Source organism: Ostrinia nubilalis, chromosome 8 (assembly GCF_963855985.1).
Source record: "Ostrinia nubilalis chromosome 8, ilOstNubi1.1, whole genome shotgun sequence".
NCBI lineage: Eukaryota > Metazoa > Arthropoda > Insecta > Lepidoptera > Crambidae > Ostrinia > Ostrinia nubilalis.
In genome coordinates this window covers 1,090,702-1,151,649 of record NC_087095.1, presented here as the reverse complement: position 1 = coordinate 1,151,649, position 60,948 = coordinate 1,090,702, and the positions used below count along the sequence as shown (strand labels likewise).

Here is a 60,948-nt window from a genome sequence, read left to right as displayed (position 1 = left end):
GCACTTTTACGCACTCACTGACGTCACGAGCCTTTTCTTTATAACTTTGGCACGCTTTATCTCTTTACATTTTCATTAGTTTCAAAAAGTGAAAAATACGTGTCGAGTAGTTTTTGATAAGCTAACTGACGGACTAATTAAAACTCTTGCTTTTTTACCCAGGAAACATCCCTATTGGTGAACTTCATGCCAATGGAAAATTATCGACGGTAATTTTTTTACGGATGTGAAAGCATCCAATGCATGATTTTTATAGGACAAAGAACCATCATATTTACCGCGACAAGTTTGTACCTAAGTCAAATGGTAGTTTATTATGAAGATCTGAGCTAAAATATGTTCCAATTCGAAGAGTAGTTATTTATAGACGAGACATTGTTATTGCAAATCGAGATTACTCACAGAATATAAGTCACTCCTGTAGGTATAATGGCCGAAAGAAGTCGACTGAAAAACTCGGCGCTTGGCCGTACTACGGCGCGTGGAGCGGCGCGGAACTATTCTGGAGGAAGCTTTTGAACTTTTGACTCAATTTTAGAATTGTGTTATTAGTGTTATTGATTCAAATTACTAGATACTATCCCTTTCAGATAAGTATCAAATACTTATTTTATATGTGCGAAACGTAGACGGTTTAGTACTACTAAACCGTTACCGTGACCTAAACGGGGGCAGAGGTCGGATTTAGTCATAGTCATAAATGTTTATTGCATCGTGTTGGTATATTTGGATCTTAAATAATAATACAGAGTCCCGAAACATGGCCCTGTAAGGGCATTGCAATATGTACTTATGCTTAATTACTTGACAAAAGTTCAGGACTTCGTTAGCAACTTAAAAACTTTTGTGGATAAGACAAGAAACACACACAAAGTGAAAATTACAATAGGAAAGTTGAAAACTCTCACTTTGTTGTAAAATTCTCTTTTCTCTATTTTTTCCGTACGCTACGGACCTCAAAGTTACACATGACTAAGTTTACAGGAGTTTTCTGCAAAACGTCATCACTATTTCTTGTGGATGACATTATTATTATTTTGCTCCTTTTATAAACCTATCTCATTACTTTTAAAACCTGCATTTAAAGACTGCGGTCTCAATTAGCATAATAAAATGCTCTATCTACAAAAACAGAATTAGTTTTACAATGCCGGACAAAATTAAAACCAAAAATCTCATATCGTCTCTCCCTCGCACCAACATCGCGAGTGCTCCAGAATCCGGCGCGCGCCCCGCCGGTATAAAGCGCGGCGCCCGCCGGCGGCGGCACAGTCCGGCCCGGTGCGTTGCCTCGCGAACCGCCACGCCTATCCTCTTCAACTACCCTACGTCTACGACACAAACTTCACCATGGTAAGTCAGACTTACTAACTTCAAAGTTTTGGCAAAGCTTTTGGTGAAAAAAATAGAATTAGGTCCCTCGTCCACTAAAAGTTTGTGAAGTAGTAATTATGCTATGATGACATTTTCTTTCTTAGTTTAGGACAATTTAAAGAATATTTTATTTAGAAAACATGCATTTAGTTATATTTTTTGCTTGAATACAATAATGTTAATGAAGTAATCGTACAGTACAATATACTGCCCAATTAATTACTCGTAACTTGAAAGAAAATGCTGCTAATAAAAAAATGCTATAGTGCCTACCTATGCTCTACTTCAGTTGTCATATGTAATAAAAATAAAAAATGAAAAAAACTAATTAATATGTAGATGCCATAGTTATACCAATTAAAATAGTATTAATAAAAAAGTTAAAGCAAATAAACACTTATGTGTCAAATAAATGTCTAAAAAAATAATGTAAATGAATCAAATAAAGAAATGTTGATTTAATTTGATTTGAATAATGAAAACGGCAAAAGCTCAAATCTATTTGTCTCAAGCTGAAACTTCATGAATTATGGGCTGCGTTTCGCAGTCAGTCTGCTGTAATGCGGCTGAGTCACGCGTGCGGATAATAAGTTGTCGGTCGAACTAAATTGCTCTTTCTGGGGTTTCCACGAAAATGGCCTTTCCAGGCTTTCAATAAAAGTTTTCAGTTTATTGGCTACGAAAAACTTTCAATGTTAAGTGATTAAAGTTGATATAACTTAAGTAATAACACACATTCTAGATAAGTCATACGGTATATCATTTTCCGACTGTTCTTTTCATGGCTATCATAATTATCTTAAAGTTTGGGCCCCAAAGAAAAATAGCATCGATAGACACTATATTATATGTTTATTATGGTGCAAAATAATAATTATATTATTTGAGGTTTTATCAAAATAAAAGTCACCGTCAAACTATTTTTTACAAATCTACAGGGTGTTAGGTAAATGGGTATATGAGCCGACACTAGCCCATGTTAACATGGGCATATAAATGGTATGGTGAAGTCAGAAAGGACATTGTCAGAAACCGCCTAAAAAACCGCCCAAAAACATTAACCCATCATAATTATTTTCTATTTTTTTTAATACATTAAGCACCCTTTCATTCTAATGGACACTTAAGCATTGAAAAATTAAATAAATAAGTCTTTTAACGTTTATTCTATAATACTATTACAACTTCCGGACGTTTTGGTGCGTGGCATGGTCTAAAACCTATCAAGTTCCATAATTTTTGCCGATAAAATCTGTACGAGGCATTACCGTACTTTATTGCTGGGAGTCCATGTATAGTGATGTTCCTGCGGCCATCATAGACAATAAAATATCGATTTTGAAAATAAAATAAATCGATTAAACTGCTTTGAAGACTAGATTTGCGTTAAAAGCTAAAAAGATATTGACAGTTTGACACTATTACAAGAAGATATCTAAAGTGTCCAACTGGTCGAAGGTCGTAAATAAAATAAAAATAATTAGGACCATAAACTGATATTCATGGTATCATAACTGTAAAAGTGTCAGAATCCGATGTTGAATCCAATGCCAGTTGAAGTGTGAGAAACATATATATTTTTTTTTTATGTGACAGGAGGCAAATGAGCAGACGGATCACCTGATATCAACCTAGTATAGTTGCCAGTCTCTCATAATCTATGCCAATGAGGGTTTTCGCGATTGAAAAATCCGCCAGATGGCAATACGTAGACGTGAGGTCCAAATGCTGCATGATTGGTTATTTTTGACATGACATTGACAGATATCCACCAATCATGCAGCATTTGGACCTCGCGTCTACGTATTGCCATCTCGCGGATTTTTCAATCGCGAAAACCCTCATTCATAGCACATGTATAATAATAGACCAAATGAACTTTTATAGATTGTGAAAGAGAAGATAAAGATTTTATTATTTTATTAAAATCTTGCCACGAGGTAGTTTTTCAGTAGAAACCAGGATTGGATAATCGCTACAGGCAAGTATCAGAACATTTTATAAATATTTTTAATCGATTATATCCATGTGAATCGTTTTAATAAATTGTCATTTTACTTTTTCAATTAAAACTTTTTCAATCCCTAGTCTTGTCAAACTGTCATAATGTCAACAAATTATAAATGTCACGTCAGTTGACTCAATTTCAGTCTTCTGTGCGTTTATTGTATTTTTATTTCAATGAAATAGTGCTAAAGGGTTAGTACTAAAACTGAAAGCCTTTTTTCAGAAAGAAAACCAATGTGGTGCCCTTATTATTCATGCTGTTTGAAAGTTACAAGTCAGTGATACAGAGTTGCCGACATTATAACTCCGTAGTGATACCATACCAAAGAAGAAGTTTTCCTAAACACTTGTGTTGTTTTTATATGTGATCGAATAAAAAGGATTAATTCTACTGCTCAAATGGAATAACTTATCCCAAGAGACCGAATATAAAAAAAAACTCTCCATAGAAATTATCACCATCACGAGGATGTGAATTTTTTTGAGAATTTGATATTGGTCCTGTAAGAAAAGTAGTTGTATTTCAGTAGTAGAATCAACCCTTCTTGTTTCATCAGCAAGAGTAACTATAAAAACGCCCTGTAGGTAGGTATTATTAAGCTGAAGAGTTTGTTTAGTGTCAAAGACTGTCACACAGTGTAACTTAAATTGGCATATTATGATAATGAACATAAAAACTTAAATAAATATTTATGTTAATATTTTTTCTATTTATTTATTTTCCCAAAGCTTCACAGTGACAGCTGAAACAGCAATACTGTTAACAAAACAGTAAAACTAAACTTGGAACAAACTGTTACAAATATGAGGGGTTTAATATTTTACAAATTAAAATAAAACCGCATGTTGCTTTACTTTCTCGTATAGGTAATAAATGTAATTAATGGCTAGATTATTAATGTTACTTTGTTACCCTCAATAGTGAGGAAATCTTATAAAATGGTAACCCTGATTTTTATTGTCATTCAAGTGCTCTTTCTTCGCATAGGCTTCTGTGATTTGGCCAAGGGCCACACACATTGCGATAACATTATGCGACATTGATTTGACAGCAGCGGAGTGAAGTCTTGCGACTATGCAAAATGATACCCTGTAATCGTAGCGCATACAGACATAGACTGGGCGGGGCACATAGCTCGTAGAGCTGATGGCCGCTGGGGCAGGAAAGTTCTTGAGTGGCGACCACGAGCCGAAAGACGTAGCGTGGGCAGGCCTCCCACTAGGTGGACCGACGATCTGGTGAAGGTCGCGGGAGGTGCCTGTATGCGAGCGGTGCAGGATCGGTCTTCGTGGAAATCCTTGGGGGAGGCCTTTGTCCAGCAGTGGACGTCTTTTCGGCTGAAACGAACGAACGAACGATACGTATTACCACTATTTACCAGACATTACTATTTATTGCATACTCGCCGGATTACACATAGGAGCACGCGCGTAACAGCTTCGGCCTTGCATTATTATAAGATCTTGTTCCGCCCTTTTACGAACTTCCTCCGTGAGGATATCCCCGCCGAATTCTATGATGAACCTATCAAAAGTCATATTCTGCAATGTCAACCCACCACAAGGTGGACCGACGACCTGATAAAGGTAGCGGGAAGGCGCTGGATGCAGGCCGCTACCAACCGTGCGATGTGGAAGTCATTGGGGGAGGCCTATGTTCAGTAGTGGACGTCCTGTGGCTGAAATGATGATGATGATGAAGAAATGAATGAAAATGACAAATCTTCGCACGTGTATAATACCGTGCCAAAGTAATCATATAATTTTGGCACCTTAATAACTATTGCCGTTTTTGTTGTAAAGATCATGCAGCGCTACTTGCGGATATTATTGGAAAGAAAACTATGTGGGCTCTAGATCTGAAGCCGCTTTAACGAACACGAAGTGCTCATACAATGCGGCGTATTTTCTTCCAGTCTTTAGTCAGGACTTTAGTCGAATTAAAACCCCGGTTGAACGTGATATAGCCGCACTAGAATACGATGCTTTTTTGCATAATCGCAAGACTTCGTTCCGGTGTCGACCGAATGTTATCATGATGTATGTGGCCCAGGGGTTACCGTAGCCGCTAAGGTTTGAAACTTCTTGCTTAAAATATTGTAGTCTTTGGCATAGACTACGATGGTAGTCATGGAGATAGGAGTTTGTTATCTCGTGTCAGATGTAAATGGTGAAAAGAAAACTCATGATTCGTGGTATTTTTATGTAATATGTAGGTATTTTATAAAAGTGGAACCCCGAGTGATCTCCAAAACCCATTCTATTATTATTTACGATTCGGCTTCGATATCTATAATACAATAGGAGTTTATTTCATGTGTCAGATGACAAGGGTGGAAACAACCTACGATTCATGTTGTTTATTTACGTGCAATATGTGGGCATATTGTAAAAGTGGAATGCCGAGTTGTATTTCTAAAACTTGTTCTATTATTTTATACTATTTGGCTGCGACTCGGCGTGACGACAATACAAAACATTTTTCGCGAATCGGTGTTCATACATTCACACAATACATTAGACGCCATGTTGTCATAAACGACATATTATAAAATCGCTGTGATTTAATATTCTTACGGCCGAATACTGAAACGCCATTTAAATATTTGACGGCTTCTCAAATAGTTAAGCAGCTCCTAAACTTACATTTCGCATACTCAAAACATTATCTGAGCAGTTCTCAATTTTTAAGCACCTCTCAAATTAAGTTGCACTCAAACGCCACTTAAATGAATTTTCGCATACTGAAACGCCATTCAAATCTAAGCATTACTCAAACAACTGTCAAATCGTCTTAAGCAGCTGTTAAATTTGAGAGTGCTTGCGCGGTATCTTAAATCCTATTCTTATACCTAAATCGACCTAAATAGTGGTAAATAATGTGTGTCATCGTTATCATTTCTTTCGAGCCTCGAGGAAATACCTAGATCTAATCGCAGGAACGCAACAAGGCTGAACGCTATTGAAAAATATTATTATAATGACATGCAATTCCGAGCGAGGTTCCGCGTCTCTAAAGAAACGGTGTTGTTTCTGAATTCATATTCATGGAAGCTCTTTGAACCCCCTCACCAAATGCCATACAACCAGTGGACCAAATACTTATTATAACCCTACTGTTCTACGCAACGGGAAGTTATGAACGTGTACTAGGTGATATCTTCCACATCTAACAGCCAACTGTGCATCGTATAGTGCACGAAGTAACAACCAAAATAGCTGCTATGAAATCGCTTTACATAAACATGCCTATTTCTGAGGAATAAGGGGACATCGCATAGCAGCATTTCCAAGAGTTGTTGATTTGTCAATTTGATGCTCTGTCAGTCAACAATGATAAATGTCAATTGTGGTTACGTTTCGGTCCACGATCGCCACTTAATAGATTTCAACAATAAAAAGTATCACATTTAAAATTACTTTTTTAATTAAATAAAAATGCAAGCATTAATTTTTTTATATGATAAAACGAGATTTATATATAATAGAAACTAAAAATAAACTGTTCTATGTTAAGTTGATTGAGTATATTTCCATAAAAGACAATACATAACCAAACGATGCTGCGTGTAATGGATAAAAGACGTAAAGTTATCATTTGTGTAAATGAAAACATACTTTTTTTGGTAAATGTTGCCATTATGTAAACATTTGAGAGCTGCTTAGCTGATCACGGCTTCAAATCCGTTGAGTAGCGTTTGAGAATACCATTTAAAATTGAAGGATACTTAAATTTAGGAGCCCGTCAGCTGAGTGATAGATTTGAGTAGTGTTTCAGTATTCGGCCGTGAATCATTAATTTTATGGCAAGTGTCCATCAGGAATCATTGTTCTTACACACAGAATCGTATTATTTCGCTTTCGGGTAGTAATATGTCAAAATTGTTGGTTCTTTAGGCGAACAATGTATGGAGAACGAACATTGTCCTTTGATATCATCATTTTATTTTTTTAAATTTTCATACAAAATAAATTTTATAAAATCCGATTTGTATGAAAATTAAAATAATTAAAATAAAGATATCAATTTTCTGACTTCACCATACCATTTATATGACCATATTAACATGGGCTAGTGTCGGCTCATATACCCATTTACCTAACACCCTGTATATTTCAGAAAACGTCGATAATTTAATTTAATTCATTATTTATTTGTCTTGTAGAGTTTATTTTCCTTCTTCTGAAAAACAATGAAGTGCATGAAGCTTCTGCACGTTTTCCTACGTTAGCAGGTACGAAAGCTTTTAAACTTTGTAAATTTCAAAGCTCTTTTTCTTGAATACCTACTCGATTTTATCGACAATCGGTTGGGTTCCCATGTCAATTACCTATTTGTCCCACTGCAATCATTTTATCTAGCATCAGTAGTTAATCGATTGTATCGATACACACAAACGTTTTATAAATTGGATAATTGTATCAGAAATAATTACAGAATCGATTTTACTAGACAACTTTAATTTTCAGTGTCCTTCAATTCGAAGTTCAGTCGTCTAGACTAGACTTTAAAAAAACAATGGAACATGTTTATAAACATTCCAAAATGATACGCTGTAATAATATGTAGGGTAGGAGTGATACATGTTCATAGTGCACCTCCTTTACGTCCAGTAACTCAGATCATAGAACTCTTTCTATGATCGGAGTCCAGTAATGTGCAGAAACTTAAAACATAGTATGTTACTACAACTAAGTAAACATTCTATAGATTGTTTAATTCTGAGATTACTATTCTGTAGGTAAGAGTATGCAGAACCTATGTTAAAAAACTTTTTGAACTCTAGTACTAACTGCGACTAACTTTTGAGTCGAAATTCAAACTCAGAGCTTTATTAGAGTCGTAAATGATGACGCATTATAAGTGTCTTCTTATTGCTAGACTGTTTGAATAACATTATAATGAGGTAGGCTGGTCAGGCGTGACCACCGGTTGGCTCGGCAACCAGACGAAGCGTCCCCTCGGTCACCAGCCTTGCCCATCCACGATTATCATCTCTAGACAGCAGTTATAGTTCGCTTATCATGAATTTTAACTAAGTACGTTTAACTATCATAATCATTTACGTATTCATTCATAAGGGGATATCACATACAAAATAACTAATATCTTCAAAGTAAATCAATTCAAATTAAAAATACTCAATAATTTATGGTACTTGTTACAATATAAATGAGTGATATGGACCCTGCTGAGTATGAGAAATTATTTTATGTCTGTCTACTGCTGTTTTTAACAGCTTTAAATAGATTTTTTTCTACAGATGTAGAGTTTACTATGAGTAATAGACCGTGATAAGCGACGCGCGTTCACTTTTACGAAAAAACACTAAACCAATAAAGTACAGTGTTTATAGCCATTCTGCGAAGTATTTGCATGCATCGCTATGGGAAAGTGCTGTAATTATGTATCGCGCTAATAAGCTTATGCGTCGCGCGCGCATTCATTTAAATACAATGCTACGATCCAATCGTTGGTCAGAGCACGACTTATTGTTGTCTACTGAAGTATACAATTGTTTGTTGTATATACAAATACTTGTAAAAAGTAGATTGGTTAAAATCACTGAAAAATACACAAAAAGCTTTTCTATGTGCTGGTAGAGCTTTTCTACGTGCTGGTAGAGCTTTTTTACGTGCTGGTAGAGCTTAAAAGTATAAGGTGTATTGTTTATGTTAAGTACCTATCCGTTTACGTCGGAATTCTAGTCTAGTCAGTCATACAATGGATTTTTGCAAAATAATCTTAGAAATGTGCAAAATAAATAATTTATGATCCACTCACCGAGAAATCATGGTCGCCGATCTCCTGCAGCTACCTGTGAAAAATATAAAAGTAACATTTTAAATTCTACCTTAACTTAGTTTGTCGTTTAATACTATGCGAACGTAAATAAAATATCATATTATTACCGCCCGCAACCTTGCAGACAAACTTTTGGAAGAAGAAATAAGTAAACTTACCTATTTATTAGACAGAAAAAAATTACAGCCTGTGTTAGTTTGTTTTAGCTATAAAAATGCCACAAAAATAGGCCACAATGCAATGTAGCATTGTCGCATGCACTTGTCAAACAAATCCATTAATGTTCTTGACCTATTTTCTTCGTGAAAATAATTTTCTTGGCTGAAAACCCGAAACAAGCTCGCGTGCTGCCTACGACCGCATCCACCATGCTTGGTTGAAGGTCGCCTTTAAAAATGACAAAGATTTTTCCTTATTAGAGACCATATTTACTTACTTGTAATACACTGTATTAACTGCAATAAGCTACGAACTGTAGCTAGTACATTATGGGAAAATTTCGGAAAGAAAAGATAATATTGTGTGCTTTTCTTACACGATTTACCTACCTATTTAAGAAGATATTTTTTATGAAAATATGCAAATATATAACTAATACCACAGATAACTAATACATAATTATGTACCTATTAATAGGAAACATGCATCATACGTATTGGAAATTTTCAGAAAGAAAAGCTATGAGGGATGTGATTCTTTACACGATTAATATGAAAGTTTTTTTCACCAAAATTTGCAACTCTCTATTTAGAAAATAAGGCAATATGATTTTATCAGTAAACTGTAGATATAGCATGATCTGCAGCAATTAATTCGAAGTACCAAAACGCTGTGTCATTGTTATCTACCTGATACCAATTTGCAACTAATGAGGGATAAAAACTGTAAACCAGTTCTATTAGCTCGTTGAACTGATAACCAGATTTTATCATGTTGGCTACTGCACAGCTTTTCTCTACAGGATGACAGGGACAGGGATACCGACCGGTCGGTCGCGAGTCACGACCTATTCCTTGAAAGGGGTTATATTAGAGGTCATTAGTAACAAATTAATTTTAATTAACCAGGGGAACCAGGGGACAAAACTGGATGGTTATCGAGTTGTGACGGTTCTAAAAGCTGAATTTGGGACTACTTAAAAAAATGTACTTGGCCAAAACTCACATAATCTCAATTTTTTTTTATTTTCACTGGACTAATTTGTTGCTAATGATCTCTAATTCTCTAATATGTTGCCTCCTTTCAAATAATAAGTCGAGCATCCCTGTCACCCTGTATAAACAATACAGTATTGATAAGTTTGTCTGACCACATTGAGCGGCCACCGTGACAGGTCGTGTCAAACTTCCCATTATCAGGTGATAGCCCATGTCATCTTATCTGGACATCGCGTTATTGCTAGAGGGGAGACATTTTGAGGACACAGGGATAAGGGAATTAATTAACTACATACATATAATAAAAGGATTTCGCTTATTTAGTCACGAAATATTTTTGGATAAGATAACCGATTGAAATTTTTCGTTTATCCTGTAAATACAGTTTCCGATAGATCTGCGACGGTCTATGTTAAAAAGCTTAATTGCTGCCAAATTATAATGCATTTTTAAAGATTTTTTTTTGTCAAGTAAATAAATATTAAGTAGTCAGTAGAGTTATCAGTCAGTTAATCAAAGATCTAAAGTGAAGAATCTCATATCTTATAATATCACACTAAAAAATTCTAGGCAATGACTTGCATTGAAATACCTGAACCTGAATCAGAGAAAGAACAGTAATATTATAATGCAAGTTATTTTTACACAGATTGTTTTGTTATAACAAATTTTTTCTTGGCAATTTTAATGTAAAAGTAATTTTAATGAACGGCTAGGTTAATGGTGGGTCACTCTATGTCAGTTAATTGATGACGAAAACCAAAAAAACTGTTCGTAGACCGAGACTGGCTTAACGGTGCTGTCTAGATGCAGTCAAGGTTTAAATGTAGCAAACAATAGGTACATTATCCTCAATTATTGTCAGTCTATTCTAAATTAGCGGAAAAATAGATTTTTAATTCATAACAAAACAAGGCAGGTATTTGACCACAATCGCACCTGGTGTTAAGTGGGATGCAGTCTAGGAGGATGGTACATATCTGCCTTGTAAGTGCCTATTCACTATCGCCTTATAGTCTTCGGGAAAGACAGCAGCAGGCAGCGAATTTCAGTTCATAGCTGTTCGCATTCTAAAAGAGTCATCGAAACGCTTAGTGCGATTTTTTTACAAAAAGCGTAAACAAATAAAAGATGTTTGAAAAAATATAGACTCTTGGCTTTTAACCACTTTTGGCAGCTAGAGAACAGTTTTATGTAGGACATAAATAAGTCTCCAAAATCGTCGTCTTATTAGGTATAAAAAAGATTTTTATTATATTGCGGTTACTCTTTCATTGACCTTATATTTTAGCTGTTTCAACGGTACTCTTAATTATGTCTAATGCCTGTGAAATGGATTCGAAAAGTGCTCGGTAGCCGCTCTCGGGCTATCGATCAAATGATTCTTTTGTTCGAATTTAAATTGCGGCACGGATAGCGGGGCTTTATAATCATCGGAATCTGACAAAAATAAAAAGATTTTCGCTTGATTGATTGATAGTAATGCAGTTGTTAATACGATCAACTGATTTTTGGGCCCAGGGAGAGGTTTACTCGTCTTACAGACCAAACATCAAATGGGGTATTTGATTAGGAGACGTTTCTTAGCTCTCAACTATGCATTCATAGTTACAGATGAAAAGCCTTAACATCTTTTTCGCAAGAAAGTAGTAAAGTTCTTGAAAATAGACATAATTATGTTTTTACTCTCTTTTCATCTTACGATTCTCGGAGAAACCTTTCAACTTACTAATAAACAGAAGCTTGAATTACAGTTAACCTGCATTTGAAGTGTAATTTGTAATGAAATCCGCCTCCACCGTCATACAAAACGTGACGTTAGGCTGATTGCCTCGGAAGTGCGCTGGTTAACAGGCGTTGTTGGGGATAATATGCACTTTCTCACTAGAGGCAGTGGTTACCTGTTATATCCGCAGGAAACCTCTTGTAAATTGAAAACAGGCTGGTTACTTAGCTCGTTTCACTTTTAGTATGAAATATGCACAAAATTATAAGCCTAAGGGTGTTACAGACCAAACAAGAATAGCTCGTTTTGCTTTTAAAAAATACAACTCACTATTTTTTTAAGCCTTAGGGTATTACAGGCCACATTACCTACTGTAATATTTCAGTTAATAAATAATAAATGTCCTTGGACATTTTACACTGCGCTTCTAGTCCCAAACTAAGCAAAGCTTGTACTATGGGTACTAGACAACGGATATAAACATACTTAAATACTTTTTTTTTGTAAATACATACATATTATACATAGAAACACACCCAGTCCAATACAAACAATTATGTTCATGCACACAAATGTTTGTACTGTGCGGGAATCGAACCCGCAGCCTCCGGAATAGTAGTCCGCTCCGAACCACTACACCAAACGGCCGACGAAATGCTTTTTGTTTTTTTTCGTAATCATAAGGAAATGCTTTTTGTTGTTTTTGTTCATAAATGCTTTTTAACAAACTGAGATTTAAAAGCAAATAGCAATGGCTGTGTTTCTGTTTGTGGGTATATCCTCTCTAATAATAATGACTACATTTAAATTATGATTTCCAAAAGGTGTGTAAAAATACCATGGTTGGTTGATCCACATCCAAAAATAATGTAACTAACTTTAATTTAATAATTTGCTTTCAAATAGATAAAAATACGCTTTGACTCATGGTCTCATGGATGATAATTTTAAACAAAAAGGCACTTTGTTTTAATGGCAGTTCAAAATGAGCCTCATGCATATGGGCATTAGTAGTAGGCGCATGTGTATTGATGAGCCTATTTATAGAGCAATTACAGCGAAGATCGCGTTGCATCCGAGCAGATCGCCGATTGTTCGCTTACAATGTGCGCGTGGGCAGCTCGTGGCGGAAAATTGACGGGAGGTGATGTGAATGCTGATTGACGATAACATTGAGCTTAATTGTCGGTAAATAGGTATTAAGTCGAAGTTAAGTTCATTGAAATTGAAACTGCTGTCCCAGATTTAAAGAGGCGTACGTTTAAGAATTTTAATTATCGAAAAGTATTTCATGCGTAATCTATTGTTAAAAGTTACATATTGGACTTTTTAAATGATTTGTTGGTTAGGGTTTGCTAATAATTATTACGTCAGCCTTGTCGTGTTATAAGTCACACCTATGGGTGTGTGCCATTTGAGCAATATAATGGCAAAACCGGGATCGATGGCTTTTCCTTTTCAGGACATACATGTCCCTTTTTTCACTGAAAATTTTAGCCTGCCATGTCCTATAAAAACTATAGGAAGATTCAATTCTCAATTTTGTGGGACTCAGATTAAAATTCAGCAATTTGGTTAACAGTTTAAAGGTATCAAACAGATTCAAGGATGCTCTACATAAAATCACAAAAAGGCGTGCAAAGTGACGATGATGTCTCGGATAACATGTCCGATCACTCACTCTGGGACATCGACATAATACATTGTCATGTCATTACACTAATAGTCAGGTTTACCATAGAAACAATGGCGGCGCACCCAACGCGTGACCAGCCGTCTCTAACGCAAGCGGACGGGTTCAACTACCCTTGGGGTTTTTTAATTAAAATATTAATATGTCTAATTGCCAGCTAATTATGTTTCTAGGTCTGGTCGTTTTAATCAAGTAATGAACTTTGCCTTACTTTTGCGCTACTTTGAGCACGAATACCTTTATGGTGCGTAGCATACACACACATTTATGATACAACTTCTTTAGATTAACTTACGTTAAAATAGTAAGACACGGGTCTTAACGCGACGTTTATTAATGAGTTACATTATGTACTCACGGCTTGACGTTTCGGCTGCGATGCTGCAGTCGTAGTCACAAGCAGACTTAACTTACGTTAGATGAAACTTATCAACTCCTATCTTAATTTGGTACAACAGTTTTTGTTTTATTCCCTTTGATTTTTATCTCTTTGATGACTCTTTGATCTTCTTCTTATAGCTAGTGAGTTAGCAAAGTTATTGTAAAAGCTCTTTGTGTCATTAAGTAAGTTGTAGAGTTAATGTTGCTTAAACAATTAAAATTTACACTGAGTCTTTGAACTTTGAATCCAACATGCTTCAAAGTTTAGGATCTCTATGCGTTTTAACTGTTTATTAACCTGCTTTCTCTCATATTTACAAGTAATAATGGAGGATCACGATTTCACTTAAAATTTCCTGCCGTCTCAGATGAAATTGATGTTTTGTTTTGATGATTCTTCCATGCCTCATTATGAAGAACCATATCCCACCATACCATGAAATTGATTTGCTTAGTCATATCGAAAGCTAATAAAATAATAATACTTTGCATAAATAACACCTGACCTTTGTTAAGTTTATGTTTGGACAGCAAAAAGGACTCAATCTTTTTACATTATGTATCTATCTATAGTTACTTTGCAATCAAAGACTACATGTAGATAGGTATCTATTCACGTCAGCAGATGGGTAAGTATCAATTTGAGATCAGTGTCGGTCTCTTCATGTTTGCAAGATTGATAGCCTATTGGTCCGGATTATACTATACTTTTAGTATAGGTCAACATCAGACATAACATCTGTCTCTGTTGACTTAGGGAGTAGTACCTAAAGATTCAAAAGTGATTCAGTAGATTCAGTAAGCACAAATAGGTAGTTACGTAGCATAATCAATTTTGTCTTTAAAAGTATAAAATATAACGCTGACCAGGAAGACACTAAGGGGATGAGTACTAACAAGTGCTAGATCCGGTGAACCCTTTTAGGGTGAAACAGGGGTTCAACAAAGGACTTCCTTCCACTGGGTAGTAGGTAGGTAGTAATTATAGGCATATCGATAACACATAACACTCACGCTATATGAAGGGTGGACAGCCGGTACAATCAATGGTTATTAAAATTATTGTAAATATGTTCTTTTATGAATTATGATTGACTAGCGGCCGCCCGCGACTTCGTACGCGTGGATCCCGTTTTACCCCCTTCATCTATCTTACGCGGTGATATTTGGAATCAAATAACGGAGTTAAAAGTATTTTATAGTTATGTGATGAGTCAAATTTTGTTCAGTTCATGACTAAGCAGCGACTCATGAATTCAGAAAATTTAACAAAAAGTAAAACTCTACGTTCCATATCAAATGTAATAGAAATGACTCATAGCTTATTAAACCCCGAAAATAAGTACGTACCTACTTATATGAATAATACAACCACAAAAAGGCACGCTCCGGCCGACTCTAACGCGATTTAAGCATTTTCGAACTTTGTACTTGTTTTATTAAATCTTTGGAAGCTCCAGTTTTGTCTGACATTGATTTATAAGCAGCAATGAATGGAATACTCTGTATCTTAAATTCTTGCTTTTTTTGTAGAGTCTCTTGTAATGGATTATGTTTTCTTAGTCTTAATATTTATTTAACTTTAATACTCTATTTTTCTCTGTCTAGTTAGTTAGGATATACTCGTTTCGTAAAACACATTCCATTAAGCATTTCAAAAAGAAGATCCCGAAATGAGAAGTCATTCGTTCGTTCGTTTCAGCCGAAAGACGTCCACTGCTGGACAAAGGCCTCCCCCAAGGATTTCCACAAAGACCGGTCCTGTGCCGCTCGCATCCAGGCACCTCCCGCGACCTTCACCAGATCGTCGGTCCGAAGAAGTCATTATGAACTTTTCTTTTTACATCGGCCACTATTAAACTTGTACCCAATTAAAATAATTACCTAACTGGCTCACTGTAACAGATTTATGTAAGGCTACCTTGCTCCAAGTCCAAGGCGCATTGCGCTGTGATGTGACTCACGTTTTCGCAAATTCAATGAACTTGCACTTCACGGTCTGCAAGCACGCGATAGAACCTGCCAAAAGCTTGCTAAAGACGAAACATCGTCCAGGAATCAATAGTGGTCTAAATCAAGCAAGACATATCTGTACAGCCATAACGTACCAGAACAACCTAATTTGCGCTGAACATGAATTAGTATTGTCAACATAAAAGAAAGTAAGTAAATACACCTATTAATTCTGTTTCCCTGAACAACTACATATAAACAAAGCATCAAAAACTTTTTCGCTAATAAAAGACAAAACTCTAAGGCTGGGTTGCACCATCTTACTTTAACTTTGACAAACGTCAAAAATCTGTCAAACTCCATACAAAAAACGCCGGTTATCGTTATAGTTACGATCAAAGTTAGGTGATGCAACTCAGCCTAAGACGATTCTTCTGGAAACCAGAAACTACGAGAAAAAGCTCGGAAAACTTAATTTGCTGAAGAAAATCAAAAGTCAAACATGAGACGTCTCTACATTATTCCATAACGTCTATCTACATTTTACGATCTGACGCAACTATGTAGTAGTAGGTATATTATCTATCAAAGAATAATCAAATCCATCTCAAATATCATCCCATTCGAGTTTGATATTCCATCGTATTCCTAAGTGGGCAACATAATCCAGCCAAACAGACAGCTTTTAGCTGTGAGTCACCGGGAGTGGCGCTGACGCCATCCCTCCCCCCTCCCTCTGCCCTCCAGGACCCTCCCAGGGCACCAGGACATGGGACAGGTATTGTTAGAACATGTTACGTTAATTAAACACTACTTTTTCTGAGCTTTTTAGTGTGGAATTTTGTTTTAAACAACTTTTAATTCATTTATTTTCTAAGTTCGACATTCATTGATAAATTAATGAGGTGTGGTCTTAATATAAGTACAAAGATAGGTCCTAAACCTACATAGACACACATGAGACTTGATAATAAAAGCGATCCATGCGGCAACACCTAATTAATTTTATTGATTATCTACTTAACCAATAAAATTAATTAGGTAATGTATTAACTACACTAGGTACACTGAAACTTTTCTAGCCATTCTTGTCGAACTAATTCATCAAGGCTAAAGATACGTTGGGTTTTTTCATTAACAAAAAGAATATACTTATTCTTTAAATAGACCTTCTCCAAGAATGTAATTAGCACTTTTGTCTCAACAACAATCAGGATTACAAAAGATAAATTAACTTCCATAGACTAAGTCCACAGACAACGCAGAATTCATCAATCATGCCCGAAACACAGTAGCACCAATTTTCTATCACCTATTATAACGACCAAAAACTCTGGCCTCGTCTAACAAAGCCTGCATGCAGCGTCTTTGGCTTTTAACTTTTTTATATAAGTTTTTTACGTGTTGCCAGCCGAGCCATCAGATCGGTGGGGGTTCGACGACCCCGTCTATGCAATCATGTTGGACATTGGCACTCACAAATCTCTTCCTGAATGTTTCATTACCCGCCCGTAATGATACAGCGGGGAGTCAGTTATTTTCGTTTTTTTTTCACAGTTACTTTGGCGTTTGAAGTGCAATTTTGGGTTCGTTACTGCTGTGCTTATGCAAGGAGGAGAAAATTGAAAATGTTTTGAAAGTATTTCGTCCATAATTCGTCAAAAATTCAAAATATAATAAAAGTGTTTATAAAGTTAACGCGCAACTTAGAATAGTATAGCCTGACCAGGAACATAAAAACCCTGGCATAGAGGCGCGTCAATTGCATTTGATAGTGCAACACTGAGTACAGTCGTACCTGTGTTAAATTAATAGGCTAACTTTATGTATCAGGATTCAGGATTACGGGCTAATTTGATATTTTCATAAATTAACGAAAAAATATTATAATAGGTAACCTGGTTTAAATAAATTAAATGAAACCATCAATCGAGCTAGTAGGATTTATTTTATTATTCATCAATAATCAAATTCAGAACTTGAATATTCAACTGCAATGTTTGCTCATGAACGCTTCAAACTCGGTACTTCTTTCCCAATTCCATAAAATTCAACACTTAGAAAGTGACAAAAATTTTTAAAATAGGTAGTTGAAACAAACCACAGCTAATTTTCATAGTGGACTGTACTATGCGATAAACATGTCAGTCAATTTGACAACCTTTGTCGGAAACATTATTCAATGAAAATATTGTCCGAACCCTTAGTATTTCTCTTCGACAAATACTTTAACACATTGTAAACCACTTTTCTTTCACGACTATAAAAAGATTTTAGCAATTTAATTCACAAAATCAATTGCGCATATTTAAAATAAAGTTTGTTTACACTTTGACAGCAATAGACTGACATGCAAGGTGACATGACAATGAAGTTTTCAGTTACTGTTGCCATTAAAAGAAATTAGTACCATTAGTTTTCCGCAACATGGCGAGGGTTTTTATGTTAGGCTGGTCAGGCTATAATTCATACATTCGTCACAGTCTGTCTTAAAGTTTTTCTTGTTCACGACAGATTTAGACTATATTTAAAGTAACCCTAGATTATGCAGGGAGTCCAGGCGGTAATACTAGCTGTTCCGTGTAGGATATCCGCGGAAACCACGCATGTGCCGCCGGCGCACACGGTTCATTTAATATGCTAGATTATGCGAAACGCTAACGGGAATTACTGACTAACTGAGGTTGCTATAATATCACTAGGATCGATAAATTACGAGCAATAATGGTTGCTAACTTGCTACCAACCGGCCAATCTGGAATGGGTGTCCTGTGGCTGAAATGATGAATAATTCTTGATTATACTCGTACTGAAACGTGTCTTTGAAGAACCTGAAGGATTTCTGATAAATCTGAATAAATTATTTCTACGAAACACCACACAAAACTTTAATATGTGGTTGTTACCGGCATTAAATTTTTTGTTGTGGGTTTGTTCATTCATAACATATTCGCTACAGCCATGAAGCTTTTTCACGAAGCTTCATTGATCACTTGAAAAATCGATACAAATTATACCTACTTACTTCGAAGTCGCGCCGATGAATATTTTAAACAAAGACTACCTAACCATAATACTAGTAACTTCATTCAACTAATTAGATCTAATTTTATGACTCAATCATTTTAAAACTGATAACTTTTTAACAAAGGCACAACATATAAAACATATTGTTCATATGTTGTTTTTTTTTCAAAGTATGTCTAAAACTAAGACGCTAAGGACGGTCTCACTAATTTCTAAAATTGTAATGTGATTATAATTATTACGATATTACGGAGTTAGATGACTGGCAGAATTATAATACTTCTTTGTAGTCGTCAGATGTCCCTCAATCTTTGAAGTGAACAAATTATGATGATCTTGTGAAAATCCAGGTGGTTTAGGAAAAAACTTGCACAAAGGCTCTTTAATCTTCAAAGGTTGACAGAATCTTGTGTGTATAAAATAATTATTTCAAATACAATGTTAACATGTAGTAGGACGTATCTAATGGGCCAAGATTCGAAATAATACAAAGGTTTTTCGTGATAAAGTAAGAAGTATTTGAAAAAAATATTAATATTTTATTTTATTTATAAAGGAAATATTAATCGTAAGTGGAAAGAAATCCATAAAGCGCACTTCCTAGGTAATTTAATTTTCTTACGGAGTCCGGGCTAACTCATCAAAGCTACTTACGTTATATAAATAGTACAAACTCGGCCTAGTTTTGATGGTATCTTAATACCATCTAAAGGTATATTCTACAAGTAAAAGATGTCACGCTCCATCGGCTTTAATGGCATCCGAATTCCTTCTGTAGCATCCATTGTCTTCCGCCTCCCATGCGTAACAATTGCTACCATTTATCTTGCCATCATCTACCTTTGGGTAATCGTAATTGGACAAGATTACTCCAGTAAACTTTACCAAACTGGGGCCAGTGGTTGTCAAATGGACCCCAAACCAAAAGCTTATGTAGAGTCGTTGTAAGATTTTGCTAAAGAATAAACTTTTCTAATAAAAGGTTACGTGTAAGTTTTCTAACATTGAACACGATTTATTTCAATCTCAAAACATTATAGTCGGCTGTTTGGTGTAGTGGTTCGAAACGGACTACTATTCCGGATTTTAGTACACATACGAGTATAAGTAGGCTAGGATAAATGGGCTACATTTCCTAAAAGTTTGGGAGTCAACGTGGGTGTATTGATACAAATAAGGATGGCTAATCAAACGCCTCCAATTGGTTATTTCGAATTTATGGCTCCAATTTGCTTGTGTTCTTCAATGTTTTTAGAGTTTTATAGGCAATCATGGCGCCTCGTGGGCGAAACGAGGTTTTTAATGGAAATTATACGATTAGCGGCGAGCGTATTAGTTTATTGTAGCGATTTGTTGTGGTATACATATGATTCACTGGAATTATTGCGGTTTGTTTATTACTTAATTAGATAACCACCTACATTATTGTTATGCTTCAAGCAATCTTAGTACGCCCATGGATGGATAGTCTTATGTACTTTTCCATGTAGTTTCTATTTAAATTATGTGCTGTTTGGTTAATGTCAGCCCTGAAATGTAAAATTGGTCATCTTTATCCGAGAAAGACATTAAACAACAGTTTTAAGTTAAACAATTTCACGACCAGCAAATCAGTATTATTTGAAATCGTGAATATGAAATACCATAATAGCATTTCAAATTACAACCACACGGTTATTGCCTATCAGCTATCAAGCTAGCTTCAAAAATCATGAAAAATCCATGCTGTTATCAACCGTGATTGATGAGGTAAAGCCAGCATTGGAACCACCCCGTGCCTGCCACCACAACGCTCCGATTAGAAAACTATTACTGCTGGAACTCTATGACTTTACAAAAGGTTGCTAACATGTAAAGGTACGCCGAACGCCATGACAAGCCGAATGCAAGGTAGTCCAAAGATTAATGATCTGTAAACTGTTAATTAAAGGTGACTAAAATAGTTTTTGTAAAATTTTAGCGAAGTCACAGCGAATCCATTGTACTGTTTACGCGCTATGTTGTGAAGTTTTGATAGAACTTTTAAATACATTTAAAAATACAACGGAAAGGTAAGACCAATTAAATGTTTAGTTAGCAAAAAATTGGTTTGATTGTCATTTTTTTTATTTAAATGTGTTTTAATTATGTAATTAATAATTGAAATCTAAATTTATTGTAATTTATTATAATTGTAATTTATTATTATTTTAATTCATAATTTATTAATGTAAAATGAATTTATTTTTATTATTTAATTTTTATGGTGCTTTTTTGTTTCTTTCTTTTTGTTTGTTTGTTTTCTCTTTTTTCTATTGCGCCCCCCTGCTGCGTTCTCCCTGCTGCCGGACTTGTGGACTCCTTTCTCCTCTTGAATCTCCGTCAGCAGGGGTACGCCGTGACAACAGAGGGCCCCCGCTGAAAATCAGTTTCAAGACAAGCCCTGGCGGTCTTGATGTACGCTGAGCGGGTGCCTTTTTGTCAGAGGGGCACAAGCAGTTAATTGTCCACTTGTTTATTTCTCTCTGTTATAATCTATGTCTTACCTGCTTGTATACCTTTCTTGCAAATAAAAAGTTTTCTATTCTATTCTATTCATTTGTTTCGTTTTCCTAGAGCCGGTGTGTCAAATAAGTTTTAATAGACAAGTCGGTATTTTTATATACAACAACATCATCAATTTATGTTGGTAAGAAATAAGTTATCTGGTGATTAATAAATAAGCCCGGAGACCGAATACCAAAACCAATTAGCGTCTGTAGGACCAACTTCAGTTATGTAGTATACCTAATACGAATCTTTGTTTGCGCAGACACTCAATATTAGTTCTGGTGCCAGCCTTACCCCATCTAGCTTACATCCTAAAGACATAAACCGCATTGATCCAGTTCATGTATGTTTTATTAACGGAGGGGACTTTTCACTGCAAGGAAAATTGTTTTCGTGACAGAGACCGTTTTTTATTGGATTTGTAAGTTGGATTCTAATCGCTTGGCTTTTTTCACGACTGCTGAAGGATTTTGTTATATTCAGAAAATCTGAATATAACGTGAACTGTGTGTGGGTGAATGCGCTGGATATATTCAGATTTGTGTGACAATTTCCTATGGTTTTTCGGGTTCTCTAAAACATGGCACTAGATAAATAATTATTGCAGTATTTGGGAAAAAGGGCTAAATCATCACTGAACGATATGACCCGCCTGATATTCAAACCTAACTATCTTCTACTACAATTTAAACCTAGGATTATCAATTGGAGTTGGACTCTATAACCGCTAGAAAAAGGAGACGTCACGCATGGTGTGGCCACAGCCTTAGCGGAGCACAAGACTTAGTGCTATAAATAAATTACACACAAGGTACAATAAATGTGATACATTCGCTCCGCACGATTAACCGCACGTTCGAAATGAAAGCCTATTCCACTAACACACGGTTAAAAAAATCGGTTAAAGTCCTTCAGGAGCAGGAGCTGAACGTAAAGCGATGCGACTCGTAAACTAAGCTCGTAAAGTAGCTTTCGCGTTGGTGTGCATGTGCACGATAATTAGGTAAAGAAGTTAAACAAGATTTTATAAGTTACTAACCAAACTATGGACTGCTTTTGTCTGATAATAAATGATTTTTATTTTATTTATTTATTTTATTTATTTATAAGAGTAGATAGGAGATGAGCGCAAACAACATATTTTAAGAGACATGAACTTAACAAAATGTTCAGTGACATGATAAGATGATATTCATGTAGAGACTCCAATGCTCATGAAGAGTTTTTATCGGCTCACGACAATGGAATCAAGCTCTCAATATTGAGAACGCCCTTTGTACCAAATAAATGGGCCTGAAATCTTGTTCCTCATCTCAGAGTTAGGGCGTAACTTGAGAAGTAATGAGCTGTCCTACATTATATTACCTTATTAAGTCTTATGTATCAAAGAGGTTATTGTGCGCCCACGTGGTTTATGATCAGTTAGATTGGACCATTAATAAGCAATAACTTTTCTCATCAAACATTTCATCATTATTTCTTTATTGCCAAATCGTGAGACTAAACTTAGTTCTTATAACTCGTAAGCTTCAATACCTTTCTAAACCTAAACTACTTACTACCTTTCCCTATATCTGATTTACTACGTAACCGTAACTTGGCGGCCATTTATTGTTCTTATCGACAACTCCATTTATCATTGGTATGAACTTACAAACAAACATAGACTTAATGAGTGTAGGGCAATGGCCCTCGGATCACGTCTCCTGCCCCAATTTTCCTTATTGTGCCAAAAAATAGTCACGCACGTCTTCTTGCGTGAGGAGCAAGTTTAGTGGACAAGCGATTTTGTTCTTACAAAAATACTTCGCTTGTCTTAATTTAATTTTAATTATATTCAGACGCATGCAACTATAATAGAGGTACGAGGTTTATGTCAAAGCAAAGGTCAAAGGTTTTAGTTAGGTCTGCGTGCTAAGTAGGACTGTAGTGTTTGTTAATTACGAGTAGGTAGGTATTTTAAGTGTTCTTGAAGAAAAGCTAAACCTTAATGAGCTTAATATTACACAGTTTGATTCAAAATAATCCCATTCATAGAAGAACTCGGTATCGAGTCAAACTTATGCCAACGCCATAACAAATTATCAAGTCAAAACGACAAAGAAAATGTCTGAAAGGGAAGGACGTTGAACCAAATACATACGTTTATAATAATGATGGATTTCCACAAAAGAAAGCAACCCTTAGTACCGGATATTAGGGCTTTCATGGTATTAAAGGCGATTGTCAGTTCGAATAGACAACTATTTGAGCCATACAATGTAGAGCCAAGCCATGTAGTAGGTACATTGTTTCAAACCAACTGAGTCTAGGTTACTAGACAAATAAGTATTTTATTAACGTGGTCCAATATTCTAATTATAATCATAACGACCATAACATATCAAACATACTGACTGTTATGCATCATAACGACTTTAGCGAATTATCAAAGGAGTCATCTGACTTAGCTACACTTTGCGATTGTGGGCAAACTACATTGCAAATATTTTCTTCACTTCATTCTTTACCTTATTATTCCGTTCATCACGTCACTTAGTGCACACCAATGGTGACCGATTTCTTCTCAGCACCGACCCATTTATTGTCCCGAAGTAGTATTAAGGTTAAAATAACACTTGGCCATGTAAAAGCGTTTTCAAAGCCCTCACCATCATCATTTCAGCTACAGGACGTCCACTGCTGAACATAAGCCTCCCCTTTTAAAGCCCTATTTGCAAATAAATGACTTAGGACTGATATTTCACTAAAATCCATGTCTATCTTAGGCAAGCTGAACGACCACCTTAACAGCAAAACTGTCTTTCCAGAGGGAATGCATCTCAGTTCACATCGGCCAAGCTGGCGTTCAGATCGGCAATGCCTGCTGGGAGCTCTACTGTTTGGAGCACGGTATCCAGCCTGATGGACAGATGCCCTCGGACAAGACCCTGGGCGGAGGAGACGACTCCTTCAATACTTTCTTCAGCGAAACCGGAGCTGGGAAACACGTGCCGAGAGCCGTGTTTGTTGATTTAGAACCTACTGTTGTGGGTATGTACCTAATCTAATTTTATTAATAGCTAAAAGATTATGTTTACTATACGGAAAACTAAAATGATGGTAGTTATTTATAAGCTCTTTGCCTTCAAGCTAAATGAAGTTATAGAGCTCCCGATTGAACGAATCAGACGACTAGAGAAGTTTTAAAATGTCTGACACCAAGCTATTAATCAGGAAGGAATAGTAAGGGTTTAGTTAGATAGATAGATAGACTAACACTTTGTTGTACTTACACAAAAGGAAAGAATTAGGTACATACAAAAGATGCAGAACGATTTGATGTAAAATTTAAGGTTCAATGTCAACGATTAATAATTTCATGAGGAATATTCACGATATTAATTTTGATACCTACAAGACAAGTGCTATAATAAACCCACGGTTAGATTAACTCTTCGAATCACGGTTAAAACGAACACTGGTTCGTTTTAGCCGCCGGTTGTTGAACTCGGAACAACCTGTCATTACGGCCAACACTCCGAAACACATTACATTCTACCGAATAGTTAACTTACATGGTTATTGCTATACCCCATCCAAAATTTTGATTAATAGCCAATAATCCTAAAATCTTGACAGATTAAATATTGGTTGGAAATGTTTAAATTCTAAATTCAGCATTCACTCTAACGCTTCACTGGTATTAAAGTAAAATAAAACATTAATAATTTTAATTTTAAAAAGTTGGTTAATAAAAATCTAGAAATCATTGGGGGAGGAACAGTGGAAAGTCCTGTGGCTGAAATGAAAATGATGTGGTTCTTTACAAAAGTGCTAACGTCAAACAAATGTTTACATACAAAGTAGATAGAGTATTCCCGTAAACTCTACAGAAACAACTTTAAATGTAACACGTCTACATAGCTAAGTAGGTACCTACATACGAGTACTACAATTATAATTTAGTGTGGTCATAACTTTACATGTTGTCGAGTTTACCGAACATTGGTTCAAGCTATTAGATGGACTGCCGATCTTGATTGTGTGTCGATGTGCCGAGTGGCTAATGGAGAATGTAGCTTATGTTTCACTAGTTGTAGGCAGCATTATTAGATCGTATCATAACAAAATTACCCACAAGTTCTGTAACACGAATTGTTTTTGGTACAAAAACAATCGAAATTAACGAAAAATGCCTACTAATTAAACATCCATAAGGTCACCTGGGGCGAAAGGAACTATAAAGCTAAAGTGACTAAAACTAATTGGTTTTATTCATAATCTGATGGATTTGAACAAAGTGTCATAAGTCGCAGCATAGAGCAATCATTGCTTTTGCAGATGGTAATATTTGCTACTCATTTTCTTTTGGGAATTTCATCAGATCTTTATGTATTTAAAGCGTCGTTATGAAGTCAAATGATGCAGTAATTTTAAACCTGGCTACTGTTATAGAAGGTATAATCAATTAATCATCTCTATTTTTATTGCTAAATCTTGAAGTAACACAGTTCTTGGAAAGGCTAAAACAAATCGAGGCACATCAAGAGACCGCGCGGTCGCGATTCGTTGAAATTGATTTTGCCCAGATGTGTGCACTTGTGCGATTAGTTTGCAGTTTTAAGAAATGCATGTTTTGTAATCGTCAGAAACGGCAACATTTTACTTAATTCAGTTCAGAAGAGATTTGACGTTTAAAATTATTTATAGAAGAAACTTGTTTATTAATTCTACTATAGGTAAAATACGAATGTGTCCAATACCTACTAATTTAATAATGGAAAGTTACGAAGAATATTAGTCAGTTTTCTTGACTGCAATTCCTGTAAAAACAATTTAAGATACTCAAAGATAACCAAGTAGGTATTTTCTTTTGCATCAGTTTGTAGGTAGATACAAACAATAATTTCATCCTATGACGAATTCAAACAAGCAGCGTTGACAACTGCTTAGGGAATTCATTACTCATCGCAGATGGCCAGAAAAAATGCTGTGACTAAGTAATGAAGCTCGTTCCAGCTGTGATTGGCCGACTTTAGCAACACTAGCCTACTACACTACTCAGTGTTGCAAGTACTTAACCACATCTGAATCTGCATATGGCAACACTCGCGTCACGCCCGGCCACCCATCCCACTAGCGCCGATGTGAACATAGCTGCGTAGCCTTGATAGTCAATACGTGATACTAGATCCTACCCCGGATTCACTTTTTTATGAGATACGAATACGATACCGACCAGCTAATAACATTTTCCTATAGTTTTTCTTGTAGTAGGTAATATAGGGGAAACCTAGTATTTTTTTTTTATGCATAACAAGGCAGGTATTTGACCACAATCGCACCTGATGTTAAGTGGGATGCAGTCTAGGATGGTACATATCTGCCCTAATAGATTTCTGAAGAGTTAAATTCTCAGAATTCTTGGAACCAGTAAATCATAGTAAATTTGAAACGCTTACATGCCTTGATGTTCATCATCATCATCATCATTTCAGCCATAGGACGTCCACTGCTGAACATAGGCCTCCCCTAATGCTTTCCACGTTGATCGATTGGTAGCAACCTGCATCCAGCGCTTCCCTGCTACCTTTACGATGTCGTCAGTCCACCTTGTAGGTGGACGTCCCACGCTGCGTTTTCCGGTACGCGCAGTTCTGCGTACTATATGCCCTGCCCATTGCCACTTCAGCTTGCTAATCCGTCGGGCTATGTCAGCAACTTTAGTTCGTTTACGGATTTCCTCATTTCTGATTCGATCTCGCAAAGAAACACCAAGCATAGTCCTCTCCATAGCACGCTGTGCGACTTTGAGCTTCTGTATAAGGCCTATAGTGAGAGGCCACGTTTCCGAGCCATAAGTTATCACTGGTAACACACATTGGTTGTAGACTTTCGTCTTCAGGCACTGCGGTATTTTGGACGAAAAGATGTTACGTAGTTTCCCGAACGCTGCCCAGCCGAGTTGGATTCGACGATTGACCTCCTTCTCGAAATTGGACCGGAGTCGCCTTGATGTTAGTTAAGAATATTTTTCATTTTAGAAGTTTTTGCTAAGTGCAATTTTCATCCCAGTTCTAGGATAGGATTCCGAACCCGTTGTTATTATAATTTTCCTTTTTATAACTACTAGGTTTTAATCCGACATGTAAGCGATATTTCTATAATAATTAATTCCATGCAAATGACTGATTTCCTATTCACCATGGAAACGGTTTAGCAAAGCATGACGTACGAGTATGAAAAATATGTTTTTACTGTAATGAAAAAGTTGAAAAGTGGATATCTACACACATCCGTTTGGCGGGAATAAAAAGTGGTAATTTTAATTATAATCTGACATATCCGCAATAACGTATCATATTAAATCTAAATAATAATGACACACTGGCAATGCATGAATAAAATAAAATATAATATCTTTTTACGTTGTGAATCGTGATTCTTTAGCGAACTTAAGCAATATGATTATGGTTGGAACATGCTGTAAGAAAGTTCATTTTAATCTTCGCAATTTTACAACCTTTTAAATATGCTGACAATAAAATAAATTCACGCTTGTCCTTTTAAGATTTCTTACACCAAAAGAAACCGTAATGTTTCTGAAATAACACTACTTAACTGATAAAAAGAATTGAGTGCTAAAAGCTTTCTTCCTTCAAATTGATACCATCACTCATTCTGCTCGTGATTCCGCGATTGCAAAAAGCTTTGGATATTGGATTTTATGTAAACCGTATTAAGGTTTCATTTAAGTAAATAAACTATTGTTGGACTTAAAACTCCATTTAAGAAGCGTTTACAAAGCTTCCTGTGGTAGGGTTATTCGTTAAGGTTACCGGGATGTCATAGAACTTTAGTGTGAAAAGCTTTTTGTTTTTGGGGCAATGGGTGATGTGTTTATTGCCTTTTAGATCAATACTCGTTTCATTCCTACCGGACAATAAGCTCCTGTTGTAGATGAGCTACAACATCAGCAGTCTGTCAGAAAATAAAAAGGATTTTGAATTCTACTTCTTTAATATAGGGTTGATGTTGTGGGATCAATCAATCAACATCAACACGATCAACGATTTAGTTCGAAATCGTCTAAAACTGTTTTTGCGACGACACTACCGGCCGTATTCACAAAGCAGCAAATCGAACGCACAGCGTTGAATAGAGCTCTGTGATTGGTTCGTGTATCTGTGCGTCCACGCGCACTGTGAGATCTCATAGTAATGTTTGTGAATACGAGTGTATTTACAAGGAGGACCGAAAAACAAAGAGTGGAAACCTTCTTTTCTTGTCTCAAACTCAGCCAAAACGATATTTATGTAGCCCTGTCACTCACAGCATTCGTTATTATCTCAAAGCGTTGGAATCCCGCTTTAATTGCCTCAAGTGCGCAGGCGCATCTGCCGGACACTCGCACTATCTCGATGCTTCATTGCTTTCTTCGCTTTACGCAATACGGCTAATTGCATGTTTAAGATAGAAGTAATGAGAATATTGAACTGACTTCAAAACACATGCACAAATCATGAAACATTAGGATTTCCGAAAGAGAAATGTGTTTTGTTAAAATAAAACAAAAGAATAAAGACTAAAGATACTTACGTGGATTTATCTGCGATCCAGCTCCACTGCGGTCCAACTCCATAGTTCTCAGTTTAACATCACATCACTTTCACTGTTAAACTAAAACTCACACAATTTCCAACAATTAGGTCTTGTTTTCGCGACTTCACCACATTAAATGGCGCAGCAAGAGAAAAAGTGACTAAAATGCGGGTAGAACCAAAAAACAATGTCATCTCGTTTTCGAACATTACCGCCGCGCGCGCTTCACTGTAATTTTTATTGAAGGAGGTTTAACCAAACGGTAGGTAGGTAGGTCTACCTGATAAGATACATGTATAACTTGTGTGACCTAATTAAAAAAGTGATCTCAATAATTTAAAATGTTTACTCCTTTGTTTGACAATATCATTTATTGAAGTATTGAAGTATTTATAGGTAGGTAGGCCTATAATATAATCAATTTTGAAGTTTCGATTTTTTAAATTAAACTGTGTTTCTTAAAACACCTAAGTATTTAATAATACCTTCTTTCCCCCACAGACGAGGTCCGAACCGGCACGTACCGGCAGCTGTTTCACCCAGAACAGCTTATCACTGGCAAGGAGGACGCGGCCAACAACTATGCGCGCGGCCACTACACCATCGGCAAGGAGATCGTGGACGTCGTGCTGGACCGCATCAGGAAGCTGGCCGACCAGTGCACCGGCCTGCAGGTACTGAGATGTGTTCTGTGAGACCCCGTGCCGCCAGTGTTCCGCCCGGAACAGCTTGTCATTGGCAAGGAGGACGCGGCCACTACACCATCGGCAAGGAGATCGTGGACGTCGTGCTGGACCGCATCAGGAAGCTGGCCGACCAGTGCACCGGCCTGCAGGTACTGAGATGTGTTCTGTGAGACCCCGTGCCGCCAGTGTTCCGCCCGGAACAGCTTGTCATTGGCAAGGAGGACGCGGCCACTACACCATCGGCAAGGAGATCGTGGACGTCGTGCTGGACCGCATCAGGAAGCTGGCCGACCAGTGCACCGGCCTGCAGGTACCTACTGAGACGTGTGTTCTATGAGATCCTGTACTGCCTACCGCAGTAGCGGGTTTGAATCTCGCTGGAGACAAATGTTGGTGTGGTATACGCATGAGCCTATAATAATATTTTAGTCCTTAGCATTAGGGCATAGGAAATACCTAGATAGTTCAAGTACACCACCAAACCTTTGATTTTTGCTGATTGTAATATTAGGAAAATATTATTCTGCCATACCAAAATCAAAACCTGAGACTTTGGTCTAATCTTGCTTAACATCCTATCTAATCTTAGCAACATGACAATCGAAAGACATAGAAGCCTGGTCTTCCACATATCGATCTGGAAGACTCTATCTGTTACCTACTCATTATTCTTCTTCATCCAGGGCTTCCTGGTGTTCCACTCGTTCGGAGGCGGCACCGGCTCCGGCTTCACGTCGCTGCTGATGGAGCGCCTGTCCGTGGACTACGGCAAGAAGTCAAAGCTCGAGTTCTCCATCTACCCCGCACCACAGGTAATAAATCGACGACTATTCTTCAAATCTAAGTTCAAATCATGGCAGTGTTGATTAAGTGTCTGACTTAGCCCGTAAAAAATGGTTTTTCATAAGTACCACATTCATTTCTACAGATAAATATAGATCGATTCACCCACGAAGACGCGCCCCACCATTCTTCCGCTAATGTTAGAGTGTTATCGGTTCACGCTAAAGTGTCAATGAGTGCACACGCACACTACAATAATGACGCTCGGATTGCTCGGATCAAATTCCCCGCACTCCACGCTTCCCTCGACCAAAAATTGGTGGGGCGCGTTTTCGTGGATGAAACGATCTTAATATTTAATTTTATAATGACACTAAAATAACCCACGTCATACTTACCTTTTCATAAAGAGAGACCATGAGGCTCTCGTCAAGAGTTTTTTCAAATGACCTAGACTTTACTTTTGAAGTTTGCGAGATGTAGCTTAGGTAATCTTATTAGACTGTATGTTTACTTCTCTATTTGTCCCCAGGTGTCAACAGCGGTGGTGGAGCCGTACAACTCGATCCTGACCACGCACACGACCCTGGAGCACTCGGACTGCGCCTTCATGGTGGACAACGAAGCCATCTATGACATCTGCCGCCGCAACCTCGACATCGAGCGCCCGACTTACACCAACCTCAACCGGCTTATTGGACAGGTATGATACGATAAGGAATTCCTACTTATGAAGGAGCACTGTCAGTGTATCTTGTCAGTGGACAGTGTATCCTGCCAAATTTAGAATGGTGGACCGACGACCTAATAAAGGTAGCAGAAAGGCGTTGGATGCAGGCCGCTGCCAACAACCTGTCAATGTGGAAGTCATTGAGGGAGGCCTATATTGAGCAGTGGACGTCCTATGGCTGAAATGATGATGATTACTATGACGCTGGTAGATTTACAATCTAAGCTGGCGAAAGGCTTTATGATAAGGTAGCCGTAGCTGGAACCTTACCTACCTACTCCCATTGCTCGTTACTGAGCATAATCCAAATGTATTATCTTCCCACTGTATGGTGCGCCTTACATTTCACAAGCACACCTGCATTTTAGTTGCTAAGACTTCTTTTCAGTTGCCATCATCACTCTATGATGTGTTGGTCAATACCGTCACACTTTATGCTTTACCAAGTCGGCAATAAACAAAAGCTTCGGCCATAAAAATGAATTATGATTACATAACTCACCTATTACTTTTAATAGGCGTATCAATTGCGTAATTAGAATTATTTTTTTGAAGCAATGCTATGATTTATTGATACCTACAATGGCGGAGCGTGAATCAGTGCGCTAGTGTACGGAGGGACTGAGGTACCTTTTATCTGTAAAAAATATTACCTTAGGTGATAAATTTCTGATAATGACGGTCCTGACGGTCTCACACTTCATTTTGCAGTTCGATGGAGCGCAACGCTGCGTAACATCACCCATAATATGAAAATAGGGATAATAGAATGGAATAAAAATTCCTCGTCGTATCGTATCGATGGCAATTCGGTAGAAGGCGGCAAATACTCAGCCACACAAAACAATTGATGTCGCACAGTACCTATCTAAAAAGAAAGTGGTGAATTTAAACTGCTGGAGACATTGAAATGGTTTTTGTACTGCAAAGAATACTGCGAGAGGAGACACCCCATTTAAAACCCTTTTAAGAGCTTCTTAAAGTATAGCACATTAAAATTACTTATCTAATAGCTTCACATAATATTTAAAACTTACCTAAAAAGATTGATTTACCTAAATACAATTAATAACATTTTTCTTCTCGCCTTTCAGATCGTATCCTCCATCACAGCCTCGCTGCGCTTCGACGGCGCTCTCAATGTGGACCTAACAGAGTTCCAGACCAACTTGGTGCCGTACCCGCGCATCCACTTCCCGCTGGCTACATACGCGCCAGTCATCTCGGCCGAGAAGGCCTACCACGAGCAGCTGACGGTCGCTGAGATCACCAACGCCTGCTTCGAGCCCGCTAACCAGGTCAGCATGAGACATTAAGGCCTATTCAGACCTAAGCGGTATTCGCTACCGTCTGCGGCAGAGAATACCCAGTGGGCATGCGGTAATAATACTGTTCAGACCTAAGCGGTATGTAATAGTATATGAAACCCGCGTGGTATGTACCTCTACCCACAGCGGCAGCGAATATCGCTCAGGTCGCTCTAGCCGCGATACTTGATACTAAATACCTGAGCGAAACCCGCGCGGTATGTACCTCTACCCACAGCGGCAGCGAATATCGCTCAGGTTTGAATAGGCCTTTACACGTATAATAAAATTCCCGCTGGCTACATACGCGCCAGTCATCTCGGCGGAGAAGGCCTACCACGAGCAGCTGACGGTCGCTGAGATCACCAACGCCTGCTTCGAGCCTGCTAACCAGGTCAGCATGAGACATTACACGTATAATAAACTTCCCCTGGCCACCTACGCGCCAGTCATCTCGGCAGAGAAGGCCTACCACGAGCAGCTGACCGTTGCTGAAATTACCAACGCCTGCTTCGAGCCTGCTAACCAGGTCAGCATGAGACATTACACGTATAATAAAGTTCTCGCTGGCTACATATGCGCCCGTCATCTCGGCGGAGAAGGCCTACCACGAGCAGCTGACCGTTGCTGAAATTACCAACGCCTGCTTCGAGCCCGCTAACCAGGTCAGCATTAGATATACATAAAATCGTGTCAACAACCAGCACTGTTTAAGCCTTGAAAGTTGAAATGAAGGACAGTATTATTTCATGAGCAAATAAGTCCAGATTCGGTAGGGAATTGCGAAGGGAGATAGGTAAGGAAGATATAAATTCATTCCCATTTCTCCCAAATAACCACTCACTACAACATTTTTCTGTTTCAGATGGTGAAATGCGACCCGCGCCACGGAAAATACATGGCTTGCTGCATGTTGTACAGGTAGGATCATACTCATCATGGCATTAATTACTAAAGCTCTACTAATCTTTATCAAAATAAGGTACGAATGAAATCAAATCTGTGAGATTTTAACCAAATCACTTAGCCAAACAAAGTAACTCTTCTCGCTGTATAAGTAGGTATAATAAATTGTCCCTAAATTGTTCCCGTCTCGTTGTCACGAGTCATCTATTGCAGGGGTGGCCAACTTGATTAGACATAAGATCTACTGTTCACTAACGAAACCCTGGTTGATCTATCACTTACATACTTCTTGAAATCTTAAATGAAACAGCACAGTTTAGTGCACAATAATCATGTAGTATTTTTTGCCTTGCCACGACCGCGATCGACCGGTTGGCCACCCCTGATCTATTGTTATATCAACTGTCTCTTTCATAAATAACTCTGCAGAGGCGACGTAGTGCCCAAGGACGTGAACGCAGCCATCGCGACCATCAAGACGAAGCGCACCATCCAATTCGTGGACTGGTGCCCGACCGGCTTCAAGGTGGGCATCAACTACCAGCCGCCCACCGTGGTGCCGGGCGGCGACCTGGCCAAGGTGCAGCGCGCCGTCTGCATGCTGTCCAATACCACCGCCATCGCCGAAGCCTGGGCTAGGTTGGTACACGACTATGGTTCTTATCTTCACTTATTATAGGGAGGGTTTTTGAGTAGGTAATTAAACGCACGAAACTAAAGTGCCTTTAAGCTATAATGAAGTTCTTTGTGCTTTAACGTCGTCGTCTAGTCGATATTAGACTTTGGACTCCTCCTCATAATATTTTTCCGTTAAATTCCTTGTGGATATGTGATGCAATAAATAAATGAATATGAATATGGATGCTTTAAGTCAGTCAGCTATCTTCCCTTGTAATGGTGTCGTTAAGTTGATATACTTTGGACTCTTCACACCTTCCATTAAATTCCTTGTGTATGCTGAAAGCACTCGGCTATCTTCCATAACTACAGCCTGGGTTTCATTGGCTTGATGAACAAGTCTTACAACATTCGTCAGATCTCTGATTTTCAGTATTTTTTATCTACTTTTATCCTACATATCGTGATTGCAAATCGTCAAAAATTCCTAAACTTTGTACCTGTGTCAACGTGAAATTGTGAACTCCGTCAGTTTATAATATAACGCGTGACATATGCAAACAAGTTTATTAAACCTGCTCTTTCAATCCCCAGACTGGACCACAAATTCGACCTGATGTACGCAAAGCGTGCCTTCGTCCACTGGTACGTGGGCGAGGGTATGGAGGAGGGAGAATTCTCGGAGGCCCGTGAGGACCTGGCAGCTCTGGAGAAGGACTACGAGGAGGTCGGCGTCGACTCCACGGAGGGAGAACTAGATGAGGAGAACGAGTACTAAACGCGTGATATATGCGTTGAGGCGTGCTATACGAGTACAACTGCTAATGACATCAAGGATTGAAATGGACATGGAATACGGAAAACTTTGGCAGATCTGGTCTGAGTCAATATGGACAAATAATTTTTGAGAGCTCCATGGAAAAATTGATCTCAAAGAACGTTCTGGTACACTTTGATCTACTGGTGGAGCTAAATCACGGAAAACTGGTAGATCTCAACGGACTTCACGAGGACTTTCATCTGTGGAGCCGAACTGTAGACTGCAACAAAGTTTTACAGGATCCACCCAGATCAATCTTAGATTCTATGGATTAAGGGAATTTATGTGGGTCGGCAGATTTGATTCGACAGTTAAGTTGATTTTAAAAGCCTTCCAATGGCCTGTACCTACAGATATTTTACCACCCTGTGCCGATTAGTCAGCTATGTATAGCACCCCTGAAACGTTGCGTTCTCACAAACTGACACGCGTCGTGTCGTAAGGCCATGCCGTAATTTGCTAGTTATAAGTGGTGCGTATACCTTAATAATAACTGTAAAATTGGTCAACTCGAATCATTGAATTATTTTATCACTTTTAGAAGATCGATTTGATCAATTCCAAGCTACCTTTATTGTAAACCCGTGCAGTAAATAATGGGATTGCAAATCAGAGCTGTTCTTCTTGCTCACTCGTTACACTGAAAGAAAGAGAGGTACAGATAAGTTTTCAGTCCAATTACTTACGTAAGCGGGTAGTAAAATTAATTTTAAGAACAATGTGAGTTTGAACGTGTATGAGGTTGCTAACAGTACAAACTTTTGGAAAATAACTTTCACAACTGAAATGCAAAGTTTGCGTCTGTAACAGTGAATTGGTTTGTTGCATTTATTAATTATAAAATTCGTGATAATAATCTAACATTCGTAATTTAAGGCGTCCTTTTGTAATATGAACTAAGCTAACTTATTGAGATTTTATTTTATTGTGCTTCGTATGAAGACGTAATTTTGTATGTTAGAGGATAATTTAATTTTAGTGCACAATACATTTTTACACGTAACAATTTTTGGTTTTATTTTGAATAATATAATATTTCGCTTATAATAAGAAAATGGTTTAGAAACTTCTGAAATACGAATGAAACAACTAAATACATAGACATCAATTTTAATAGTAAAAATACTAACAAAATCATATCAAAACCTTGTAAATTATATACATTATAGTGACCATTGAATATTTGCGCACATTAGGTTCATAGGTACCTACTAAATATATTATCCTGTACAATATCTAAACTATGTACAGGAACGTTACCACGTTTACTCCTTACTAATTAATTAGTATTATAATGTACAACCATAGTTTGCTCCTGGAGTCATTGGACTAGTCAAAGACTTTGTGGAACTGAAATTATTCACTACTACAGAAAATTGACGACAACTCTTTTATTAGAAACTAGCTGACCCGGCGAACTTTGTTCCGCCTTAATGGCAATAAATAACGGAATAAAAAGTATCCTATGTCCTTCTCCTGGCTCTAAACTACCTCCCTGACAATTTTCAGCTAAATCGGTTCAGCCGTTCTTGAGTTATAAGTGGAGTAACTAACACGACTTTCTTTTATATAATAGATAAGTATTGAGTTTGTATGATCATTACGGAGAAGACATTGTAGATTTTGTTTATTTTTCATCCAGGAAACAACCTATCACTTACGAGAATAACATTGCATAAAAATATCTAAGTATTTATCAATCCCCAACGTAAAAAGAGGGGTGTTATAATTTTCTTTTAGTTGTTATTTTACTTTGAGATCGAAAATATTGGTCGTTATTTAAAAATTAAAAAGGATTAATATCGCTTAGAACCCTTGGGGAATATAATATTTCGCGTAACTATTTCGTAATAATATTTACATAATACTTAATAAGTATAATAAAATATCAATTTCGATGCCTAAATCCTAGAACTGAAGCAAAGTCATTTACAATTTAATTTTACATCATTCAAGCACATTTGATATAACACCGGAGATTTCAAAAACATGACAAAATACGGATTCGTTGTGTAAAAAAATTCATCCAAAAAATAATTATACCGTTATTCTAAGCCATTTATAATCGTTACGTAAGCATTGTCTTTTCTAATAATATTCTAGCGGATTACCAGCTATATACAGAGGTAGGGCATAAAATAGTAGGTACTTTAAAATAGTTTGATTTATTTGGTACCTTTATCTGAATTAGTAAAACATACTGTAACTTTTTGTATGGAAAATATGTCAAAATAGATGTAGAGCATTGCATCGTTTATTCTACACATAGAAAATTATATTATCACTTTTGACGCCACACGGTTCGCCAGTGAGGAGCCGAGGCTATAAAAATTCTATTGTGTCTAGTTTCTCGGCTCGACAGTCAACGACTTATTCAGTCAGCGCCAAAAAATTGTGCGCATACTCTATCCTTCATATCATTGCCTTGGCAACGGCGATTATAATCAAAATCAGTTGTTTCAAGTTCGTGGGTACAGACAACGGCACTTCAAGCAGTACACTGTGTTAAAATAGTTATAAGAGCTAATTTGCGTCAAAAATGTACAGTCTGATGCGCTGTCGACTGTACCTATATTCATAGGTAGGTGGATACTACACCTACCTCACAATACCCGCCAGTGTGAGTGGCAAGCTAAAGAGCCGCGAATGATGGCGCTACTCGGTCTTGTGGTCGCGCTATTCTGTCTTGTGGTCGCGCTATTCGGTCTTGTGGTCGCGCTACTCGGTCTTGCGGTCGCGCTACTCGGGCTTGTGGTGGCGCTACTCAGGCTTATGATGGCGCTACTCAGGCTTGTCATGAAGCGGCCTGACGGCGGCGCGCGGGAACCAGCCACGAGGCCCGCGGATTTCCTCTTCACCCTCTGACTCGACCATTGCGCCGAACATCCAGTACCTGGGGGGTAGATATAAGTTTGTAATTTGTGGACAGCGCCATCTAGTGGCCAACGTTGATAAACAGTGTCCTCAGTTTGACGAGTGTTGTACATCCCGTACCTGGGGGTAGATGAATAAGTTTGTAATTTGTGGACAGCGCCATCAGTGGCAAACGTTGATAAACTGTATTATGTTTGATAAATTTTTCTCCAAAGAGCCTTCTTTCAGAATCTGTACGTTTCAGACCTGAAAATGTCGATCAGGACTATGCATCCGTCAGAAAATGAGATGTTAGATTTCACGAGGCTTAAGCGACAGCGCACACTGGGCGACAATCGCGGCGATAGACGCGGCGACTATAGTCTGGTCTGCGAGCACGTAGAATTTTGTCCAATGACCCTAAGCTACCCATCCTTATCGCTCGCGCGTAATTATATTCCTGTCGCGACTGTGCGACGGGCGCGCGTAGTGAGTGTGCTAGCGCGACAGCAACATAATTACCGGGCTTTAGATGCCGCGACTTGTCAATTTCATATACTTATAATAATATTATAATGAGGAAAACTTTGTTTGTTTGTTTGGTTGTAATGAATAGGCTCAAAAACTACTGGACCGTTTTTAAAAATTCTTTCACCATTCGAAAGCTACATTATCCACGAGTAACATAGGCTAAATTTTATTTCGGAAAAAAATAGGGTTCCGTAAAATATGTCGATAATGTAGTCCATGCGAGCGAAGCCGCGGGCGGAAAGCTAGTTTCATATATTAGCGTCGCGACTCCACGACTCTGTCGCGACGATAAGCTAATAGACAGTTTGACACCATACCTCAATAATTCGAAACCACAACTGTTTTAAAAAGACCCTTCATTCTGGTCTTTAAAACCTAATTTATTTTAAATTACCTGTAAATTACGATTTTTGTTTGCATTGTAATTGAAAAAAGTAGTTTTATTGAGTTGACAAAATAGTGACGTCACTTGCTTGTAGTGCCATACAAAATCTATGGGAGAGTTTCGTGTTTTAAAAAGTACGTCAGTTGACTGTGGCGTCAACATGTCTATTATATCGACTATCGGTCGTTCTGACTCACTTCCTAAATTTATCCAATCCCGAAAAATTCGCTTGTAGGTATAATCAAAATTATTTTTCCCCTCCCAATCTCCCATCCTACCCTCGTTCTTCCAACTATTTTAATCCCTGTATTATGTATATAATTGTGTTGTCTCAATTTGTGATGTCTTTTTTGTTTTGTTATAGGTACAATTATTTTCTTTTTTTTTTCTCTTAAAACCCTGTAACTTTGTCAAAGCTGTTTACGTGACATTGGCGAAATCATGGTTCTCAAAACCAAGCCGTCGCCATAATAAAAGAAGAAGAAGAAGAAGACTCACTTCCTATGGCGCGTGACCCGTAGCAAGGTCCCGGGGCGTAGCGCCAAGCGCGGCTCGTCCGTGCACGGCGCGTGCAGCGCGGCCCGCGGGTACTGCGCCGGCAGCCAGCGCCCGCTGTACGACGCTACCGATACTACGACGCGGGAGCGCAGCGCTTTCAGCTGCTTTTGGGCTTGCTGCTCGCGCTGGAAGCAACGAATTATACAGTGTGAGTCACGTTAAAGTGTACGTTACGTTAAAAATTCTATAAATATCTCATAAATTTTTTGACCTCTTTTTTGTCGATAAAAATAGGTCTAGTTTCATCTATTTTCATATGTACACTTTAACGTGACTCACACTGTATTGTAAGTTACTACTGAGGTCACTAAACAAATTCTTTAGCGCACGGAATTATATCTATGAGTCCAAGAAAGATGCAGTCTGCACGCATAGCAAACAGTCTGCGCATAGATGGAACAAGTCAGGAAAGGCCTCGCTACACCGGCTCCCACCTGTGCTCAGCGAAACGGAGATGGTGGATTTTTAGTGGGTACGCCCCTCCCTTCTGGAGGGGAGAGCCCCACATAACCCGCCGCCCACATAAAAAAAAATGTCTTCAAGAGAGTTCAACTCTTAACTACTACATGCACCCATCGATAAGCGCGCACGCAGCACTTGAAACGCTCGAACCGTCATGGCGCGCCACGCTGACGTCTAGCTAGGGCGGCGTTGCGGCGCTAACCCAGGTGGTAGAGATACGTGCTGGGCGCTAAATAGTTTTTTTTTTTCCTTTTCTAATCTGCTACTTGGCAATCTGTTTCCGCGAAACAATAATCCAATCATCTGTCTGATTCCAATCCGGTTCTTGAGGCGTTCAGTAAGAGACTAGTCCAGCGAGTCATCTCTTATTCTTTCACTGCAAATATTTTCGCTAGGTTTTGAATGCTATGTCTCTTCAGTCTAGAAAAGTGGAGACTGCCAGTTCCTTGCAGTTGAGAGGCGAGTTCGTTTCTGTGACTATCCAGTCTCAGTTGGTAACTTTTACTGTAGGTACTTTTCAATTTGCTGTTTCACTGTATCCAGCTTGATATCCATGTACATAATCTTGTTACTGACATAGGCGCTAAATAGTAATGAAATAACGATGACGTAACATGGCAACACTCACAGTAAGGTCATACTGCCCGCAACCAGGCGCTAGCGGCCAGGCGATGCCGTCGTGTCGCGCGGAATTGATAACCAGAACTGCGTTACGTCTCCAGCCCAGATCGTAGGGATACGTGAAGAGCGCTAAATATGTAATGAAATAAAATAACGATGACGTAACATGGCAAAACTCACAGTAAGGTCATACTGCCCGCAACCAGGCGCCAGCGGCCAGGCGATGCCGTCGTGTCGCGCGGAATTGATAACCAGAGCTGCGTTGCGTCACTAGCCCAAGTCAAAGAGATACGTCAAGGGCGCTAAATAGTCAAATGGCGATGACGTAACATGGCAAAACTCACAGTGAGGTCATACTGCCCGCAGCCAGGCGCCAGCGGCCAGGCGATGCCGTCGTGTCGCGCGGAATTGATAACCAGAGTTGCGTTGCGTCGCCAGCCCAAGTCGTAGGGATACATGAAGGGCGCCACGCCGCCTATAACGCGCCGCCCTACCGCCTTCTCCATGATCCAGTCCTCGATCGTGGTCCGGTTTCGGAAGATGCTCCTGACCTGAAACGACAATACCTCGCTCTTAATGAGGGCTATCGTTTTAGCGCTCACCAGTTGGCGCCACTGTAGAGTAAGGTCCTGTCACTTGCTAGTAGCGAAGACAGTGGCGCCAACTGGTGAGCGCGAATGTGGTAGGAGGACTATCGCATTTGCACTCATCAAGATGGCGCCACTGTAGAGTAAGGTCCTGTCAATCGCCAGGGGTGCCAACTGTTGAGTATAAAAACGATAGCCCTCATTAACCTACCTACGCCTTTTGTTATTCTAGCAGCTTTAGCTCACGACTACACGTGTATGTCTCCAACCTAACAAATGCTTTGATTGCTGTGATTATGCTTAAAAATATGGCATCCTGAGGAAGCTGGAGACATACACGTCACGACTTCTTGAGCTCCGTATATTAGCTTTCCGAGAGGGGGCAGGGAAGAGCAACTGCTCCCTTGGACAATGCTACACTGAATAGTGAATACCGAGCTATATTTAGAATGTGTAAGAAGTCGCGAGGATTCTATAAAAAAATCTGATTTGCCATTGAAAAATAAATTACGTTAGCATCAACATCTAATCACTGACCTGTATGTACAATAAGGCCCCGACAGCCAATACAACCCCCAGAGCCATGCCTAAAGCAAGTAGCGTCAGCACAAACGTGCTGACCGTCAGGTATATCGCTGGATCTCGCTCAGTCCTGCTCTGGATGTTAGCGATACGATTGATCACTTGATACACGCATATTGTGAGTACCTGTTGACGATAAATTTCACTTACAAGTATCAGCGAGATATGAAATAGTAAATAAATAGTGCAGATGTTAGTGCATAGAAACGTGCTTGTTAGTATGCTCGTTATTTACATAGGTCCTTACTATGGCAGCTTGCAAGCAACCGATGGTGGCAGAGCCCAGGAAGATCACGAAGTAGCAGTGATTACGGTGCCCCACGCAGCAGTTAATCCACGGACAGTGATGATCCATCTTCATAACACACCGCCCACCTAAAATTACATCTTTTGAATAAGGCTTCTAAGTCAAAAAACGTTTTACACTACAATCTGAACTTACATTTCCTGCAATGATGTGATCTTGGAGCTTTGTAACCATTACACACGTTACAGAACTGTAGAAACTGTGTGTCTTCTTCTTTTGCCTTTAAAATAAAATTAGTTACATTATAATTCAAGTTCCTTTACGTCTTAATCGTTAGCTTAGAGTGTAAACTTGCTAAATACTATGGCACCAGGTTCACACTCTAAGCCTACAATATAATAAACAGGTACATACTGGTTTCCATCCATAAGGAACAAATCCCGGTCCTTCCAGCAACGATTGGAGGAAATAGTAAAGCGTAGCCGCAGCGAAGGCAAGAAAAATGGCCGCGTGCACGAAGCCGCCCAGCGACGCGTGCGGCGGCCACCACATGCCCAGCATGTGGATCATAGCCCATGTTATCAGCTTTATTATAACTAGAATATAAAACATAGATTTTGATGAACTTTCAATGATGTTTATGCACCAATTACTTCATTATTAGTTCCAATCACAAACCTAAAACGCAATTTCATGATTGTTTATATATGAGCAATGTAATTTAGTCAGTGAAACTTAAAATACTTAAGTTAAAACAATCTAAAAGTACCAGGTAATTTCAGGCTTAAACCAAGAAAAATGACATGAAGACTACCGCCAAATGGAGGACCAATAGAAATGAAACGAATATACAAGTTGGATCTCTAAATATTGTGTAATTCATTTAAACATTTACCTAAAACCGAAATTGGGCCCCAGTGGCACAACCTCCGAAAAGGACTAGAAGTCATGTCAATTTATGCTTATACACTACACACGATGAAGACTAGATACTCATTTATATTCAATGGTTTTTCATTTTCAGTCTGCACAACATATTTAATATTAACTGCACTGAAGCTGAAATAGAAAAACCGAAGAAAAACAACCACAAATTCATATCTGTGACAAATTTCTTCTTCTTCTTCTTCTTTTATTTTGGCGACGGCTTGGTTTTGAGAACCATGATTTCGCCAATGTCACGTAAACAGCTTTGACAAAGTTACAGGGTTTTAAGAGAAAAAAAAAAATTTACAATATTTAATTTTTTAACAATAAGCGAAATTATTTGTGTGAGTTCCTAAAACAAAACAAAAAAGACATCACAGATTGAGACAACACAAATATATACATAATACAGGGATTAAAATAGTTGGAAGAAGGATGGTAGGATGGGAGATTGGGAGGGGAAAAATAATTTTGATTATACCTACAAGCGAATTTTTCGGGATTGGATAAATTTTGATATTTGTTTTATAAGCGGAGGATTCATGGAGTTTAGTAAACATTTAATATTAGTAGGACGAGGAACGCTGTCAGGGAGGAAATCTAATAAGGAGGAACCTATGTTTGGACAATTAAAAAAAATATGATTGGTTGTGCCTTCGTCTAAGCCACATTCGCACAAGGAACTATCCTTTATATGCATCTTCGCGAGGTGAACCGGAGTACACGCATGACCAATTCGCAACCGACAAATAATTGAAACCGAGCTTTTAGGAAGGTGTTTGTATTTAAAAAACCAAGGTCTAGGGGGAATATCTTTCTGAATATCTGCAAAATATTTGCCAGCCAACCTTTTTGAGTTATCCCAATGAGTTCTCCACGATTTATAGAGATGGGCTTGGGAGAGAGAAGCAGCATCGTGTGAGAATAAAAAGTAGTGCTCTAGTGAACCAAAGGATATGGCATGTTTAGCACATGAGTCGACAGATTCATTACCTGGGATTCCTCTGTGACTAGGAATCCAAGCCAATACTATGTTGATATCCTTCAGTCGACAATCGAAAAGGGCTTGTCTTATTTTTAGAACTGTGGGAAATTTTACTTTGCATTTGAAAGGGTTAGCCAAAATTGATTGGAGGCAACTAAGGGAATCCGAGAAAATTAAAACGTTATTTAACGAATGGGATTTCACATAAAGTATGGCTTCTAAGATAGCTGTAGCTTCACCGGTGAAGACCGATGTAACCGGGGGACATTTAAAGCTAAGTGCGACTTTGTACACAGGTATCCACACTGCTGCGCCGACACAGCCGTCATCAGCGAGCTTGGACGCATCTGTGTACATCGTGAGCCATCCTTGCCAGTGTTCGGACAAAATATTTCTAAATTCTTGGGGAGCTGTAGGAGAGTCTTTTGAAATACCAAAATTTAGAATAATAGGAGGTTGAAATATTAAGGATTCGAAGCTGTTTGAGAAAAGGGGGAAAGTAGTAATTTTAGTAATGGGACATGGGAGACGACCAAATTTTTGAAAGCTTAGCAGAATGCAAGGGGTTTTTTGAGATGATGATGGGTTGTTAGGAGAGGAGAGAAGCTCAAGTTTTTCTAAAAGAGGGTGGGAAGCATTCTGAGCGACCTTGACAAAGAAACGGTCACTGAGGTATTGCCTACGTAAATAGAGGGGAGGGTCAACGCACTCAACTTGTAACGCGTTTATAGGCGAAGATTTCATGGCTCCCAAAATTATACGTAAGCACTTTGACTGGCTTTTAGCTAATTTATCGAGGGGAGCTTTATTGCAAGGGTCTAGAAGAAAAGACGCGTAATCAAAGTGGCTGCGAACGATGGCGTTATAAAGAAGCTTTTGGGAGTAGGGGTGGGCCCCCCACCAAGTGCCAGAAAGGGCGCGAATTACATTGATTCCTTTTTCCGCTTTTTTAAGGATGTAGGTAAAGTGAGCGACACCTGATAATCTAGTATCCAGGATCAGACCTAAGAATTTGACCTGGTTGCAGTTAGGAATAGGGTCACCGTTTAAAGATACCTCGATATCTGGAATGTGCCGTTTCCGGGTGAAAATAACACAGCAACATTTCGGCACCGAGATGGATAGGCCGTGAGTAGTCATCCAGTCGCCGAGATAGTTAAGAGCAGTACTAAGGCGTGTGTTTGCCTCATCTATCGATTTAGATGTAATGTAAAGGACAATATCATCGGCGTACTGTAGAATGTTGCAGAAGGAGTTCACAGCTTGGTCAAGGTCATAGGTGTATAAGTTATAAAGAAGTGGGCTGAGCACCGATCCTTGAGGGAGACCCTTCCAGAGTAAACGGGGCGGGGATGTGATATTTTGGCATTTAATTGAGACAGATCTTGCCATTAGTGAGTTACAGATGAAACGTACCAACTTCTCCGAGCCACTCAGATGTAGCAGTTTTTGCCTGAGCACTGGAAGCAAGACGTTATCGTAAGCGGAAGAAATGTCCAAAAAAATTCCCACCAGGAATTCCTTATTTGTGAATGCCAGTCTGATATCCGTAGTAAGTATGCTTAGGCTGTCCAGAGTACTAAGACCTTTGCGAAACCCAAATTGAGACTTCGCCAGAATACCGCGAGACTCCATAAACCATTCTAGACGGTTTCTAATCATGTGTTCCATGATTTTTAGAAGGGCAGAGGATAGGGCAATAGGGCGGTAGGAGCTATGTTCCAAGGGGTCTTTCCCTGGCTTCGGTATAGGAATGACGATTTGTTCCTTCCAAGAGTCAGGAACGATACCCTGGTCAAAAAAGTTGTTAATTAGTTGTAGGAAGAAAGATTTAGCACGAAGGGAGGAATTAATTAAAAACGAATATGGCAATCCGTCGGCTCCAGGGGAAGAATCAGAGAGGCCACTTAATGCGGACAAGAGTTCATCAACGGTAAAGAGGGAATCTAAAATACCGGTTGGAGCGATGGAAACAAGGGGAGAGGATGGGAAGCAATCTATATAAGGAACAAAGGGAGGGGCTAATTTGTCAGCAAATTTATCCAACCAAACAGAGGGATCATTAGAGGGAGAGTTGGATGCTGAAAGGGATTGGCGGTACCTTCTTATCTGTTTCCATACCACAGAAGACGGAGTCCTAGGGGACAAAGACTCACAGAAATTAATCCATCCTAACTTTTTCTTTTTGGATAAAAATTTCTTTGTCTGGGCAGCTGTCTGCTGATAGTGTAGGTAGTTCTCCATATTCATAGACCTATTATATTGCTTTTCGGCCTCCTTACGTTTAAGAATAATGGCTGAACATTCTGCATCCCACCACGGAGGGGAGATCTTTTGAATAGGTTTTTTTTGGGGGAAATGTTCATCTGCAGACGACCGAAGGATATTTGTAAAGTTTTCGTATATTAAAATAGGATTTAAAGGAGTAATTATAGGGAGGGAATCTAATTTGTTATCCACCGATACGGAAAAAGCTGACCAATCGGCGTTCTTTAATTTGTATCTCAGTAAAGGAGGGGGTCGGGCTGTTGGGGATGATTTGTTAGGGATGGTGATCAAAATAGGGAAGTGGTCGCTGCCGAAAGTACTTTTCAGAACATTCCAGGAAAGCAGAGACATAAGGTTGGGGGAGCAAAAAGACACATCCACAGCGGTAGCTGGGTTCTGAGATGGAGAGCATCTTCTAGTCGGGCAGCCATTGTTCAGAACGCATAGGTTAAGGTCGTCTAAAAGGTCTAGAAGTAAGGAACCTGGAGAGTCCGTATGGTATGAGCCCCATGCGGTATTATGGGCATTAAGGTCACCTAGGACAAGGACGGGAGAAGGGAGAGCTAAAATGGCTGAACGCAGTTCATTAAGAGAGGATGAGTTAGGACGGGGAATATATACGGATAGGATGGAAAGGTCGAAAATTCTCACAGCCACGGCATTAATGTCTTGGCTGTGTGAGGGGAGAGGGATTTGGGAATAGGAAAGGGAACGCCTTACAAGAAAGGCGCTTCCAGCGTATCCGTCGTTTCTATCATCACGGAGACATGAGTAGCCAGACACACGGAAGTGTGAATCCGGTACAAGCCAGGTCTCCGAGACGGCTAGAAACGACGGGGAATATTTATTGATTAAGTAGGATAATTCATGTTTCTTCCGTCTAATGCTCTGGCAGTTCCACTGGACCGCCTGGATTGCCATTATTGTTGGATAACTGAGAAATTTGGAAAAGTTTGTGGGCAACGTTGGACGGTATATTATTTTTGTGCTGGGTAACAATCTGAAGGATGAGAGTTAGGACGAGGTCTAATAGACTCTCGTCGGCTAACGGCGATGATGAAGAGTTGTTGGAATTAATGGCACAACCATTAGGGAGGCTAGACGCACAATTGCCAATAATGGCTTGGTGTGCCTGCCTATCATAACCTTTTCCTAATGGCGCGTGAGAGCGGGGGGTGCGGGAAATGGTTTTCTTGTAGGAGAGAGGGAGGTGAGATGAATGCGAATGGAGTGGTTGGGAAGGGGAGGATAGAGGTTGTGAAGATGGAGACTTGGTGATGTCTGCATAAGACCTACGAGTTGATGGGTACAGGGACGAAGCCTCAGCGTAGGAAATATTATCTTGAGACATGGCTATTTTAATTGCTTTTTGTCTGGAGTGCTCAGGACAGGATTTGTTGAGTGCGAAGTGCGGGCCAGTGCAGTGAATGCAGGTGGCCTTTTCCTCTGTAACATCACAGCTATCCGCGGAGTGAGGTTGCGTGCATCGAAAACATCTTGCCTTCGACCTGCATTGGGCTTTGACATGGCCAAAGCGGCAGCAGTTGAGGCACTGAATGGTGGGGAGCTGATATGTCTCGACCGGTATAGAGTTGTGGAACAAAAACACCCTTTTTGGCAAGACCTGTCCTTTAAATGTAACAACCACTGATTGAGTAGGGACCCAGGACGCCTGTCCATCTGTGGTCACTTTTCTATTTAAACGTCGGGCTTTCAGAAGGATGCCACATCCATCAGGGATCGTCAATGACTCTGCAAGTTCTTCCATTGGAAGGTCAGAAGGGATTTGTTTAATAAGGCCCATGCGGGTCACATTGTAAGTGGGGATAGTAGCAGAGTACTTACAAAGTGATAAGACCTCACTATTTAAAAATTTGTTCGCCGCACTGGCAGAGGAAAACTCTACGGAGATTCGGTTCCTGCCAATTTTTTTAACGCCGTCATTGATGACGTCAGATATTTTGTTGGTGACCAAAAATTTTCCAAATCGTATTGGTTGGATGAAGGTTGGGGAGTTAGGCTCCGATTCAATGCGTGAAACATGAACCAAGAAAGGGCCTTTGTCAAGGTCAGTATATGTTTTAGGAGCAATAACTAAGGATGGGTGCGTGTACACCGGTTGACTGCTTGGGGATGTCATTGGAGCAGAAGGGTTGTTGGATCTCTTAGCGGGCTCTGCGATAACCTCCGTATCTAGGCGGCGCTTTGTCGCGGCTTGTGAAAAAAGCGGTTGAGAGATGTCCATTGGGAGGGAAGCCGGGTCCGGGGGATCCGGGGGTTCAGGAGGGGTTAAATCCATTATACTTACGGTTTACCCGATAAGACCGTCACCTGTGTTTACTTATTAGAAATAACTAAGCTTAGAATTAAATTATTTGCTTAAAATGAACGCTAAAGCTTTGATTTTTCACTGAAAACACCGAAAACACCTGAAACACGTGTTGCCACTGTCACATGCGGCGAGCCCCTGTGACAAATTCACCTCAACTTGACACACTTGACAGATGAATGACAGTAATTGTCACGTGCTGTCACTGTAAAAAATTACGTACGTTCAGAAATTATGAAGACCTGAATATTAATGCATTGAATAAATTAAAAGGATAAGGATAAAATATGAAATCCTTAGGAAATTTTTAATAAAGTTATGAGAAAGAATATTTAGTTGATTCAGTGCTAATTTAGGCCGCTTAAAGTTAATCATCAAGTAATTTTTTATAGTTTAATTTTTTTTGTGTGGTAACATACTGACAAATAGTAGATTTTCTAGTGTAAAAACTGACAACACCGGCTACCACGTCACGCAGGCAGTTGTCACATCGCGATATTTTTGTGGCTCTAGGGTGTGTGCATTCTTATGTGTGTTGTGCTACTTATGTGGATTATTAGGTGATATTCTCTTTTTTACTGGGTATGTTATCTTCAAAATATGTACTACAATTTATTGATACTAAGTCTGACAAGTTCCTCTGCCGAGACTTGAGATTTCTACCCATGATTTCTATGGGCCATAGTTGCCCGCCGGTGACTGTAATTTTATTGTAATCGCTAGACTGCGGCTATTTTATGATATTATACGTAGAACAACTAGAAATACGGCATCTTACACAGTTGTCAGCCGTAGATAAGCACTGGTTCAGTCACAATTTCGTATGTAATGTCACGCGGTTTTGAGGATAGCTTGTCAGTGGTTACCTCGATAGTCGCGCTGTAATTTAGTGTTTGTCTACTAAAGTGGGATTTTATTTGATTGCAGATAGTAATCCCATACCGCCAACATGCCGAAATCAGTGAGTATTGCATTTGTGTTTATTTATTTACGGGATGATCGCGCCAGGCTCTCTCAGGGTAGCAGTGTGCGAGTCGGTCGTGCCTGCGTCACTTTGCTGATTTCACCTTCGCAATGTGATCAGACAACACATTAAGTCATCGGGGAAACATTAAAATTGCTCTACACTAGCAACATTTCTGTGTACAAACACAACTATGAACTTTCTCATTGCTCAGGTAATTAAAGTGGTTAATTGGGAATCAATGAACCTGTACATACACTTGTTTCACATTTTAAAAGTAAAAGTCTAAAGATAAGTGTGTTGTAACATTATACTATTATGGGTTATCAACAAAGCATGATATAGATAAGATGCAGATAGTACACTACTTAGAATAATACATAGCACTTAACATTTTTTGATGATGATTAAATACAATCATTTTACTACTAAGTAATATTGTTGATTTCAATTAAAAATTATGAAGTCTGTAGATATTGTATGCAGAACTGTAAACAAATTTCATTTGTCAAGTTAAAAATTGCAACTAAACAAGCTATCACCACATCCTGCTGGATTGATAATTTTATTTCCGCTGTTCTGTGCTGATTAGTCATGAATAGATTCCATTAACATACATTCTCATGCATCAGCAATGTTATGAATAATATTAATTGCCTTATATTTTCTGTATTAGCTATCTTGTGTTCATGTAATACAAACAAATCCAACTTTCTTTTGCCAGTTCTTTTGAAATATTTCAGTCACAATAAACATCAAGCTAGATTATGTCAATTAAGTCTTGAAACAACCCACTATTACTAGTTTACTTTTGTTTTCTAATACTAATTATCTTGTATAATGTTTATTGTATGTTTCTTCCTTTGTGTTTCCAGATACTTAATTATTTAAGCAACGCACTTGATTTAAACTCCGGTAACAATGAGTTGGTTAGTCATGGTTTGCAGTTTGATATTGTTGATGTTTGATTTGTCAGTTTGGCTCCAGGACCAACAAGTAGCATGAATCAAAGCTAGTTTTTCATGGTGATAGTTGTTTTCAATGTGTTATTCTATGTTCCCATCCCCTTCAAATATTATCTTTGAGTAAATGCTATAATTTAGTTAGTAAAATTCATGAAATTCATCTATTATTTACACTTTCTTTTAGAATCAAATTTGACCCTATTTAAAAATCTACATGCATGGTTTTGTATTGTGATTTTTGTGCCAAAGTTTTGTTTTTTCCCAACAACTTGGGTGATAAAATAAATGAATTATTGTCAAGTTAAACCATCTCTAAAGCTGAGTTTATGTGCACTGCACTGTATCCATTGTGACATGGTAACACACCTTGTAAGTAACAAGTGATGCAACTGTCTTCTACAATGATTTGTGCCTAACTGTTACTAGCAGTACTATGTCATTACAATGAAATAACAGCAAAACTGGTTATGCTAGGCAACATGAGCAGGTAGTGTTTTTTCATCAATGTAGTCTTTGAGGAGCACAGAGAAAACAATATTGAATATCTCAAATTCTGAATTTGCAATTCTGTCAGAGTTATTATGAAGCATGAATTATAGCTACTAATTTTAAACTGTATTCTATAATTAATGTAAAAGTAAAAATAAATACAGGTGTATAATAGAAATGTTGTACTTTTACAAAGTTTTCCTTTGAACATTTTTATTTTTATTAACTACGAAACATTGGCATAGGCTGACAGTTTCTGCAAACATCTTAGAATCGATCCCATTGACTATCGTTGTGTAATGCAGGCGAGCTAAGCTGCGCAAGTGGGAAAGTGTGCCGCTCGTTATCAGCTTACGGGACGCCCCGGTCGCGTGCCACGGCTGGCATGCCTTATGCTAATCATGTTTGATGTATTGAGTATAGGTGACAGTGCTGTCCCTTTAGTTAGAACACCGCTTGAATTAGCGGACCTCGACCAAACAGCGCTGAGATCTTATTATGGATAGCATGTACAATGTTAAGAAAACGATAGAATCCTCAGTTTTAAGTTGGTAGAGGTAAAAAAAACTGCAGAACAATCAAATTTGGTCTTGGTTCGCTTGTATAGGCTTATAGGACGCCGCCCGCGTCGCGTGTCACGGCTGGCATGCCTTATGCTAATCATAATGTATTGTATAGCTGACATTGATGTCCCTCTAAGTCTAGCACAGTTTAAATTAGCGTAGGTCTGGCTGGACCAAATACCGCTGAGGTCCGCTCTTGTAGGTTAGGAAAACGCCAGAATTCTCAGTTTTAAGTTAAAGAAATGTACAGAAGAATCAAACTTGGTTCGCTCGATAAGCTTATAGGACGCCGCCCCGGTCGCGTGCCACCACCTTATGCTAATCATGTTTGATGTATAGTATAGCTGACAGTGATGTCCCATAATATACCGTTTAAATTGGCGGACGGAGCAAATACCGCCGAGGTCTTAACATGGATATCATATGGCATGATAAGAGATGAGAATTATAGACTAGTTTATGAATAGGAAATGACGATAGACACATTAGTTTGAATTTGGTAGAGGCATAGGTAGATGTAGACAAAAGTACGGAAGAATCACTCTTGATTTTGGTAGTCCTAATTTCCTAAAGTACTAATGTAGACCAGCTAATGATTAATGAGCCTTTTATTTTACACATAGAACCTTACCATAATACTTTGCTTGCCTAATTACGTAGTAGAGCGTAATTACCTGTCGGCTGTCACATGTCGAGCTTTCTTCCGGAGACGATTTTCTCACGTATAATACGACACGACACTCGAAGGGCAAATAAAAATCCGAGAGTAAAAACGTCGGCTAAGAAATTATAGTTTTTCCAATTTTCCAACCGCAAAATTGAAAATTGTAAATCTTAACGATGACCTTAGAGATTATTATATAAAAATAAAAAGAGGATTAATACCAACCAAACACGTGATATTATAACGATTGCACGACTCCGATTGTGTGTTTATCGATTGGATCACGATTCAATTTAAAGATGTAGACGGCCAGGCAAAAACGATACCGAGAACACAGTTGACACAAACACGGTAGAATCACTCCTTAATAAAACCGAAGCTTGCAAGAAGAAATTTGCTCTACTTAAGACACAAAATACCGAAAAAAAATCTTAATGAAAGATCGCACACCGCAAGAGTACTCAGATCACATCAATTTACTTTTTTTTTTCATAAGATTGTCTCAATTTGAGCTATTGACTGCCCTAAAAGTTGGCTTACTTCCAAAATTGTTCTCTTTTCTTCAAATTACAGCTCTTTATTTTCCGAACAAAAAATATACATAACTATCCAACTAGAACGCGAAACTGTCGAAGCTAACTAGAGGCATACTCGTAAATTCGGTCTCAAACAGTGTATTTTTTACAAATCCGCGTCGAGAACAATAGAGCCTCCTCCGCGCACCTGCGCTGTGCAGGCTGCGGTCGGGCGGCGCCGGCGCAGCCTTGGGCTCGGGGAGCACATCCCCGCGGCGGTTCAGTTCAAACTCTAACGCCGCGTCCGGCAGACGCGGCTTCGGTGCCGTAACCCCTCACCCCCTCACCCTTCTACAGTGTAGTGCACTTTGTGCCCGTGACATTATATTTTACCCTGTGCTTGTGACCCAAAACTCAAGATGGTTGCCGGCGGAAAACAGGTATTATTACGCAATCAGATTCTAAATCCTAATCCTGTGACCTGTGATGACTCATCCGTTTTCAGAATCCTTATTTTAATTTCGGTTTCTTCCATAGGTTATCCTACATAAGCTAGTGGGTTATGTAAAGGCTTTATAATCATTCTATAGCAATAAACCTTATCAGAAGAAGTACCTATCCACCACATACATTTGCGCTTGTTCACCTAGTAACAAGTTTCAGCTCCATCAAAGCCGTACGCTTCGTCAAACGAATAAATTACACAAGTTTTTAGTGTTGTTGACTCAAATCATAAGTTACGGTGATGTCATCGTAGCGCACATCCGAGGTGGTCTCGCCGCCGTCTTATTACTTATTTTGCATGGTTCAAACGGTCGTAACCGTCTTTCCATTCCCCGTCCTTATCCTTCCCGCCCATGGAAGCGAGACGCAAACCTTTTCCTGTTTTGCCGAAGCGAGGGTCCCTGACTTTCGTTTTCGTTTCGAATTTAGCCTCAACAGCTCTTTTTATAACTCCTTCGTATCTCAGGTTCATATTCCGACCGTTATCGTGGCGGTTTCTTTGCGCCTGAATTAGTAATTCACGAAATATCATTGACGTAGTCGTGATAAACCTAAATCGTATTGTTATCAAGTAAGGCATACAATTTACGCAATACAATCTAATCTGTACTGCCGATTTCCACAGAAGTCACTAAATCAAAAACGAATTAAAATTCTTGATCTATTACCTAATTATGCCGGTTCTGGCGCACTGCAAACTGTTCACAACACTGAGACAATGGCAACGCTTATAATGAGTTCGTTCCTGAGATACAGAATTATGTTAGGTATTAATTTTAAATGTTTGTGGTGTGTAGCTGAAGTCCTCAAGGTTTTTCCTGCTTTTGAAATCTAATTAGTGTTGTTAAATCTGTAGGCACGTATGTAATTGTTGTCAATTAGTGTAAGGCTGTAATTAACAATTTTATAAAATTAAATATTCTGTTAATTACGACCGCTTATTTTTTAGAATCTTCTCGGCTTTCCTCCTCTGAGGGAATACATTATTAATTCTATTTCGAATAGGCAAGAATAGATTTTCGCATAATTAATTGTGAGTGCAAAGATAGCAATCACCAATGATAATTATGCCAATACCTAACATTGCATTGTTCTTGTAACATAACAACTGGTATAAATACTCCGTCTATTCAGTTCTTGACAAGCTATTGATGATATACAATAAAATAACAGGATAGTAAATTAAATACACAGGAAAATATACCTAATGATATAGCTAATGAAACTCCATTATTAGTATTAATTAATTAACGAATTGACCACAAGTTTAAACTTTAAGCCAGCGTTATCGGCAATACTAAATGTCCATAATAGGAATTTAGGAAAACCTTTTAATGTATTTGACAGAATTCTGTAACTGTCCAAATCAGCAAAGCCCCAAAGTATAAATTGTGACATAGTAATTAGTAGAATTTAAATGTACTGCTCAAGTTCTTACTGGATTTTTAAACGGCTTACTTTTTTGGATTTGTAATTGGACACATAAGGTTAACGGAAGGACATCGGATTACACGGTGGATCTTCCTCTCAATTCTAAAAATATATTATGTTCTGTAGCGTCTGCAATTGTTGTTTTTGTACCCGTTCAAAGAAGTCGCACGTCATTCATTCACGACATTGTGCAGCATACGTAGTTGTTACTAATTTGACGGTCGCTATGGTCTATGCCCATCTAGCGCCGTTTCACTTCGTTTCACTCACACGTTGCGATTTCTAACAACAGTTGGGCGCATTTCTTTTCTATCATCACTTCAAGTTCGTCAAGTTTTACTTTTCAAGATCTCATTATAATTTGTGCTGTTGACACCAATTTTATGTTCTAGAACATTTGTCTGCTTTCTTGACAAGCTTCAAGTTTTCTCACATTTATTGAAATTAAAATCGAAATGTTGAATCCACATTATTTAAATTGAATAACTCAGATCCTTGTTTTTACTGTTAACCCCCTACATTATTTAATCCTTTCGTAAGTGAACAGATGTTCAATTGCTGTCATTGTTCCAAGGTATAATTTCTACTCATTCAATTCAAAGTTCATTTCTCGAAAGATCATCTACATATACATTTTGACTTCGAATCTTCTGCCTTAATGATCTGGTTGTAGCCAGCACGTGTCCCGACACCTGTTGCGGCACCTGCCATCAACAGATGCGTTGCCACTTCAACCCCTAATCTACATTTCCTGACATGACCCTAATCTGGTTCACGATCTAAATTAATGCAGCTTTTGTTAGTGTCCAAGTTCTTTGTCCCATTTTAAAGTTCAAATAGGTTAAGCACCGTCTTATCGAACTCCCGCTTTAGTAGGATACATGGTGTATGTACATTTCTTTTGGATCTTTTGCGGCTTCTTCGTTGTTGTTAGGCGACCGGTTACATGGCATCTAGAAGGCTGTCGGTTGTATTCAAAATTTAAACGTTTTGAATTTTAAACTAATCGCCAGTCATATTCTTAATCGGTAAAAGTTTTTCTATTGGTGAATTGAAGTTTTACCACAATGGCTGCTCACTGCTGCCACTAAACATAGGAACTATTAAATTTTAATCGTTTGACAGCAATTACATTGCACTGGAGTTCAAGTACGAATATCTACGCAATTAGTATTCGTCATTATATTGTTCACCTCTATGCCCTCCCCTCAAGAGCCTTCCTAGTTACGACAGCAAATGTTTGCTGATCATGATGGATCTAGATGGGTGTGTTTGGATTTTAATGCACGTATTACATGGTGCTATCTTTTGCTTCGACAATAAGCTAGGTATGTCGTGCTATGGCTTCATGTACAGTGTTGTCGTTTGATTAATTAATGATATCCCAATCATCAAGTACTTGCTGTTATGTCTGCCTGACTGATAGTCTCTAAAATAATCACTAGAACTCTAACATTCTTAAGATTATTTTTTATTATTTAAGTTATTTTGAGTTAGACGTGACAATATCTTTTTAACGATAACCTTACACTTTGAGCTTGCATCAGCATGTTTAACTATTCTCCTATTATCTGTTTTATCACAGAAGTCCGTGCTTCCAACGTGAATGTGAAAAATCCGGTGGTATGTCACTGAGCCTGAGCACGTACAAAAAGCTATTAGGCCGTTATCACTCTCCATAAAACTTATGGTATATGGTGATGACATCATCGACATATCTCGTGCACGGTGCCATTTTTATTCTTACTATTATGCCGTGGCCTCAAACTAAACCAATATAATATTACTTCAATATGGAAGATGCGAGAAAAGGCCTTCTCAACTTCACTGTCATTCGTATTCTTAGCAACATGATTAGCGTAATTTTCTAGGTCAATCACTTCATGCATTTTGATTCGTTTTCTCAAGTGGCTTGAAAAAGTAGATTATGAAAGCGTCTTCACACGTATGCAGTTTTTATACTACTGCCATAGCTATACAAAGTTTTAATCTCATACGATCACACGTACACTATGGGCTTGTCCTCGCGTTTCCCTTGACATGCGACTGTTGCTAAACGTTCACAATTATCATTATTGTAATAATTTTTGTCATTAACGATGTTGAAAACATCGCCTGTTTATTATCCACTAGAGTCCTAAGTTCGTTTAAGTAATGTTTTATCTATTCAATTATACAAATGTTTTCATCAATATCATAATTTACAGAAGCCTAGCTTATGCCGTCAATATTGCAGTACATCGTAAAACCTTTAACAAACTAGTGCTGTTTTTCGCTGAACTATTTTATGCCTTCTTAAACAGAAACAGTAAAAACTGAAACGCGATCACGATTAGTTTGTGTATTGACATTTCGTGTAAAACTAGTTGAAGGTAAATATCTTTTATACAATATTACATGAAATCTTCCACTATTGCGGGACATATTCTAGTAGTTTTACTTGTCGACTGATTTATTCTTGTTTTCAATTTTCTCGCAAATTATCGAAACTGAAAGTCACGTAACATTGTTGTCATTCCCTGAATATGATAAAAAAATAAGTCAAGTAGTATCATGATAATGATGATAAGTGAATGCATTGTCTAATCTAACTTGAATTCTTTTGGTCAACACGCTATTATCGTTAATACAAATTGTCTAGACAGGATAAAGTAACCCTGCGCTGACCTGTAGCTTGCACAGCTGTTGTGTCTTTTGTTCTACTTCTATCCCATCTGTTGAAGTGAGTCACAATTTCTCAGTTACCCTACCGTTTTGCCTTAGAACAATAACGGATATAAACATATTTTTCCAAAGGGTAAAGGGTTACAAAATTCTTTTTGTTAGCTTTTTCAATGAAGTACTTTATCTTTATTCCTCTACTTCAAAATCTTTCGGTTTTTTGTTGTCCTTTCTATCGGTAAAATTATTTCCATCCTTATATGATTCACACTCAATAAAACTGAAGTTACCTTAACCTTATTGATGTACTTGTTTGAATATATTGCACCGGACCTGAATATAAATAAGCATCGTTTCTGTTATTCCTTATCCTTAACAATATCTCGCAAATACCAATGTTATAAGTATTTTTGTAAGTATGTTCGTTGTTATTGTGGCTCTCCCAAGATCTTTTACAATTCGAAACAGTTGTATGAAACTAATTTCGATACCTACTTTGGATTGGATATCCACTATGTGTAGTTTGCGAGAAGCACCCTAGATCGTGTAACAAATCTTAATTCACGCGGCAAATAAATCTAGCTGCCTTAAGTATTCTAGTTCTAGAAGTATAGTAGTTATTTCATTACACGTATCATTTCAAATGGTCGGAAATGTCTACTTTAGCTGCTCGTTTCTCTCATTAATGTGGTGGCAACATTCGCAAGGAGGCGAGAACTGTTGTCGCCAGTGCAAACATCCGCCGTTTACCCGCGATAAGCGCCTTATCGCGAATTAGCGTTTCTCAATCTAGCGCTGATTCATCGCCTCGCATCCTTAAGTACTGCAGATGTTGGCTAAACGCGTCTTCAAAGTTTTAAACGCTCACATGGCCTTCGGATCCACTTTTTTTCCAATTTGCCAGACATTTTGACGTTTGCTCAACAGATAATATTACCGTGCCTTAACCATATTCTCAGATGAGTTAGCTTCATTTTATGAAGCGTGCTGATAATTTGATCTCTAATTTATTTAATTTCGTTATAAATATCAAATTGTATTTTTGCCATTATCTGGTAACACAATAAACAAGATCTTGTAGTTTTAATTTTTTATGGTGAGAAATTCTGCAATGAATTATAGTGTGCTTGCTTTAGCTGCTTAGTGTACCTGTTCACAGAAGGTATCGCATGACACGTATGTAGCCTGTGAGATGACGAAATGACATTCCACATGACGCACACGACTGTAGGCATGTATCGTGATATCACTATTTAGTTATTTACTTCAATTGTATTATGATTTTATTTTTCCTAAAGCCTTCAGACATAGGTATGACGTTTCCAGTTGCCAGAACCACATTCAAAACAGGTTGATCATTATAAAGGTATACCTACATTGATGATGCCTTAGTGCAATAAATACTAGTTTTTAATACTTGTTACGGACACGGAAAATCCCAACAAGTAACGAACGATTACCATGACCAATCTTCGCTTTTACCTTCGTTTACAGAATACTTAGTAGTAATGATAGCTCATGCGGGCCTGATAAGTTATAAATAGGGAGACCAAGGCAGCCCCGGCCTCGATAGCATGAATGAACGCATCGTGGCATTATGCAGCCATTGTTAACATCCCGGAGATAAAATCTCTGCATGCCAAGCTACTATTGTAATAACGCTGAAGACATCCTCATTCAATGTTGATGCAAATTTACAAGCGCCGATTTGATGATAAAACGATATGTCAATGAAATGCTTCATTTTGCATCTTTGATCATTTTAAAATTATACGATCTCTTGCGCAGTGCATTCATTGCAGTTTCTAGTTTCCTAAAAAATTTTTTTTACTCCGTCAATTTTAGTATAAAAAAATATTGGACACGTATATTTTTAATTGTCAATCAAACAAATAATTACAAAGTTATAGTGCGTTGAAGTTCCGCGCGACATCACAAAGTGCTGCAGTTTTACGCACTCACTGACGTCACGGGCCTTTTCTTTAGAACTTTGGCACGCTTTATCTCTTTACATTTTCATTAGTTTTAAAAAGAGAAAAATACGTGTTGAGTAGTTTTTGATAAGCTAACTGAATGACGGACTAATTAAAACTTTTGCTTTTTTACCCAGGAAACATCCCTATTGTCTCTTGTTTTAATCACATCACCCAATCAACAAGCGCTTAGCTGAAAAAAACATCCGTAAAATCATAACTAACTAAGCTCGTAGTGTTGGCATTCAGAGTGTTATTAGATTCTCATTATTAGTATTGTTGAGGAGGAAAATAGCTACAAATGATTAAAGGTTTATTATTATGTCAATTATACGAACATCCACGTAGCGTAGAGCTGCGCCGATGACATAATCACCCCCGGAAGATCACATCCGCTTGGCAGCGGCCCAACAGCATCGAGTAATTTTAGAACCAAACAAATGTCTCTTTTTCTATTTTTACCGATGTCTCTTATTTTTATTGTCAATCGCTTTCTTGTAAAACTTTAATTAACTTTCCCCTTCTTTTTCTGAACACATCGAGTTGGAAACCAAACCAAGTTGGTTGCCAAGATTTCCATTCGAATACATTCTTCGATGTCGTCGATAGGCACATAAATCTGTTAATTATCTATTGTTTAACAGTTACCGACTAAAACCCTACCGATCATTATTGTTTATTGATTGATTCATGCACATCTAAGAAACTTCTATAGCGTTGGAAAGTTCTGTTTTTATGAATCCTGATTTTAGTACCTGCGCAGACCTTTAAAAATCTGCCAACATTGATCTTATATCGCGAGGGCCAGCTACTTGTTGTTTTGTCTTGCATCCCGCGTCCTCAGTATAAGTTTTCTTCGCCATATTTGAGTTGAGGTCATACCTTTGCGGTCAGGCGCAAGGGCAGTTGTCGTATTCATTCTGTTATGCAGCTGTCGACACTATTTATTCGCTTATTAATAATATACGTGCTATTGCCATAACGAAGACGAGGTCACATCGTTGCTGTGACAATTTCTAAAAAATATTTGCATCTATCGTTTCGTTGAATATTAATACACGTTTTGCATAACATGATCCACCTGCATAACCAGTGCATCAGAGTTCATTCCACGAAGCAATTTGTATTCCCATTGTATTATGGTGGCTAACGCTGTTATTATGGTACCTACATTCACAACTTCTAGTTGCTAAACCATTCATTTTAAGTTATCTACTGCACGATATCCTTTTGATAACTGTGTCTAGTCTACATACCTGGTACTTGATGTACGAAATATTCATCCAAGTATCCTTTTAAACGTATATGTTGCTAGCATTAATTTAGTCTGTACAAGTAAAAGCACTCTCGAGTGAATCGAGACTAATAACATCCCTATTTCTGTGTCTCGCGTGCCTTCACATTCAAACTCTTATGTGTACCATACCATACTTGAAATGCCCACATAAATTCCAAGTTGTTAAAACGTTGTGCAACTTCCAGATGAACGTCCGAGTGACGACCATGGACGCGGAGCTGGAGTTCGCGATCCAGCAGACGACGACCGGCAAGCAGCTGTTCGACCAGGTCGTGAAGACCATCGGCCTCCGCGAGGTCTGGTTCTTCGGGCTGCAGTACACCGACTCTAAGGGCGACCTCACCTGGATCAAGCTCTACAAGAAGGTTAGTGATAGCTCTATTCAGTTCTCTACATTTGTGATTGCATGTTTTAATATCACTCTTTTCAGCATTTCTTTCACTGATTTATTAAAAAAAATTAACAGTTATTTTATGTGTCTAATGTTTAGTTAAATTACA

General features: G+C 38.4%; 2 protein-coding genes across 3 annotated transcripts; one reads left to right on the top strand and one right to left on the bottom strand.

The window, feature by feature from the left end:
* The first annotated feature begins 1,268 nt into the window (after window positions 1–1,268).
* LOC135073706 (tubulin alpha-1A chain) lies at window positions 1,269–35,185 on the top strand. 2 transcript variants are annotated; one of them, XM_063967852.1, is made up of 9 exons: window positions 1,269–1,353; window positions 24,464–24,686; window positions 29,739–29,911; window positions 30,607–30,735; window positions 31,239–31,409; window positions 32,531–32,734; window positions 33,609–33,664; window positions 34,079–34,288; window positions 34,862–35,185. In XM_063967852.1, exons 1-9 carry the CDS (start codon window positions 1,351–1,353, stop codon window positions 35,043–35,045), a joined length of 1,353 nt encoding a protein of 450 aa, XP_063823922.1. In that variant the 5' UTR covers window positions 1,269–1,350; the 3' UTR covers window positions 35,046–35,185. The 2 variants fall into 2 exon arrangements, with proteins under 2 accessions (XP_063823922.1, XP_063823921.1); XM_063967851.1 differs by lacking the exons at window positions 1,269–1,353; window positions 24,464–24,686; window positions 29,739–29,911 and adding an exon at window positions 30,153–30,233.
* A 1,485-nt stretch (window positions 35,186–36,670) lies between these two features.
* LOC135074102 (palmitoyltransferase ZDHHC6-like) lies at window positions 36,671–43,005 on the bottom strand. The gene is made up of 9 exons (XM_063968410.1): window positions 42,809–43,005; window positions 42,328–42,509; window positions 42,109–42,193; window positions 41,914–42,041; window positions 41,622–41,792; window positions 40,823–41,048; window positions 40,505–40,626; window positions 39,355–39,539; window positions 36,671–37,980 (listed from the first exon to the last, which is right to left on the bottom strand). The coding sequence occupies exons 1-9, from the start codon at window positions 42,861–42,863 to the stop codon at window positions 37,869–37,871; spliced, it is 1,266 nt and encodes a 421-aa protein (XP_063824480.1). The 5' UTR covers window positions 42,864–43,005; the 3' UTR covers window positions 36,671–37,868.
* Window positions 43,006–60,948: the final 17,943 nt, after the last annotated feature.

Coding starts and splice junctions, on each gene's coding strand:
- LOC135074102 (XM_063968410.1), bottom strand. CDS start 42,863: ATGACTTCTAGTCCTTTTCGGAGGTTGTGCCACTGGGGCCCAATTTCG. Junction 42,510..42,808: donor GGGCCCAATTTCGGTTTTAG/GTAAATGTTTAA, acceptor TTTATATTCTAG/TTATAATAAAGCTGATAACA. Junction 42,194..42,327: donor TTCCTTATGGATGGAAACCA/GTATGTACCTGT, acceptor TTTATTTTAAAG/GCAAAAGAAGAAGACACACA.
- LOC135073706 (XM_063967852.1), top strand. Junction 24,687..29,738: donor TTTAGAACCTACTGTTGTGG/GTATGTACCTAA, acceptor TTTCCCCCACAG/ACGAGGTCCGAACCGGCACG. Junction 30,736..31,238: donor CCATCTACCCCGCACCACAG/GTAATAAATCGA, acceptor ATTTGTCCCCAG/GTGTCAACAGCGGTGGTGGA.